Consider the following 72,089-nt stretch of genomic DNA (forward strand, 5'->3'; position numbering starts at 1 on the left):
ACCTCTTCAAACATTTCAAACTCGATTTTCAAAACATACAATTTAGAATTTCAAAAACCGTCTTGGGAGACAATACATTGTTTTCTGAGCCGATTCAAACTCAAACCGTCTTTTTCAAATAAACTTAAGACAACCCTTTCAACTGACCGACTTGCGGAGATCTCTATCTTCGGAAGCCGTCCATAAAGCGACAAATGAATCTTTTTGAAAATTTCTATTTTCGAAAACTTCAGTCCACCGTTCCAATTCCGCCTCGTGTCTATCGAGTCAAAACAAACGTACTTATGGGTCTTTACTTATGAGTCGTCTCACCACGAGACTCGTCCAATGGCGTCATGCCGCTACATTGGACACGTGTCAAACGTTCGGTCAACACCGTCACGTCATAAATCGAGTCAGCACCGAGGAACCATACGCCGTCACCATCGTCTTGTTGAGTCTGATCTTTGTCTCGTCCTTTATGTTGTCTGCGTTGAGTCTTTAAACCATGTCGGATTGAGTTGTAATGTGAGCCATTTTTCTGCCTCAGAGCCATGGCCCCGTCTTCAACTTCGTCTGTCAACAGCAACAACAATGATAACAACAGAGATGTCTCGACTGCTCAGTTAGCCATCCTGCTCACCGATCTTAAGGTCACTCTGGGTTGTGTCGAGACCCGTATCGACACCCTGGAAAATAAAGAAGCTGGAGAACATAATACTCCACCTTTGACTGAAACTGAGAAAAGGCTCAAGCTCTTGGAAGAACAACTCCTAGCCCGGGGTAACAATATCCATCTTGAGAACAACCGAAGGTTCGAACCTGTTAGGGATCAATTACCCGACAACTTTACCCTAACTGATGTACCTAAGTTCAAAGGAGTGGAGGACCCGCTCAATCATATCCGTGCCTTCGAAGACTACATGGCCATTAAAGGGGTCAAATAGGAACTCTTCACCCGGATCTTTCCGTCCTCTTTGGAACCGATCCCTCGCCAGTGTTACTACTCCCTTGATCCGAAGAACCTTACTACTTGGGAAGAAGTCGCATTTGAATTCGCCAAACAATACGCTGACAATGTTGAAATCCAAGCCAATACCCGTACCCTTGAGGTCCTAACCCAGAACGACAAGGAGGGATTCACCGAGTTCTTAACCCGTTGGAGGAGGGTAAGTACTCAGCTGGTCAGCAAGCCGAGAGAATCAACTTTGGTGGAAAAGTTCGTCAACAATATCTGCCCAGTGTATGCCAACTTACTGAGGTATCAAAATATTAAGACCTTCCAGGATCTGCAAATTCTGGGGACACGCATTGAAGATGACCTCCGGAAGGGTGTCTTGGCCAAGGCCACTGGCAGAGGCTACCAAGGATCCACCTCAACCGGGTCTCGCCCTTATGGTTAAACAAACAAGATTGATGAGGTCAACCTCGTTGAACCATATGCTAAGAGAGCTGAGCGCCCTCAGAGAGTGTTCACTAATATAGGGTCAACTTATGCAAGTGCCCTGAAGAGGCTCATAGACCAGGGAAAGTTACAACCAATCGGACCCACCCCGGATCCGACCGATGCTAAGAAATCCCGCTTCTGGAACCCCAATGCTTACTGTCAGTACCATCAAGGGAAAGGGCATGATACAGAAACCTGCTTCAAACTCAAACACATCATCCAAGACATGATTGAGAAAGGGGATTTGCCTTTACCCCCACCAAATAAGCCAAAAAACAAAACAAATCCTCTCGGAATCCACGCTATCTCCAAAGATGAACCAACTCTGGACTGCTCTCACCTTATCCTGCCAATTGATGACGAGGTAAACACCTTGGAGAAAGATCCCTCGGATGTGGTATTTGTGTTCAGTGCCGCAACTATGCTCACCATGTTCCAACAGGTTGAGGAAGCCATAGCCAGCCTCTTCGAGAGGATCACCCGACTTGACGATGCCTACCGCCGACTTATCTTCAATCATCCACTACCACGCCCGAGGGAGAGTCCCCCGAACGCCCAAAACTACCCTCACCAGGACGGATTACTCCCGCGACCATTCTGGCATGCACCTCACAATAATCACCCTCACAATAATCACCCTCACAAAAAGGTGCCTTTGAGATCCTGAAATCAATGGCATCTGGAGAGATGATGTTGAAGATGTCTATATTGTCCCAGGGAAAGAGAAACGGGCGAAAGAGATCGGTCACCTTACCCGGTCCGGACGCCCCTATCAGAACCCGAACAATTCAACGACCAAGTCGTCCCGGAAGTAGTCACTCAACCAAGAGCTCCTGAGAATTCGATCCTCAAGAAGCTTCAGAATGCAAAAGCCAAGATCTCGATCTGGCAACTGACCGCGACATCCTTTGAGCATCGACAGGCTTTGCTATAGGCCTTGGGAAAATTAACTGTGCCCTCCACCTCTTCCCCTGAAGAAATAGTGGTACATATGACGAGGGACGCCCCTGACTTGAACAACCCAGTCGTCTTCTCTGACGAAGATATCCCTCCCTTCGGAGCCAATCATAACCCTGCCCTGTACATTATCGTACAATGTCTCAGGAAGAATGTGCCCATGGTCCTTGTAGATGACGGATCCGCGGTAAATGTCATTCCCCTCAAGACTGCTCACAAGCTGGGTATTAAGGAAGCTGATTTGGTCCCACCAAATCAAGGCGTACGCGCCTACGACGACACTCGTCACAGGGCTTATCACTCTAACTGTCGCAACCGGACCACTGAAAGGCAAACAAGTTTTCAGGTGGTCGACATCGACGCCTCCTTCAATATGCTCCTGGGACGTCCCTGGATTCACGCCGTCAAGGCAGTTGCCTCAACTCTCCACCAGAGGATCAGGGTCCCCTTCAACGGGAAAATAATCACAATTCATGTTTCCTCGATCAAAGCTGTCATGAGAAAGGGAATAGCGTCTTAGACCATTGAGGAAGATGACAATGAAATGTGGGGATTCCAAGCTGTGAATGCCATAACTGAAGAATCAACACCATTTGATTGTGACCCGTTTGCCAACCTCGTAGTCAACCGCATCATGATGCGCCAGGGTTACTTCCCGGGTTTACCCCTCAATCCACTGAAGAGCACCTTACCTCCCTTGAAACAGGCTAAGGCCCCCAACATTCCCTTCGGACTGGGATATGAGCCTACCAATGAAGATATCCAGGAGATGAACCTCCTAGTTCGAAAACGCAAGAAGCACGGAGTTATCCTCCATCCCTATCATCTGACCCTCAACGGATACTTTGTCCCCGAGGGAGAATCAGAGCTCTACCATGGCTTTCCGGAGCCGATCTATGACTCTGTGGCCAAGGCCAGATACCCGGGCGTGGAAGTCTTCCAGGACTGTTACTTCATCCCCGCCAACACCGAAGCTGCATCAACCGAGTCTAAGCCGTCGTCATGCCTCGATGGACAAGCTTGTCACTCTCCTTTTTGGAGAAGATAACATCAAGCACCTCGACTATGAGGACATTATCAACATCACCCTGAAGGACAATCAATTTGACCCAACCGCCTTCATCTCCGACACTGACCCGGAGAAAGCTACACAAGGCTGGAGGAAGACCATCAAGTGGACCGATCACTGAGGCCGCATTCTCAATATCACAACTGGAGAAGGCCCTATGTTCAAAGAGGGAAGTGGAGAAGAATATGAACCTGAGTCTGAGTCAGAGTCTGTCATAGCTCCTAACACTCCTGATATCCCAGTCAAGGTCCCCTTCCCACTATTTTATCACAAGGTCGTGGCTGATTTAGAGGTTGAGTCTACTAGGGTCACCCCCACTCCCATGAAAGGTGACAACCTGGAGCCTGTTCCAGGGACCACCTCCTCTGCTATGTCGCCTCTGACCGACCACGAGATGTCTGTCCTCTCCGAGATTTTCGCTCGTGTCAACTTAATGAACGCTAAGTTTGCTTATGACTCGTCTCAATTTAACTGCAATGCAATTCTGAATGACTGAGGAATTTGACTTGAGTGACTACCCACCTCACCTAGCCAAAGAACTTGACAAACGGGAAACCAGAACCCCCATCATTGAGGAGACCGAACCTATTAACGTAGGAACCGACAACACACCTCAAGAACTTAGGATAGGGACAACCCTGGACCCCTCGGAAAGACAACAGTTCATTGACCTCCTCCACGAATATAAGGACGTATTCGCCTGGTCCTATAGAGACATGCCTGGGATTGACAGGGAAATTGCAGAGCATCGGATACCCAATAAGCCCGGAGCTAAACCCGTGAAGCAGAAGCTACGCCGGATGCGTCTTGAATGGGCCCTGAAAATCAAGGAAGAAGTAGACAAACAATTCAAGGCTGGTTTCATCAAAGTATCTAAGTACTCTGACTGGGTGGCCAACATTGTTCTTGTACCGAAGAAAGACGGGAGAATTCGGGTTTGCGTCGACTTCAGGGATCTGAACAAGGCAAGTCCAAAGGACGACTTCCCTTTGCCACATGTTGACATTCTGGTAGACAACACTGCCGAACATGCTCTCATATCATTCATGGACGGGTATGCTAGGTACAACCAGATTAAAATGGCTGAGGAAGACATGGACAAGACTGCATTCACTACACAGTGGGGTACATATTGCTACACAGTCATGCCCTTCGGCCTCATCAACGCCGGGGCTACCTACCAAAGAACCGCTACTACTCTCCTATATGATATGATGCACAAGGAGGTAGAGGTGTATGTCGATGACATGATCGTCAAATCGAGAGAACGGGACGGCCACATCAACGCCCTTCGAAAATTCTTCGTTCGTCTGCGGAAATATAACATGAGACTAAATCCTCAGAAGTGTGCACTCGGGGTCACCCCCAGAAAACTCTTGGGACATGTCGTCAGCAAAAGAGGCATTGAGATTGATCCAACCAAAATCAAAGCCCTTCAAGAAATGCCTCGGCCTAGGAACGAGAAGGAGATTCGGGGATTTCTCGGTCAGGTCCAATACATCAGCCGCTTCATTGGAAAGCTCACCATGATTTGTGAACCAATATTCAAGAAACTTCGCGCCTCCGATCACACCGATTGGGACGACGACTGTCAAAAGACCTTCGACAGGATAAAGGAAATCCTATCCAAATCTTCTGTCCTCATGCCATCTCAACCGGGGATCCCTCTATCTCTATACCTGACTGTTACAGACGCAGCCATGGGAGCAATGCTAGCACAAACAGTCGGCGGCGAAGAACGAGCCATCTACTACATCAGCAAAAATTTCATTGAGTACGAGACAAGGTACACCCAGCTGGAAAAGACATGCCTTTCCCTAGTATGGTCAACCAAGAAGCTGCGGCATTACATGCTCAGCTACACGGTCCACATCTACTCCAAGTTTGTACCCCTCAAGTTTATTAAGGGAAGAGCAGTCGCCGATTTCCTAGCAGAAAATCCCGTCAACGAGAATCAAAAGACACATGGTCACTCCCTGACGAAGACATCCTTTGTGCCGATTCCGACGCATGGGACCTATACTTCGATGGTGCATCTAATCTGAGAGGCTTCGGGGTAGGAATCCTCCTAATATCACCGGAGGGAGAACACGTTCCGATCTCGGTCAAGCTAGAATTCGCCGTCACCAACAATGCCGCTGAATATGAAGCTTGCCTCATCGGCTTGCAAGCAGCCATCACACTTAGCATCAAAAGACTGGGGGTCCACGGCGATTCCTCGCTCATCATCAATCAGGTGTCCGGATCATGGAAAATTCGAAGTGACAGCTTAGCTCCCTACCGAGCAAAAATCAATCAAGAGGCCGAGTTATTCGACCAAATCGACTACTTCCACTTGCCACGAGAGGAAAATCAATTTGCTGAAGCCCTGGCAAAACTTGCCGCACTCGTCAATATACCTGACGACATGACATCGATGCCCCTATGTGTCGAGAGAAGGAGCGAGCCAGCTCACATTTGTGCCATCAACGACGACGAGGAAATCCATGATGAACCTTGGTATCAAGCCATCCTCAACTACAAAACCAAAAACGAATTCCCTCCCAACTCCGATAAAAGAGGACAAAAAGCCATTCGTTTGCTTGAATCACAATTCGTGATAAACCAAGACAAATTATACAAGAGAACACCCCAAGGAATTCTCCTCCTTTGCATTGACCATCACAAAGCCAAAAAAGTCATGGGAGAGGTCCACGACGGAGAATGTGGCCCTCATATGAGCGCAATGATGGTTACCCGGAAGATCGTGCGGCGAGGTTACTACTGGACCACCATGGAAGCCGATTGCCGTAACTACGTCAAACATTGCCACAATTGCTAAATCTTCGCCAACATACAACACATACCACCATCCCTTTTATACACCATGATGTTACCCTGGCCTTTCTCGACCTGGGGCATCGACATCATCGGGAAAGTTAACCCGGTAGGCACCAAGGTGCATTGTTTCGTCCTCGTCGCCATCGACTACTTCACCAAATGGGTGGAAGCGCAGTCATATACAATCTTGACCGCCAAAAAAGTGGCCAAGTTTATCCAGAACAACATCATCTACCGGTATGGGGTACCCCATGAAATCATCAGCGATCAAGGCTCTCACTTCCGGGCGGAAACTCAAGCTTTGTTGGACAAATACAAAATCAAACGACATCGATCATCCCCTTACCGTCCCCAAACTAATGGAGCGGTAGAGGCAGCTAACAAAACTCTCGTCACCATTATCAAGAAAATGCAAGACAACTACCGCGATTGGCCGAGCAAACTCCCATTCGCACTCTGGGGATACCGAATCTCCATTCGAACACCGACAGACGCCACACCCTTCTACCTAGCATACGGTATGGAGGCAGTTCAACCGATAGAGTTAGAGGTCCCATCTCTGCGCATCCTACTGGAGAGTGAAGTTCCTGAGGCAGAATGGACCCGTCGAAGGTACGAGCAACTCACTCTTCTAGACGAACGGCGACTCAATGCCTTGCATAACGTCCAGCTATACCAACAACGTATAAAACGGGCATTCAACAAGAGGGTCAAACCCAGGAACATCCAGGAGGGCGATTTGGTCCTCAAGTCAGTTCGAGCACCGTTACCCGTCGATCCGAGGGGAAAATTTAAACCCAACTGGGCCGGGCCATACCTGGTCAAGAAAATGCTTTCGGGGGTCGCAGTGAGACTGAGTGACTTAGATGGGGAGGATTTTACAAACCCGACCAATCTATACCAACTCAAGAAATACTACCCTTGAACCGTAACAACCAACGATCCAAGCCTAGTTTTACAACTAGCGTCCACCTTAACCCTTTTCATGTCAAGTTCCTCAACGCGTTCTGATTTGAAATTACATGTTTTATCGAGTCTAAGTTGCGGCACCTTGCCCATTTCGAATGTCCTTTGATTTGTCAAAGGCAACATCCATTTGCACTAAAACAAACAAAAACCCCTGAACTACGAGCATGGTTTGATTTCACCTCTTCAGATGGATACGTAGGCAGTCCCTCTTATACATGAGGGATACAACCACAAAACCCAATCAAATTTACAAAGCATTTCGAACTACGATCATGGTTTGATTCACCTCTTCAGGTGAATACGTAGGCAGTCCTTTCCTACACAGGAAAGATACAACCATCTCGATAATCAAAAAAACCCCACATACAAAAAAACATCCCCATAAAAAAAAAAGAAAAGGGTACAACATTCCCTTTTCCCCACAAAAAATACCAAAAATAAGCCTTTCTCCCTTCCTTCCAAAAATCCCACTTTCCCAAGTGCAAACGTTTAGGACGATTCAAATCGAATTGCCTTTACAAAGTGGATGGAAGAAACAAGCTTTCACAATTTTCGAAACAAGCAATCCTCTTATTTAATTAATAATGGGAGGGATTACAATTTCAACAACAAATAAAGCTCGACGAGTCTACAACTTGTCAAAGCTAAGGTGTCAACTAAAACACCTCACATAATAAAACTAGCACAAAACACACAATAACTAGCTAGTACAACATAATAAAAATTCACAACACTAATACAACATAATAATAATAAAATGGGTAATGAAGGTCTTCACTCTTCCATTCTACCCTTGCCTATTCCCTCGGGGTACATCTTCCCCTTGTTCTTCTTGTTGGCCCGCCTAGCATGGATTTCCTCCTCGGAACGGATCATCAACGGATCTAAGACGGCGACGGCCCCCGGTCTAGCACAAGACCCCATGTTCGACCCGAAACGAGCCAATGCACGGCCCACCATGTTTTTGGGACCCGAGCTTCTCCTCTTTGGTGGTCTCATCACATCGGAACTAGCTCCATCAACATACTCCTCAAAGAAGGCACGGTTGGCCTTGCGAACCTCTCGATACTTCAAATCAACGACCTCGTCCTTACGAGATTTGGGCCTCTTCGGGATGGTCCAAGACATTTTGTGTTTCCTCACACTCACATTTCCTTGTTTTCGCGTTTTACGAAATCCGACACGGTTTCCATGACATAACTTTAAACATACGGATTTTTCTTTCTTTTTTAAGGGGGGAAAGGCTAGTCGCCCCGATTCGCGACGGATCATTTCGATGTCAATCAAAATTCCGAAATTTGTTCGCTTTTTCGCAATTTTCCATCAAAATAAAAACCGAAAATTGATAACACGACGTCAGTTTTCCTCAAATTTTCAAGCACTCAAAAATTCAACTCTTGACCTCACAAAAATCAAATCAAATACACTCGTAAAAAATCTTTTCTAAAATTCATCCCCGATGGTTTGAGTTTGAATTTTTCGAGTCACAAATCAATTTCAACAATTTCAACGCAATTTAATTCACGACACGAGTTAATTGCTCAATTTTCAAATTAATTCCTTTTGAGAGTCCAAACGTGACAACTTGTCGCAAAAATTTTCAAAATTCATTTCAATTTTCAAAATTCAATTTTAACTTCAAGTCATCTTGGTTAATTTTGTTTTCAATCAAATGCTTTTACGTGTTTACGTTTATGCATACGTGCTACCTGTTGCCCGTTTTCTACACTAACGATGCTGGAACTGGTGCAAAGGAAAAGGAGAATTGACAGCCGACAGCGCTCCTCCGAAACACAACACAAAAAAGCTAAAAATCACAAAATGAGCCACAATCCAAAAACACATATATACAAACCGCCTCACGCAAAATGTAAATATGTACAAGCAAGAGTCCAAGACACAGACAAACTACTACAACTACTCAGCGCCTCCCGTCGGACCAGTCCCGGTCTCACGAGAAGTCGCCGCCAACGCAGACGCTACCACCTGCTCAGACTCCCTCTCCGGGGAACTCTCCAGCGTCTCACGCTCCATCTCGACATGAAGCTCCTCCGCTGCAACCAACTGAGCACTAAGAGAGGCAATCTCCGCGTCTCGACTCCGTAACTCGTCCTCACGATGCCTCAAATCCTAGTCTGGACGGGTGATCCCCAACCCCTGGGCCTCGATCTAACTCAGCACGGACCCGAGCAAGCTCCGCCGGATCCACAGTACCCTGCAAAACGCAATACAGGTCGTCAAGATCTAAAACGTGAAATGCAACACAAAATACACAAAAACAGTACATAAAAACAATACCTGAGAAAGCCGAGCCTCCTTCGCAGCCACGTCACCAGCAAGCGCCCTCTAGCGGTTAGCCATCCGCCACAAAGCCTGATGACTAACGGTCGTCACCTACATTCAAAAATGTCCTTCAATACAATGTAAGGCAAAACACAAATGAGGAAAAATGTTCAAGTCAGGAACTCACCCTCAGAACGCTCGACATCCACTCCATGCCCACGTCGGTCACCTCAGCGACCGTAGGCTCTGGCAGGCGCAACTGTAGCTCTTCACCACCCGGCCTCTGAAAGGTGGTCTCCGCCGGGAAAATTGGGGGCTGAGTCCTCATCAACGCATCGACCCCCTGTAATTCGGGTCCGCATTAAAGGTAACAAGCCCTCCTATCAAAGGAGACAATGTGAACAAAAGAACAGAGGAAAACATACCTCGGTCGGGTACCAGGCAAACCTCGACAACCGGAAGGTGTCGTAGTCAACGTCTCGTAGCAACAACTCCTCACCACCCTGACCGTGAAGGTGATCCTCAACCTCGTCGGGGGTCAACTCCTGGAACAACACCCTAGGCGGGTCGAACGGTACCACGAAAGTCTCAGTAAAGCACTGACGAGCTAGACGCTCGCCCAGGTACTAAACCGGCTCGATCGCCGTCTCCAAGTACAAGCGCTGGGAGCTGCGAGGCCGCAGACGCTCCCTGACAGCGGCCGGCACCTTCGTGTAGTGCTCCCAAGGCCGCCCTACAAACTGCATTCAGAACAAAGCTACTCAACCGACTGGGGGCTTCCTAAGCTACCTAGTCATCCTATCTCTATCTACTTCTTTAAAGAAGGAGTAAGGAACAGTAACTTACGTCAGCAACTCGAAGGGAGTTCACACGACGCCTGCAGTCCTCGTAAGTCGACTTAGTCGACTTCTTCCGAGCCACCGTCCAACCCCTCACAGCGGGGTAGGTCAAAGGGACACCGCCTGTAGTCCCCGGACGCAGAGGGACGAAGTAAGCATACAACCAAGCCTGTAGCCAAACACAGCAAACACAAATCAGCCAGTCTTTCCAAAGGATTGCCAAAATCAAAATCAAAATCAAAATCAAACTCAAAACTACAAAAACGCTCGTACCTCAAAGATGAGGCCGGGACCAACCAAAGTAGGGGCACTACCATCCCCCAATGCCTCCGGACGCACCGCTGCGTGCATATACTGGGTAAAACTCGCCAAAGCCGGTGTAACCCAGTCAAACTGACCCAAAGTGTCAAGGTCAGTAAGGAGAGGAAGTACCTTGGTCGACAAGTGCTCACCCTTGTCGCCAAAGTACTTGTCACCCAAGAAGTACCATAGCCACAACCGCGCCTCCTGCGCGTCACCTCTAGCCTCAGACTCCGGACTCGCCAACGGCGCAGGAGCAGCACCCACCACTCTCCCTCTAAAGTGGTCTCTCACATACGAACTCGCGATCAGGTACGGATTAATGTCGGAAGGCTCAGGCAAAACAGTACCAATCAGATGAGTAACCGCACGAGAAGACACCTTGTCCGGTGTCTCTGTGATCTCGACAGGTGTCTCGCCACAAGGGAGGCCAGATATCATGGCAAAATCCTCTAAGGTCACGCCGACCTCCCCGAACTCCATGTGGAACGACGACGTCGTGTCCCAGTACCGATCCAACATGGCACGGATCAGACACAGGTTCGACCTAATCGAAGACCTGTGAATGTCCCGCCAAGCGGCCACCAACGGCCCAAAAGCCGACCTCTTTATCAACGCCCTCGTCCCGGCTCGGAGAACGTCGTAAAAGCCCAGGCAGGTAGTAAAGCCCGAGAAAATCCTCATGGTGCCGATCTCCTGAAATCAAAAACAAACAACGTCAGAACGTCTATTCAGGTCCTACACTTCAAAAGTGACGAAAGTTTAATTAAGGGACACGACTCACCAAGCCCTCGTGAGCACGGTAAGAGATGTGCCTGTCCAAACGAAGCAAAAACTTGCTACCGTCAAAACTCTCTGCCCAAGCAGGCGCCGCCCGCAGGTTCAGCCCCCGCGGGACTGTAGCCTGTCTAGCGTCCCAACTCGCGACGTCAGCGTCGTCCTCAACTGTCTCCGCCCTCCGTCTCTTCTGACCACGAGACTCAATATGACGGATGAAAGGCCTCTCAACGACCCTAACGACGTTCTGTAATGTCCGTCTGGTCGGCCGAGGAGTACGTCTCCTCGTAGAAACCCTCCTCCCAGAGGTACCAGCCTCAGACCCAGTTTGAGCTCTCTCAACACTAGTAGCCCCAACAACGTGCTCCTTACGCTCCTCAATGGCCCTCTTGGCCCCACCAGTCTCCTCGGGGGCCCCCTCCTCCTCGGAAGGGTCCTCCACTACCGCGGCGAGTGCACTAACCAGAGTGCTAACCGGGCCCGTCCCAAACAGCTCCTCAAAGGTCGCAGCAAGGGACCCAGCCTGTCCCGAGCACTCTACTGCAAACAAAACGTCAGCCGAAATTTCGGCATTACGACGGCGTAATTTGGACAAATCCAAAAAAAAACCTGCAAAGCAGAACAAGGGCAATCCCGCCCAAATCCAACCAAACGAAAAAACAATTCACAAGAAAAACGCACAAAAACACGACTCGCCCTTCTTTTCAAGCAAAAGACGAGTCAAAACAACCACAAAAAAAAAGGCACCCCAAGACCCACACAAGGTCCGCCGACAAACCAAAATACATTTCCAATGCAGTGGGGAATTTTTCTACGGCTCAAAAGGGCAATTTATACGCCAATTTGAGCACAAACCGGTCAAAAATTCAAAAACGACCGCAATGAGGCAAACGTTATTTTATCGCGCCTCAAGGCAACCTAAACTACCAATAAGGTCCATTTCAAGGCAAACTGACTCAATTCAAGCCTAAACAGGCGCTTATTTTGTCAGACATAAGACCGTCACAAAAGGCAAAAATTCCAATTTCGCCCACAATACCCAACATAGGTCCATAATGGCAAATACGGTCTTTCCCGACTACAATACAACCTAGTGGGACCCACTACCCAAGCAAATAAACTTGGCATTATGAGATGAGACGGTTTCTCAACCTTACTCACGTTTTTCGAACATAAGGAGCGGGAACGGGGACCAAAATGCAAACTAAAAGCACCCCTATACTCCTAAACAGGTTTCTAATCTAATGCAATCATCAATTTCACTCGAAATGGGCTCAATCAAAAACACCCAAATCGATTTTCTAGGGTAAAATTTTCGCCCTAATTCAATTTAGCTAAAGGACCAACAAACTCAAATGGATTCAAGAGGGAATACATACCTTGAGATGACAGTGTTGACAATGGCACGAATGAAAGCAAGCAAAGGTCCGACAATGGCGATTTTTGTGGTTTATTTGGGTCGAGGGTTGAAGAAGAAGTGAGGATGATATGCGGACCAACCTCGCGTCTTTTACACAAAAATAGGGAAGCTCCCTTGGTTCGCCAGGTAGCTCGCGCCTCAACCAGGTGTTCCCTGCTCTTTCAGCGAAATTTTTGGCTTTGGCCCAATTTTCCGTAATAAACTTCAGGTTTTCAATGACGATATTAAGGACCGTCATTTTTCTAATACAAAAACAAATAGTGAAATCAAAATTCACTATTTTCCTTTAAAAATTTCAAACAAACGACGAATTTTCCCTTCAAAAACAAAATAATAGTGAAAAATTCAAAAATTCACTGTTTCTTCAAATTACAATGACGGCGATTAAAACCGTCAATTTCAAAAACAAAATAATAGTGAAAAATTCAAAAATTCACTATTTCTTCAAATTACAATGACGGCGATTAAACCGTCAATTTCAAAAACAAAATAATAGTGGAAAATTCAAAATTCGCTATTTCTTCAATTTTCAATTTCAAGAATAATAGTGAAGATTCAAAATTCGCTATTTCTTCAAAATTCAAACGACGGCAATTAAAACCATCATTTTCAAAATAATAGTTGGAAATTAAATTCCACTATTTTCACTACACATGTCAACGGCGGCAACATAAACCGTCACTTCAAAATAATAGTGAAGATTCCAAATTCACTATTTCCTTCACATGTCAATGGTGGCAACATAAACCGTCACTTCAAAATAATAGTGAAGATTCCAAATTCACTATTTCCTTCACATGTCAACGGCGGCACATAAACCGTCACCTCAGTTGTAATAGCGAAATTTAAAACTTGCTATTTCCTTCAAAAAAATTCAAACAAACGGCGATTAAAACCGCCACTTCAAATTAAAAAACGAATAATGAAGATTCCAAATTCACTATTCCTTCAAATGTCAACAGGGGGCTTCCTCGCGGAACCCGCTTATTTCAAAAAGAGTGATAGTGGGAATTCAAAATTCACTATTTTCACGGCGGCATCATGAGTCCGCTACTTTCAAAACAAGCCCATCCGACGCGGCTATTCTCACGATCAATTAACCGACCCTCCATGGCCGGCGAGCCTTATTACGCATCGTGGCTGGCGAGCCCTCCTCATGTACGCACCATAGCTGGTGAGCCTTTTTACGCATTGCGGCTGGCGAGCCCTCCTCATGTATGCACCATGGCTGGCGAGCCTTATTACACATCGCGGTTAGCGAGCCCTCCTCACGTACGCACCATGGCTGGCGAGCCTTACTACGCATCGCGGCTGGCGAGCCCTTCTCATATACGCACCATGGATGGCGAGCCTTACTACGCATCGTGGCTGGCGAGCCCTCCTCAGGTACGCACCATGGTTGGCGAGCCTTAATACGCATCGCGGCTAGCGAGCCCTCCTCAGGTACGCACCATGGCTGGCGAGCCTTACTATGCATCGCAGCTGGCGAGCTGATACCTGTTGAAGGGAGTACCAAAAATAATATTTATAATACCAAACTACAACTAGCAAGCGGTAGTAAGGGTCGATCCGCAGGGAGGTAGGGAGATAATAGTTGTTCCTAATTTTAGTCTAAGAGTAACAGTTGTGGGGGTTTTGATGTAAATTATAACTAAATCTAATAACATAAACTAAATAAACAAGTAAAAGTAAATAAGGACGGTAAACAATGATAAAAGAAATGCTAAGACGGTCGGTTCACTACAGCTTCGATGGCACATAAGTCTAGGTAAGTCTCGAAATACGGTCGCGAAGGATGGGGAAAACAAGTACTCTCGGTCCATGTTAAATAGTAGCTACCTCTCGGCCTATGCTACTAATCCCTAAGTCCCATTAATACTAACTCTCATTCTTGATTAATGATTCCTAATGCAAACTAAATCACGTTATCTCTTGATCTTAGCAATTTAGTCGTTTTAATTCGTTAATTATTGTCCATTCCTATCTCTCGATCTACGGGATGGTCAAGTTTAAGCATCTATCAAATCTCCTCTCGGTCTCATTGAAAGATAAAGCACTTAACGAAACAAACAAAGCAAAACCAGACGCGAAGTCAGTCGATCGACCAGCTATCCCAGTCGATCGACCAACCGGCTCAGTCGACCGACTGGTTAAGCCAGTCGATCGACCAAGCCCTAATGCGAGGTCACCTATTCTAATGCCATCTACGCCATAGATCCCCTACATCTTAGCAAGGGGTGTTTAGCTACTCATACTTACGCAAATAACAAGAACTAATTTGATAATAGGCATAAAGAATTGCATAATTGAAATAAATTATGAATAAATTAGCATAAACTGTAAGTAGGGCTTTGGGATTCTATCTAGCAAGAAATAATACTACTGAGACGAAACAACAATACAGGAATTGAAAGATTAGAATTACCGAAGCAAAGGAACAAGAGGAATCCGAAAGCAAAGTACGAACTTTATTGAGAATTCTAAACTACGGAAATAGCTATTGTATTTTTGGAACTCGATGATCAAAACTGAATGCTTATTCTGAAAACTAAGGATACATTATATAGAAATAATCCTGCGTAACCTTTATTCCTAAACCTAATCATAATGGGCTTTGGAATTCTCAATCTTTTATTTTGCGTCAGACCCGTGGAGTGGTCGATCGACCACTATGGCCAGTCGATCGACCAAAGGTGCTGAACAGAATTGCATTCTGACGATTCCTGCAGCGCGCACCGATCTTAAAATAGCTGCCATTTCTTCGTTACTTGGTCAAATCAGGCGTTCTACACGGCGTTGGAAAGCTAAGAGGATAAGCTTTCTCCTTCAATTGGAATCCCTCGATTATCTGCTCTAAAACTCGAGATATGGACATCTGAACGAGGCTGCAATATCGTGAAATGCTTCTTTGCTTGTTAAACTCATACGCACCCTTGCTTTTGCTATCTTTAGGCCTTGAAACGCGCACCAAGCTAATTCCTCGAGTCAATACTCCATGTCAAATGCAATGCTAAGTACTTAGGGACGGATTCGGCTTATTTTCCACTAAATCTTCATATTCCTACAAAATCACAAGAAAAGGAAGAAATACACGAAACAAGGGAAATAGTAGCATAAACTACTCAATTGAGCTCTGAAATGCGTGTAAAATATGGTGTAAAACATCATATAAATGACACGCATCAAACTTCCCCAAACCAAACCCTTGCTTGTCCCCAAGCAAGAACTAGACTCGATCCTAAAACCTAATGGAACGAGTTCAATCTCAGAGCGAAATGCAACATGTAAAGCCCAAACCAATTTAATGCAATAACTAACAATCAATTAGCAATGTGAATCATGCAAACGAGTTAGAAAGTCGTTAAAAACTGCTGAACCGTCAACTATAAAGACTTATCATTATGGACTCTCACGGGTCGCTCAAATCACACAATGAATACGGGTGAGTATATGTAAAAGATAGAAAGAAGTAATATTGTAATGACTCTCACCTAACTACGACCTATAAGAACATGCCTGCAGTCTAATATGAAAATAATCTCTACAACCGTACATATGCATTCCAACCAAACAAATGACCATGACACATGCCGAGGTAAATATGGATATGTGAGGCTACGGGTAAGAAGAGGCAAAAATGAATTTGGATATGAGGAGTAATAAGCCAAGCTAGTAACTTCAATCCAAACTATAAGCGAATCCCAACTTCAAACTCAATGTAAATTCTACAACACGGTGCCAATTCGAGGCACAAAGCTCACAACCTCCATAAAATTGACTCCCCAAAGAATATAAATGATAAAATGGGAGTGGAAATCACCAAATCATAATAAGAACTCCAACCATGTGATTTTCGAATTCTCTTTCTCGGGCTCCAGTCGATCGACCACTTGGTTCAGTCGATCGACTGACCTCTTTTCTTCGAATTTTTTTTTTCTCTTTTCGTATTCTGTTTTTCCTTCAACTTTTCCAATTCTTTTTCCTCCTTCATTCTTTCATCCAACATCATCTCAATAAGAGCATAATAACCAAACCGCAATAAACACATTCCCAAAAACTAATACTACTAGCTTGACAAAGGCAGGCTGAATATAGGATGTAGTTTATGGGATAAAAAGGCAATTTGGCTTTGAGGGGCTCATGGGTAAAATGAATAAAGGGAAACCTCTACCACATGTGTCAACAAACCATAAACCGAATGCATACAGGTATTAAGCAGATTAAGTTCATATTTATGCACATTTATGTAACATGTCTCATAAGGAGTACTACTCACATTCCTAGATAAACTGGTCATGAATGTCACCAGTTATAAGGCTCTAAATCTCAGAATATGATGTAGTTTGCCAAAAATCAAAGTCAAGTCTCAAGTTCAGCAAGAAATTTAACGAAAACTCGTAGACTATGCATATGATTCTATTAATAACATGTTAATTAGCAAGGCTTAGGCAAAACAGGTGAAAAATGCAATATCATCTTTGAAATACTACCGTTCCGACTCGACCTATATGCTAAAATAAACGTGCATTTTATTGAAATTTTTTGAAATTTATCAATTTTTTGGATTTTTGTATATATAAGGGAAAATGAAATAAACAATGCAAAATAAAATGAAAACGTGAATGCAAGCAAATGAAATGCAACGCAAAACCCTTCCCCAAACCAAATCACACAATGTCCCCATTGTGCGAAATCATGTAATGAAATAAAAGGAAAACGGGAATTTGCGTAAAATTAAATAAAATTGACATAAAGAAGGACTCGGAAACTCACAAGACTTTAAGCGCAGCAAAAGGAAACCTCCCCAAACCAGCGTGAGCTAGGAGGTTTCTGTAGCCAGCAGTGCTACCAATAATTACCTGAAAAGACAACAAAAGACCGCGCATAATTTCGAGAAAGCAATGTTGAAGCGGCAATTATGTGCAAGAGTAAGAAAACAGAAGAAATCAGAAATTAAGCGGAGAATAAAGTGCAGGGAATACTCCCTTGACTCCGCAAATCGACCAAACACAACAGGGGAATGATCGAAAACAGGTACAGCAGCTCTGGCCGGTCGATCGACTACATCACGCAATCGATCGACCAAGGTGAACAGCAACAGGAGCTTCTGGAATTCGCAGCCCAGTCGATCGACCATAAGAGGCAGTCGATCGACCGGAAAACCTGTTGTAACTTTCTGATTTCTTCGAATTCGCTCAATAACTTGAGCTAATATGGTCTATAAACCTGCATACACACATAATAATGCGCCCAAAATTGCGCAAAACCCAAAGTAACAGTCTAAGGGTCTTTAAATCCTAAGCAAACCAAATTAAAGAGCGAAGTCTCGCGCACACGAAAAACGATAAATAGTCTAAAAGCAATAAAATAGATCAACGGAAACTACGGAAAATCTCCGACCAAGGCTTCTGCCTACATGAAGTAGCTTCCGCAGTGCTCGTCTCAGAAGCTAGACTCCACTCTATGTAATACTCCGTATTTATAAGTCTTGGGGGACTCTATCGAGTAGCCCTTACTCTGTCGAGTAAGGGTAAGTTGTGAAATAAAATAGTTTCTGACCTGTTGGGTACTCGATCGAGTAAGGGGTACTCGATCGAGTAAGGGGTACTCGATCGAGTACCTTGGGTACTCGATCGAGTGTCCGGTTTTACGGGGAGTTTTCTCTGGTTTTGTTAATTATGCGATTAAGGTATTTAAACATAGTCGTCATTGTTTTAAATCACTTTTACAAAACCTAAAACCCTGTTTAAGAGAGAAAGCAACCAGTTCATTTTCCTAATCGCATTCTTAGCAATTCCCGGAGTTCAGACGGTCGGTTCTTGTCGTTATTCGTATCGTTGAGTTCCTTGCGTCGAGGGTAAGCTTTTAATATAATTTTTATAGTGTTTTGTTAAGTTTGGTTAAACCCTAATTTAGAGATTGGGGGTTTTGTGTGTAGTATGTGATGTGTAGCCTCTATGTGTTATATGATAGGAGGAGGGTTCGTAGAAGAGGCTTTTTGACTCACCAAGATACCGTCGATCATTGCGCTTTCCAGGTAGGATTTTCTACTCAGTATTAGTCCCATAATAGGATATTGGTGATGGGCTGTATTTGGTTGTTTGATATGATGATTATACTGTGTTTGTGGTTGTGATTGCTGTTGATGGTTCTCGAGATGCGTTCTCGGCTGAGTGGGGTCACTTGCGGGAGTGACCTCACGCCCTAGTTTCGCCCTTCGTGGAACCCGCCACGGAAGGGGATGTGCACATTAATGGACAGGGTTATCGCTCGGTATGATGAGCGGGGATTAGGTGGGAACGGCTGCGGTCCCCCATCGCGGGGCTGTCCAAAGGACGGTCGGTATTGAGATGATGGGAATTGGTTGGTGGTGGTGTGTGTGTGTGTGTGTGATTCGGTTCATTTGTCTTTTATCTTATTATTGTTATCTATATTGATTGTGTGATTAGTAATCGACCCGGTGTTGTTTTGTAAACTGCGGTGATCCATTCGGGGATGGTGAGCGATATTGAGCGAGTATTGAGATGAGTCTTTGGGATAGGCCGGGATGCCACGACATGATGATAGGAGTCTTCCGCTTTGTAGCCTTTAGTTTATTTACTTTTCGATTAGACAGTCGTTTGAAATAATGTATCGTACTTTTGGTTTGCTTTGAGGATTGTAACTATTCACTAAATTATTATATTAAGCATTGTTTCTTTATTGTTGTTTGATTATCATTGCCTCGGGTAACCGAGATGGTAATGTCTTCATACCTGAGTGGTCCTGGTAAGGCACTTGGAGTATGGGGGTGTTACAAATGGTATCAGAGCGACGATCCTGAAACCTGTAACCAATGAACTTAATGAACATAGGGAGTCAATTAAAATGAACCCGGGGTAAAAGTTGTAGGAGCTAGTGCAAAGGCTTGGGAGACGTCCTAAAGTCGCAGGGGTCGCCCTACAACTTTGAACCGGTCACATGGGGGAAGTGTTTGTCGAGTTGTATGTGTGTTTGGTTAACTTGTTTACAAATGTGATGGAATGTGTTGATTGTTGGATGTTCGAAGTTGGAAGTTGAGAAGGTGAAAGAAAAGTGATGATATATAGAAATTGTTGATGAAATGATAACATGTTGAATGTTTTACAACGTGGCAATTAATAGCATGATGAAATGATCTCGTAGATATAGAAAAGATGTGTAGCACGATTGTTATGATATAATATGTGATTTATAAAGTTTAACATGTTAGCATATGACGTAACATGCGGGTAGCTCTTACGAATTAGTGTTACTCGATCGAGTGGGACCGACTCGATCGGGTGGGTTTTTGCGATTTTGAGTCCGAGAATCGTGTTTGGGGCACTCGATCGAGTAACTAGGGGTACTCGATCGAGTAGGGGTCACTCGATCGAGTAGCCTAGATACTCGATCGAGTAGATAAGAAATCGAAGGTCTGTTTTGGGTCTCGAAGTTTGGGTACTCGATCGAGTACGTGGGGCACTCGATCGAGTAGCCCGTTACTCGATCGAGTGGGTTTGGGAACTCGATCGAGTAGGTTAAAGGGGTCGCGTCTTCGTGTTTTGAAGTTTAGTACGTATGTTCATATCTACCCCTTTTCTTATATATGTATATTTTCAAGATGCCGCCCAAGAGAACTGCTTTGTACGCGAGAGTTGAGCTTATGACCGTGGATGACATCGTTAAGATGTTAGAGCACCAGGATGCTCTTACTGAGACCCTAAAGAAAGTGAATGAGGACAAGAATAAGGATAAGGAGAAGGAGGTTGATCAATCAAAAATCAGCCTTTACATTGCGAGGTTTAACCCGAAGGAATACAAGGGGTTGGGGAACCTAATCGCTTGATAGTTGGCTGAGAGAGATGGAGAACATCTTAGACTTGGTTCATTGTCCCGATGAGATGAGAGTGGAACAGTGCGTTCTATCGAGGGAGGCGGCAGGCAAGTGGTGGGATTCGGTGAAAGTGAGTGCTAGGGAGATATATGCAAGCCAAGGCTTACCTGCTATACCTTGGGAGGAGTTTCGTAAGGCTGTGAGGAAGGAGTTTGTACCGGAGCATGTGAGGAGTAAGATGAGAGAGGAGTTTGATGGTTTTAAGATGACTCGAGATGTCTGTGGGTGAGTACTACAGTCGTTCAACGAGAAGTCTAGGTATCTTTGACATGGGTTTGAGTGAGGAGAATTTGGCATTGAGGTTCGAGAGGGGGTTGACCACCAAGATTATGGATAAGTTACCCGTGGGGATCCTTACCGATGTTAAGGAAGCTTATGAGAGGGCTGGGAGAGCCGAGAGGTTGGTGGAGATGGCTCGGAGAGGTCGGGTGGTGAGAAGAGGAAGTTCGAGAGCGAGGGTGGTGGCCAATCGAATCACAAGAAAGGCAACCACAATCGATCTAAAGGATTTTCTTCGGGTCCGGGTTTAGTCTTTGGGACTTCCTTTGGGCGTGGCCGTGGAAGTGTGAGTAATAGTTGGGGAGTGATCTGCTTTGGTTGTGGTGGTGTAGGCCACAAGAGACATGAGTGCACGAGTGCACCGGATCTTTCGAGAGACCCGCACAGAGCTTCGCGAGCAACGAGACCGGGTGGATCATGGCCAAACCGGGGAAGTCGAGTTACAGTGGAGGCAACCGCAACGGAGGTAATTCTTATCGAAAAACACCAACGAACAACAACAACAATCAAGGGTCGGGTGCTAAGTCGACCGCATCAGCCAGTACCGTCCAGGGAGGTGGACAGAAGACCAGTGGCAAGTTATTCATGATGGAAAAGAAGGCAGCTGAGGAAGATGCGCACGTTATCACCGGTACATTCCTTGTTAATGGTGTTCCTACCTTTGTTTTGTTTGATTCGGGGCTTCTCGGTCGTTTGTGTCTTGAGTCATGTAAAACAGTTGGGTTTGAGAGTATATGAGTCTGTTAGTGAGCAAGTTTTCATACCTTCGGGTGAGTCTGTATCGTGTGGGAGATTGTTTAGAGATGTATCTTTGATAGTTGGGCAAGTTGATTTCCCTGTAGACTTGCTAGAGTTTCCTTTTAATGGTTTTGAGATGATAGTGGGGATGGATTGGTTAGGAAAGTATAAAGCTAAGATAGACTGTCATCAAAAGAAAGTGTCCTTAAGAGGTCCAAAGGGTGTTAGTGTGTCTTATCGTGGGTTTCTCGTCAAACCCAAAGTTAAGTTGATTGCAATTATTACCTTGAAGTCTTATCGAGGAAGGGATGTCCTCGATCTTGTGCCATGTGAGAGATGACCGGATAGAGAGCCGGCGATTGATGAGATACCGGTGGTGGGGAGTTTGCGGATGTTTTTCCCGAGGAGATTCCGGGGTTGCCACCGAAGAGGGAGATAGATTTCACCGTAGAGTTGAAGCCAGGGACGGGGCCAATCTCTAAGGCACCGTGCCGTATGGGTCCTAAGGAGATGGAGGAACTTAGGAAGCGGTTGGATGATTTGATAGAGAAGGGATACATTAGACCAAGTGTATCGCCTTGGGAGCACCAGTTCTTTTCGTGAAGAAGAAAGATGGGAGTTTGAGGCTGTGCATAGATTACAGGGAGCTGAACCGTGTGACGATAAAGAACAAGTATCCTTTGCCAAGGATAGATGACCTGTTTGATCAGTTGAGCGGTGCAACAGTCTTTTCTAAGATTGATTTGAGGTTGGGGTACCATCAGGTGAAGATTAGAGAGGTGGATATACCAAAGACAGCTTTCACGTCAAGGTATGGCCATTATGAGTATGTGGTGATGCCGTTTGGGTTGTCTAATGCGCCGACAGTGTTTATGGATTTGATGAATAGAATCTTCAGACAGTTCTTGGACCAGTTTGTAGTGGTGTTTATCGATGATATCTTAGTCTACTCTAAGACTAAGGAGGAGCATGAGGAGCATCTGAGGATCGTGTTGCAGACTTTGAGGGATCATGAGTTGTATGCTAAGCTGTCCAAGTGTGAGTTCTGGTTAGAGAAAGTTGCTTTTCTGGGGCATGTAATCTCTAAAGATGGGGTAGTTGTGGATCCGGCGAAGATTGAAGCGGATGACAAAGTGGGAAGCACCAAAGAATGTTCTTGAGGTTAGAAGTTTCTTGGGTTTAGCTGGATACTACAGACGGTTCGTGAAAGATTTCTCCAAGATAGCTAGACCGATGACAGCGTTGATGAGGAAAGAGAACAGGTTTCGTTGGGATGAGAGTTGTGAGACGGCGTTCCAAACATTAAAGGAGCGTTTGACCACAGCTCCTGTCCTAGCATTGCCTGAAGGGAGCGAGAATTTTGAGGTTTATACAGATGCCTCGAAGAATGGGCTGGGATGTGTGTTAATGCAGAATGGTAAAGTGATTGCCTATGCTTCTAGGCAGTTGAAACCTTATGAGGAGAACTACCCTACTCATGATCTGGAGTTGGGTGCAGTGGTGTTTGCTCTCAAGATTTGGAGACATTACCTTTATGGAGCAATCTTTAAGGTATTTTCTGATCACAAGAGTCTTAAGTACATCTTCACGCAGAAGGAATTGAACATGAGACAGAGGAGGTGGATGGAGTTGATTGGCGATTACGACATGGAAATCATCTACCATGAAGGGAAGGCCAATGTTGTTGCTGATGCTTTGAGTAGGAAGAGTGTACATTCCTTGTGTACAGCTCTATCTTTGATGAGGCTAAGGGATGAGGTAGCGAGTTTTGGGATTCATATGATGCAGAAAGGAGATGCCATGGGTGATATGACAGTACATCTTGAGTTTTATGATGATATTCGTGGTAAGCAGGCTTTGGATCCTAAGATAGTGGAGTGGAGAGCTGGAGTAGAGAAAGGGACAGTGTCCCGGTTTTCTATTCATACAGATGGTAGTTTGAGGTTTGATGGTAGGTGGTGTGTTCCTAATGATGAGTAGTTGAAAAAGACGATCATGACAGAGGCGCATTGCACACCATATTCAGTTCATCCAGGTGGAGACAAGCTATACAAGGATTTGAAGAAAACGTTTTGGTGGCACGGGATGAAGAAAGAGACAAATGAGTTTGTGTCCCGTTGTTTGACATGCCAGAGAGTTAAAGGGGAACAGAGAAGACCACAAGGTAAGATTCAGTCTTTAGAGGTGCCTGAGTGGAAGTGGGAATCCATTTCCATGGATTTCATTGTGGGTTTGCCTAAGAGTCAACAAGGTAACAACATGATTTGGGTGATAGTGGATCGTCTGACCAAGTCAGCTCACTTTGTTCCAATGAAAGATACATGGACTAAGGCACAATTGGCTATGGCCTATCGAAAGAACGTGCTTAAGTTACATGGAGTCCCTAAGGACATAGTGTCTGACAGAGATGCGAGGTTTATATCAAGGTTTTGGAAGGAGTTGCAGGAATCGTTGGGAACAACTTTGAAGATGAGTACATCATTTCATCCTGCGACAGACGGGCAGACTGAGAGAACAATCAAGACTCTTGAGGATATGTTGCGAGCTTGTGTGATGGATTTTGGTGGTAGCTGGGAGCAGAGGTTGGACTTGATAGAGTTTTCTTACAACAACAAACTATCACACCGGTATTGGTATGGCACCGTTTGAGGCTTTGTATGGGAGGAGATGTAGGAGTCCAAACTGTTGGGACGACAAAGTCTTGAGGCAAAGGGTTTTAGGACCAGAGATGGTGCATGAGATGGTGGAACAGATTAAGATGATCAGGGAACGGATGAGAGCAGCCCAGGATCGACAAAAGAGTTATGTAGATCTACATCGTCGGGACATAGAGTTTCAAGTTGGGGACAAGGTTCTTCTGAAAGTGTCTCCGATGCGTGGGGTTATGAGATTTGGGAAGAAAGGCAAGCTAAGTCAGAAGTTTATAGGGCCTTATGAGATCTTAGAGCGAGTTGGGGAAGTTGCTTATCATCTGGCTTTACCAGCTGCGTTAGAGAGAGTGCATAATGTGTTTAATGTATCGCAGCTGCGGAAGTATGTGAGTGACCCGTCACATGTGTTGGAGGCAGAGAGCTTAGAGCTAGATGAGTCCTTATCATATCTTGAGGTGCCTAAGCAGATTTTAGACCGAAAGGTTAGAAAGACTAGGAGTGGTGAGACAGTTTTGCTTAAGATCCTTTGGTCTAACCATGAGACCGAGGAAGCTACATGGGAGCCAGAGGAAGCTATGAAAGAGCGTTACCCTTTCCTTTTTGATCAGGTATGTATGGTTACGGGGACGTAACCTTGTTTCTTTTAGGGGGGTAGGAGATGATCGCGAGTAGTTTTTAAGAGTTTTATACCCCTTTTATATGTTGTGTCGGTATGTTTGTCGGGATGAGTTGGGTTAGTATCATGTTTTACGTTGAAGTTTGTTTGACCTTCGAGTCGGGAAGCTTATGGGAGTACCTTTGTTTAGTAGTGGTTTGAACTTCGGGGACGAAGTTCCTTTTAAGGAGGGAAGACTGTAATACTCCGTATTTATAAGTCTTGGGGTACTCTATCGAGTAGCCCTTACTCTGTCGAGTAAGGGTAAGTTGCGAAATAAAATAGTTTCTGACCTGTTGGGTACTCGATCGAGTAGCTGGGGTACTCGATCGAGTAAGGGGGTACTCGATCGAGTACCTTGGGTACTCGATCGAGTGTCCGGTTTTACGGGGAGTTTTCTCGGGTTTTGTTAATTATGCGATTAAGGTATTTAAACATAGTCGTCATTGTTTTAAATCACTTTTACAAAACCTAAAACCCTGTTTAAGAGAGAAAGCAACCAGTTCATTTTCCTAATCGCATTCTTAGCAATTCCCGGAGTTCAGACGGTCGGTTCTTGTCGTTATTCGTATCGTTGAGTTCCTTGCGTCGAGGGTAAGCTTTTAATATAATTTTTATAGTGTTTTGTTAAGTTTGGTTAAACCCTAATTTAGAGATTGGGGGTTTTGTGTGTAGTATGTGATGTGTAGGCTCTATGTGTTATATGATAGGAGGAGGGTTCGTAGAAGAGGCTTTTTGACTCAGCTGTTGATACCGTCTGACTGTTGGGCTTTCCAGGTAGGATTTCCTACTCAGTATTAGTCCCATAATGGGATATTGGTGATGGGCTGTATTTGGTTGTTTGATATGATGATTATACTGTGTTTGTGGTTGTGATTGCTGTTGATGGTTCTCGAGATGTGTTCTCGGCTGAGTGGGGTCACTTGCGGGAGTTACCTCACGCCCTAGTTTCGCCCTTCGTGGAACCCGCCACGGAAGGGGATGTGCACATTAATGGACAGGGTTATCGCTCGGTATGATGAGCGGGGCTTAGGTGGGAACAGGCTGCGGTCCCCCATCGGGCGGTCCAAAGTGGACGGTCGGTATTGAGATGATGGGAATTGGTTGGTGGTGTGTGTGTGTGTGTGACGATTCAAATTGTCTGTTTATCTTATTATTGTTATCTATATTGATTGTGTGATTAGTACTGACCCCGGTGTTGTTTTGTAAACCCGCGGTGATCCATTCGGGGATGGTGAGCGAGATATTGAGCGGTATTGAGATGAGTACTGGGATAGGCCGGGATGCCACGACATGATGATAGGAGTCTTCCATTTGTAGCCTTTAGGTTATTTACTTTTCGATTAGACATCGGTTTGAAATAATGTATCGTACTTTTGGTTTGGTTTGAGGATTGTAACTATTCACTAAATTATTATATTAAGCATTGTTTCTTTATTGTTGTTTGATTATCATTGCCTCGGGTAACCGAGATGGTAATGTCTTCATACCTGAGTGGTCCTGGTAAGGCACTTGGAGTATGGGGGTGTTACACTCTACTCCGACTGGAATACTCAATGGATCATCCCTAGCATCTTCCCAAGGATGGCCATCATCTCTTAGCTCCTCACACTCGAGATCCGACTTCGAAATTTTGACTGGCTCCTTCTTCTTGGGCTCCTTCTTCTTGGGCTTCTCATCTGGCTCCTCGTCCGTGCCATAACTAAGACATCCTAGACCGCCTCTCTGAACAATGGGCACCTTCACAGCTGGAGCGATTAGCGGTTCTTCCTTCCCCAAATCGGTTCCTGCAACATTCAAAACAAGAGAATTGTCCTCCATATTGCTCCCAATCTGGGGCGGAGGTGTCATAACAGGAATAGGCACAGGTACTGAAGTAGGCATATCAGAAAGCACAAAATAAGATTTCTTTTCAGAAATCATATTACAGGTCATGGGCCACATGGGGTCTTTCTTCCTAGGGGACTGGGTAAACATAATAGAGTGCTTCCCTACCTTAAATCTCAAAGTTCTTTCCCCTACATCAATTACTGCACCAGCAGTGTGCAGAAACGGTCTTCCCAAAATAATTGGGGTGTTGACATCTTCAGGAATATCCAAAACAACAAAGTCAACAGGAAAAAAGAACTTTTCAATTTGAACAGGCACATTCTCTAAGACCCCTACTGGCCAAACTGCAGAACGGTCAGCCATTTGCACAGTCATGTCAGTAATGGCAAATCTAGTCAATCCCAACTTCTTAGCCAAACTCAAAGGCATAACACTGACACTAGCCCCTAAATCACATAATGCCTTCTCGATTGAGAAGGTACCAATATTGCAGGGGACAGAGAAACTACCTGGGTCAGACAGTTTATGAGTAGCAGTGTGAGTTAAGTACGAACTAGACTCTTCAGTTAAATGCACTGACTCCACAACATTCAAAGACCTCTTCTTAGCTAGCAATTGTCTCATAAACTTCATATATGCAGGTATTTGATTAACTAGCTCTAAGAAAGGAATTTGCACGTTAAGACTACGCACCACATCTTTAAATTTATCGAATGTTACCTCATCTTTGGTTGCCACTAGTCTTTCTGGATAAGGGGCTGTCAGAAGTAGCTTTGCCCTCTCCTCTAGGTTTCTCATACCGGCATCAGTGGACTTAGGCTGAAAATCCACTACTTTGTCTTTGTTGTGACTTGACCCTTCTTCAGACCATCTTAGGAATGAACCATTAACTGTCGTAGGGTCATACCTTGGAACCGGAACTGACCCATCAGCACTCGGGTCTTGCCTCAAAAATTTCGGAGTCGTCTCATCCCGAAACAAGAAATCCCTCAAGTTATCTGGCATTGGAGGACGAATTGGATTACTTTCAGCAACGATGTCAGTCGATCGACAATGAATGTCAGTCGATCGACTGACCTCTACAGGAACAGAAACTGTGTCTTTGCGCGGACTGATCGATCGATCGGTATGTCGGTCGATCGATCGTGATTATCTGATCGTCTTTTTCTCCCCCTTTTTCTTCTTCCCCTTTTCAGCAACTTTCTCGGGTCCATCGAGAGCAGACCCGCTCCTCAGCGTCATTGCATGTACGGTCTCAATACGCTGATTCAGAGAGTGAAATTGACTCGGTATCTCAGCTTCATTCTTGTCTAATGTAGCAATTTGAGATATCAGCTTTGCGATTAAGGCCTGATTCGCCGCATTGCTTTTCTGTACGTCCACCATAAGCAGCTGCACCAGACTCGTCAACTCTGCAACTTCGTTTTTCAACTCTTGCTGTGACGGAGTGGATGGTGGTGAGGCTTCATAAGGAGGCACATATGGTTGATGCGGTGAAGTAGGAGCGCAATTATAAGAATTGTCGAGCTGAAGTTGATGAAAAGCAAACATCTTCTCATTAGGGTGCCTGCATGCCTTAGGTGTGTGTCCAACTCCGCCGCATCTCCCGCAAAACAGCACCTGCTGCTCCTGAGAATGGAACATGAGTGGACTCTCCTGAAGTACAGCAAATAAACAACGCTAAAGAGGAAGATAAGAACTGCCTCAAGGTACTCAGTCTTCCCTTGAGGCGAAAAACAGACTAAAATGAAAAACAACTAAAACTAGCGCTGCCTCCCCGGCAACGGCGCCAAAATTTGATACCTGCCGAAGTGAGTACCAAAAATAATATTTATAATACCAAACTACAACTAGCAAGCGGTAGTAAGTGTCGATCCGCAGGGAGGTAGGGAGATAATAGTTGTTCCTAATTTTAGTCTAAGAGTAACAGTTGTGGGGGTTTTGATGTAAATTATAACTAAATCTAATAACATAAACTAAATAAACAAGTAAAAGTAAATAAGGACGGTAAACAATGATAAAAGAAATGCTAAGACGGTCGGTTCACTACAGCTTCGATGGCACATAAGTCTAGGTAAGTCTCGAAATACGGTCGCGAAGGATGGGGAAAACAAGTCCTCTCGGTCCATGTTAAATAGTAGCTACCTCTCGGCCTATGCTACTAATCCCTAAGTCCCATTAATACTAACTCTCATTCTTGATTAATGATTCCTAATGCAAACTAAATCACGTTATCTCTTGATCTTAGCAATTTAGTCTTTTTAATTCGTTAATTATTGTCCATTCCTATCTCTCGATCTACGGGATGGTCAAGTTTAAGCATCTATCAAATATCCTCTCGGTCTCATTGAAAGATAAAGCACTTAACGAAACAAACAAAGCAAAACCAGACGACGAAGTCGAGTCACGATCGACCAGCTATCCCGATCGATCGACCAACCGCTCGATCGACCGACCGTTAAGCCGGTGATCGACCAAGCCCTAATGCGAGGTCACCTATTCTAATGCCATCTACGCCATAGATCCCCTACATCTTAGCAAGGGGTGTTTAGCTACTCATACTTACGCAAATAACAAGAACTAATTTGATAATAGGCATAAAGAATTGCATAATTGAAATAAATGATGAATAAATTAGCATAAACTGTAACTAGGGCTTTGGGATTCTATCTAGCAAGAAATAATACTACTGAGACGAAACAACAATACAGGAATTGAAAGATTAGAATTACCGAAGCAAAGGAACAAGAGGAATCCGAAAGCAAAGTACGAACTTTTTGAGAATTCTAAACTACGGAAATAGCTATTGTATTTTTGGAACTCGATGATCAAAACTGAATGCTTATTCTGAAAACTAAGGATACATTATATAGAAATAATCTTGCGTAACCTTTATTCCTAAAACTAATCACAATGGGCTTTGGAATTCTCAATCTTTTATTTTGCGTCAGACCCGTGGAGTGGTCGATCGACCACTATGGCCAGTCGATCGACCAAAGGTGCTGAACAGAATTGCATTCTGACGATTCCTGCAGCGCGCACCGATCTTAAAATAGCTGCCATTTCTTCGTTACTTGGTCAAATCAGGCGTTCTACGCGGCGTTGGAAAGCTAAGAGGATAAGATTTCACCTCCAATTAGAATAACTCGATTATCTGCTCTAGAATTCGAGATATAGCCATATGAACGAGGCTACAATATCGTGAAATGCTTCTTTGCTTGTTAAACTCATACGCACCCTTGCTTTTGCTATCTTTAGGCCTTGAAACGCGCACCAAGCTCATTCCTCGAGTCAATACTCCATGTCAAATGCAATGCTAAGTACTTAGGGACGGATTCGGCTTATTTTCCACTGAAATCTTCATATTCCTACAAAATCACAAGAAAAGGAAGAAATACACGAAACAAGGGAAATAGTAGCATAAACTACTCAATTGAGCTCTGAAATGCGTGTAAAATAGGGTGTAAAACATCATATAAATGACACGCATCACGAGCCCTCCTCACATACGCACCACAGCTGGCGAGCCTTTATCAGCAAACGTGCAAGGACGTATCCGAAGATGCCTCAGGTATGACTCCTTCTTATGGCTGGCGAGCCTTTGTACGTTGTCTAACAGACTTTAAATGACCCGCACGGATAGTCGACAAACTCTAAACTATTCCCGACGACAGGTCCTTCACTCGTACCCTCGAGTCGCCTTGGCGTCGCCCTTCCCGACGGCAGGTCCTTGGCCTGAATCCTTTCGAGACGCCTCGACGTCGCTTGGGTCTCCAGGTTATAATCTTCGATTGACCTGGGGGCTCTACTTTGACTTTCGCCCTGTCCAAGCCTCAGTCAAAGTGGGGGCTCAGAGATACCCGATGTCTCTGCCGAGACTCCAACAAACACCCGATGATTATCGGACTACAACATGCTTTGGAATCGCGGCGTTTGATCGACAGTTTGTGTACAACTTTACGTCGGAAAACTTAAAATGATTTCGAAAATAAAACATTTCAAAACTTTTCAAAAGTATCTGGAGTGTTTAATGCACGACGATGGGGTCGCAATGACACTAACTAGAGTTAAAAACGACATCGGACCAAAAACCGACTCAAAAATTCAAATCCCGACTCCAACAACGAGTCAAAGCGAGTCAAACCACCAAAAACAAAACATTCAAAGCCTTCTATACTAATATTTCCCGGATTCATGAATGGTCAAGTACCAAATATGTGACTACAAATCCTAGGATAGAACAAATCATGATTGCGCTTGTGTGAAAGTGACAGGACAACTCGAAGACCCGCGACGTGGCTCGCGCCTCTGTAGGAAATATCGGTATACTTTCCTTTTAATTTTAAGGATTATAACGAAATTATGATTATGAAATACAAGTCATAAATGAAATTACATAAACAAAATAGTAGAGGATTAATAATCAACCTTTGGTCCTTGCAAATTCGACCTAAGAACAATATCAAAATGATATTCGTCTAATCGTTGCACCCAAGATGATATGAGAAATGCCCTTTTGTTCTTGCTAGAATCGACCCCCAAATTTACTAATTAATTTAGGTTTTTTGTGTGATTTTTGATGAGAGGAAAAATTAGGTCAAAAGAATGAGAAAATGATCTCACCTATACTCCCTCTTTAAACCGTGAAAGAGGAGTAATTAGGGGAGATTTTATTTTCTCTTCTTTTTTTTCGGTCAAACTACAAACCAAAAATAAGGAGAAATATCTTCTTATTTTTGGGTAGTTATCAAAATGTATATTATGTGTACATTTTATTCATTATCATATATGTTGTCCCGTTTTAATAAGTCCATACATAACCGATTGTAGTCGATTTATTAAATCCGGCCTGACAACATTTATTATAACAATCTCGTATAAAATATACTTTAACTATAAATATTGCATATTTATAATTTGCTAATTAAATATAGCTGTTTACGTTTAATCACGAATTAACATCTTAATTCGTTTAAGCTAACATTATATACATTAATTAAATATAACTGTTTATATTCAATTTACGAATTGACAGTTAATTCGTCTCTGCTAATATTATTTAATTATATTAAATAATCGTCTCATCATCACATTGACTAACTGTTTAGTCAAATACTTGGACTAACCTTTTAGTCAGGCATCAATGTGATTATATTTTCATACAATCACATCTCTCAAACACATCCTTTAGGTGTGACTTTTAGGGACCAGTTGATCACCGCCATCAGTATGATAATAACGTCAAACTTTCTAACAAGTCAACCGTTATTAAGTAATCATTAATCAACTGATAAAATACGAAGTATACCCTTGTGAACCTATAAGAGATTTATAAATGTTATCACACTAATTTGTGGAGGACACAAGCTCCAACAAACTCCCACTTGTCCTCACAAGTGTATGTGCGATAACCGATTCTCATATCCTAAAATTTCTCCCACTCAATGTAAAACAATTTGCAAAATCCGTATTCACAAAGGTCGTATTTTACAAGTGATCAATATCAAGAGTGGCTTTCCCGACTAGAGAGTAACTTAACTGATAAACGAATCATCATTCGAGCATGGCCATGCATTTCAGTTACAACTCCTCGAGTGGCCCTGAGAAATAACTAAACCTGATAAAGGTTGGATATTTTCTTCAACTCGAATCCTGCAGATATAAGCACAGTATGAAATGACCCAGAAAAAATCTGCTTAGCCTCCTGTTACGGCAGACCATGAGAAAGAAACCAAAGTCGCCCAAAAACTGCCTTAATCTCAAGAGACAGTCGATAGTCAAAAGAATCGACTCTAGGAACACAATGGACGTCCAATCCACGACCTGGCACCGAATGTTTTTAAACATTTAGGACTCCATTACGTTGTCACAAAAAGTGTCCTATGAGGTATCGTTATAACTCGTATCTGTGATCGATCAGCCAACCGTTTGACTTATGGCTCGTTGAACCCACCATCAATCGACTGCACAATATAATAGCCAGAGTTATCAGCTCATGTAGGCGATTACAGACCAAAACAAATATAATGTAATTTAGTTCACTTTATGGCGTTCAATGTTGTCAGTACAATCCACATGAAAAAGAAAATATGAAATAAAACGATGAAGTTATAAATAGTATATGAAAAAGATAATGTATCGAATCCATAATCAACTAATACAACTCAAGAACACGTTTAATTCCCATGGAAATAACGTGCCCTTCATGCTTATCATAATTCAACGGTTTAGTGAGAGGGTCCGCGATGTTATCATCCGAAGCTATCTTGTCAATCATTATCTCCTCTTGCTCCACGTAATCACGGATCAGGTGAGCCTTCCGATGTACATGTCTAGACTTGCTGCTAGACTTAGGCTCCTTAGCCTAGAAGATGGCACCTCTATTGTCACAATAGATGGTGATCGGGTCATTCGAAGTAGGAACTATCATAAGTCCTTGTAAGAATTGACGCATCCATATAGCTTCCTTTGCTGCTTCCGAAGCGGCATAGTACTTGATTCAGAGTTGAGGTAGAATCTGCTACAACACTCTATTGGAACTCTTCCAGGTGACCGCAAAGACCATTAAGATTGAAGACGAACCCGGACTGAGATTTTGAATCGTCTCGATCCGTTTGGTAGCTAGCATCTCAGAATCGATTGCGCATAGCTTAGTATCTCCTCCATAAGTCAATACCCTATCCTTAGTCCTCCGTAGGTACTTAAGGATGTTTTTAACAGACTATCCAAAGGTGTTTCACCTGGATTCTTTTGGTACCGACTCGTCATACTCAATGCATATGCCACATCTGGACGTGTGCATATCATGGCATACATGATTGATCCTATAGCTGATGCATAAGGAACACGACTCATGCGCTCAATCCCTTCAGGCGTCGTGGGTGACTGAGACTTGCTCAACTGCATCCCAGACGTCATTGGAAGGTTCCCCTTTTTGGAGTTGGTCATGCTGAACCTTTCAAGAATCTTATCCAAATAAGACTCCTGACTCAGTGATAACGTCCGTCGTGATCTATCTCGGTAGATACGGATTCCCAATATGCGTTGTGCCTCACCCAGATCTTTCATCTGGAAATGGTTCTTCAACCATCCTTTAACCAAAGATAAGAGAGGAATGTTGACACGTCTGTCGTGTACCTGTCAAAAATAAAACCTAACGGTCTCAACTAAAAAAGTAGTAGAGGCAGTCGAGTATCGAATCCTCAGGGAGGTAATGCAACTACAGCTATCTATTTCTAATCCTATGGTAACAATTGGTGGTGATTAAATTTTTGGTTCTAAACTACGGAGTAAAAGGAAGAGAAATAAAGAGAAGAGCAGATAAGCAGGAAAATGATTTAAAACTATCAATAAGAGGGGGACATGTCGGGAACTCGGTTCACTACGGTAGTACAACAACTTAGCAGTAAACAAGATTCCAGCAGAAGACATGACGAAATAACAATAAAATGCAATAATATAAATTAGGGCAGAAAGAATGATAACAATAACAAGAAAACAATGCAACAAAAGGTTAATTATTATTAAGAGAAGAAAGGAGATTACAATCTAAGCGATTCCGGCGTAAAGAACAACCGAGTCCGAGTGAAATAATCCCAAAATGCAAGCAACAGTAGAAGGAGAAAAAGTAACGTAGGAAAGTAGCAGTAGTTCTAATGTGAAAGATAGTAAAAGAGATAGTAAAAGGAATAGTAAGAATGAATGACTAATAACCTAGTAAAACATAGGTTAAATAGCCAAAACCCGTAAGTGTTTATGCGGAAATAAAACATGGACTGATTAAGCCCACGAAGTCGAAATCCTCTCGATCGAGTAGGCAACACCACTCGATCGACCAATGTCTCAACAGAAGGCCCTCGATCGACCAACAGGTCACTCAATCGAGGCCTGGATCATGTGCATCTTACTCGATCGAGTAAGGAATAGCTCGATCGAGCCTTGGGGAGCTTAGGGACCACTCGATCGTCCTATAAACTGCTCGATAGACCACCAATCAGCTCGATAGACCACTTGGGTCTTCAATTCAGCTTACGTCTTCACCCAAATGCCTCGTAGTGCGTGCAACGACACTTCCAAGTGCAACATCTCGCTCTGGGACAATCCCGTCTCCTCTAAATGCATGCAAAAAGGACGAAAAGGAGCATGGTTCCACCACTTTCGCGATCATTCCTATAAAAAGGACAAAATACACCAAAGTAGCCAATTTGGGGCAAAATACTATAAAAATAGTAGAGAAATGCATAGAAATACGTGCTGAAATAGGCCAAAAAGACTATACATTAGGCACGTATCAAATCTCCCCAAACCAAACCTTTACTCGCCCTCGAGTAAACTCAAAACAAAACTAATGGAACGGAAATGATAACTCAGAGCTAGCTTAACTTGTCTACTTGAACCAATTTAATGCAACGAAATCAATAGTTAAAGCTAGGCGATCAATACGCAAACGAATTATAAGTCGTTCGAAATAAAGTCGACCTATCGACCTTGCAAGACCAACAAAACCGGACTCTCACGTGGTCACTCTTCTCTCATGAAGCAAAGGGCAAATGTAATATGTAAAAGAGAGAAGAAAAGACAGTCACTCGCCTAATCACGACCTACATAGCATGCATGCAACAAAAATGAAAGACAATTCAAGTGCTAATGCACACACTCCAACCAAATAATGTCCGTCACGGTAGAGGATTTGCAATTAATATGGGAATAGTGAGGTTCGGGTGAGAAAAGGCAAAACAAGTTATGGAAATGTGGAGGTAAAAGCGTCAAGCTAGTTCCTAACAGACCATAATAAACCATCCGGATCTCAAACCGACCGAAAGACTAACACAGGTGCCCTTCACTTGGCACAAAACTCACTAAACTGAAAGCACAATCTCCTCAAAAATATAGAATAAGAGTGGAGGAGCTAGACGGTCACAAAGTTCCCTTTTTTAAACACCGTCTGAGACAACTAACTGGAACAACCAACCCTCTTGTCGATTGCACGTCTTCAAACATCTTCTCAACTCTGACAAGAGGGTCCAACTTTTTCAAAAAAAAATTTTTCTTTCTTCTTTTTGTTCGTGAATCTCATCATGTTTTTTCATTTTTCTTTTCCTTTTTTTTTTCTTCTTTTCTTTCACGTTTCTCTGTTTTTTTTTCTTTTTTCAATACTTTTTTTTTTCTCTTCCTCCTTCCTTAATACAAACACCAACTCCAAACGGGAATTACGGACCAAACTGCAACGAAAAACATACCACAAAAGGACAGACTAACTAGCTTGACTAGGCAGGCTTAGTTTGGAATGTGGCTAATGGGTTAAAAAGGCAAGTTTTGGTCAATGTGGAGCTAAATGGGTGAAAGATGTAAAGAAGGGGGAATTTGCAAGACCCTCCCTGCATGTGACACCAACCACGAACCCGAATATGTGCATTTGACGAGAAATTGAATGTCATAAATGTGCAAATGAGACGAACATGCTATGCAAGGAGTACTACTCTCAAAATTCCTAATGAACTGGTCATGAATGGCACCAATTATAGCTCTAAAACTCAGAATTTTTAAGTAGTTTGCCAATTTATCAGGTCAAGTCTAAACAGTCAGCTATTATTTGAACAGAAATTCGTAGACTATGCGTATTGACAAAGCTAAAAACCATCAATAAAGTGCAAGGCTCAAGTAGTATGACAAGTTATAGTGCAATTTCATCACGGGAATCTACCGTTCCGACTCAACCTATATGCAAAATTAAACGTGAATATTTTTGAGTTTTTTGAAATTTTCTAATTTTTTTGGATTTTTGATTTTTTGAAAATAAACAACAAATGCAAACTGAAAAATTAAACGTGAATGCAAAACAAATGCGGATGCGGACTCAAAGGAGATGCAATACCCTCCCCAAACCAAAACGGACAACGCCCTCGTTGTCCTCCAAAGATACACCAAAGAGAAAAAATGGGGGATGGGAGTATACAACCAATAAAATAAAAATAAAGGAGACGAAATAAAAAGAGTGAGAGAACATACAAAACACGAACTTCCCCAAACCAAATTAAAACTAGGGAAGTGAGTAGGCCAAGAGCTACTCGTCGTCGGCACCGCCGTCTCTCGAGTACTCCGACACAAAAAATGGTCTCCCCAAACCAGCAACAAACAAGGGGAGACTCGGTCGTCATCTCCAGGTGATCCTCCGGACCGGAGTACGAACGGAGGGTCACTCTCCTCCTCTCTCGGCGGCTCGGTGTGCCGCCGCTCCGCCCGTAATCCGCACCTCTCGTGCTACTCATTGTCTCCTCCACCTCCTCCTCCGAGTCGAAAGGTAGTGGAGGGTACCCGTCCGCTGGGTATCGGTAGAAGGAAGGATGCGGCCACCCCTCTGGAATCGGTCGCCGGGCTCGGATGTGGAACTCGTAGAGCGGAAATACAGCTAAAGCCATATCCCATCTCATCTCAGTAATGTATCTGCACATATCCGAAAGCACGGCATCACGACGCCCTTGGTCCATGACCTCGGGCGCCTCTAAGACAGGAGGGCAGACAAAATTGGCCGGAAAAACCGAACCAGAAGGAGGGTCAAGTGGGGGTGGAGTATGAGTCTGAGTGGGTGGAGGCTGAGGCGTGGGTGTAGGTCCAGCCTGGGCTTGAGCCTGAGAGCTAGAAGATGCTCCGGCCTCCCGCTTCCTCTTCTTAGAAGAAGAAGGAGGGGTGAAGGTAAGGTGGTAGGTAGGTGGAGGTGGCCTCGCTCCCTCGGCCCTCGGCGGATGAGAGCGGTAAAAGTGGGGGAAGGGTAGAGCACGGCAAGGTAACAGACGTGGAACCACAGATCTTCCACGTCCTCGCACTCCCCTTCGCCTTTGGGAACCAGGTCAAGTCAGCCATGGCATCCAGGTCAAGGTGAGCCATCTCATCAGGTGAAGTGAGTGAAGGGTCAGTGGGGTAAAGGTGGCGGGCGATCCTAGTCACTAGCCCGCCACAGACAACTGCGGTCTTGACCCGAGTCCCAATTCCATTCCAATGCTGAGCTACCAGATAGGCAATGTTTAGAACAAACGGGGTACCGTAGTCAATGTTGAGGTACCCCGCGAGAATCGCTAGCTCAGTGTTGGTCACGTTATTGGGCTCAGGGCGCCCAAAAATGGTCTCTCCTAACAGACGCAAGTAATAACGGGGCGCAGGTAAGTGAACGTGAGCTCCCTTCCGTGTCTGGAAGGGGGTGTGAGAAAGAGCAGCCCAAAGTGGCTGAAGGAGGTCTCGAGGTGGGGCGGTGGGACCGTCACTAACTAGTCCCAAAACCTGCCCAAACTCGGCCAAGGTCCAGTGGTGCGACTCGTTGCGGAGTCGAAAGTGAATGCGAGAACTGGGTGGTCGGCGGCGTAAGAGTCGGTGTCAAAGGAATAGGAGCTAAAGAACTCGTACGTGAGGGTACGAATGGTAGCCTCCTGCATGGTAATCAAACCCGACATACCCGTCCCGTTCAACAAACTACAGACCTCCTCGTAAATGCCTAAGGTCTCTAGGTCAGTCCGCGCAAGGAAACGGGTGGAGGAGAGGGGGCAACGAAGTAAGGCGGCTAACCGTTTCCGGTGAGCCTCTGAAGTGAAACGTACCGTGGGCATCTTCGGTAGAGGTGTGAGAGCGCCCTCTCTCGTAACAACAGCCTCTGAAGGGCTAGAAGTGATGGCTAACTGGCTAGCCAGCTGGTGTGGTCTCGGTGGCAGCATACCAGGCTGCTGGAAACGGGGCCTGAATCCACAGTCCAGCAGAGAGAAGGGCCTAGGAGTAGTGGCTGGTGAAGCCTGAACTGAGCTCCCGGCTGAGCTGGCTGCGGCGTACACTGTCCCTGCAGCTGAGACAAGTAGAACGGGTGCTGCAGTGGTGACCGAGGCAGAGCTAGTGGCAATAGCAGGGACCACTGACTCGCTCACGGACGAGCTGGAGGACGTACTAGTAGAAGACAGAGAACTCGCGTCCATCCTGCAAGGTATCAAAGGGTACGAATAAGAGAAGATGCTGCTAACCGTGGTTAAAACAACCGCTAACCAACATGTGACAGCAAAAACGATGGCCCTATTGGTCGAAACAATCGACGTACAGCAATCAAAACCAACAATTCCTCAAAAATTTCAAGAGCAAAGATGTGAGTGGTGATAAAATGATAAAATAATGACCGCTAAAGGCGAATGCAGCATGAAAACCAAATATGGGAGCATGTATGACTCCTAGCAGTCGAAGATCGCTACTCACAGCACGGGATTTCCCAACAATTCACAGCATATAAAGGCGATAGGGGACGTAACGGCAGTTAACAACAGTGATAAATGGGTATGAACTGAAGTTAAGCAAGCAAGGCAACATAAAACCGACTGACAGTCGACACATTCGACTTACAGGGACCCTAGTTGCGGAAATCGCGCGAAATTCGAATTTAATATGTAGAAACAGGGAGGAATTGCGAAAATATCATCAACAAGCTAATCAAGGGCAATTAAACACAATTAAATCGAATAAATTCGACTAGACAAGGAATTTTCGAACCCTAATTCAATCACCTCAAAGAAATTTGAATTAAATGAAGAAAATATGCAAAGAGTGTGAAAGAAAACACTTACTTGATGATGATTAACCTACAAAGCAATTAAACTTCAAAAGAAACAATCAACCAAGGCGGATTTTCGATTGAAAAACCGCAAACCCTAATCCCTCTTAAAATCCGCAAAAACGAGCACAAAAGAGGGGGAATATAAGGGGCTATTGAAGAATTAAGTGCTAGTGATAGAATGTAGGTGGTGGATTTGATGATTTTGGGCAAAAATTGGGGATTTGGGGATAAATCAATCGCACATTAGAGAGGGGTTGGACGGAAATTATGAGTGAAATGAAATAAAATTAGGGAAATAAAGAGTTTTAAGAAAGAAAACTCCCGTTGTCCCTGTTCATCTCACTCGATCGAGTGGTTTTAATCACTCGATCGAGGACTTTTGCTGTCCCTTTTGCTCGATCGAGTAACAGTCCTCTCGATCGATCAATTCCTCTGTGGCCTTCCTCGATCGAGTAACCAGCGAGCTCGATCGAACCATTTTTCACTCGATCGAGTACAAAAAGTACTCGATCGAGGACTTCCTCGTGTAGACTTCTTCGAATTTCCGTCTTTATTTCCTCGAAATGCGTGACATTTCCCAAACCTGCATAAAACACGTCCAAACACATCCCAAAATACCAAATATGCAGAAACACAGTCTATAGTCTTAGTCTACGCTAAAAAATTGTCTAAACTAATTGTCCTAATTAAAAACGTAATAAAGAAATTCAAAAGGAATTCAACGAATATCTTTTACAAGTTGTTACACGGGGCATTTCCCCGTTTAATTCCCATTAGCTTTCAGTAGCCCCTTGGTGGGCTTCTGACTGGAGGACGTCACTTCAGCGATACTGACCGTCCTCTTTGACTTCCATGAGCTTGAATTACCGTTTGCAAGAGGAGGAGGAACATAGTTCCAATCTATGTAGGTGCGAACTGTCTTCGTCCTCGCCCCTCTGTCATCTTCCTTGGCATCCTTTGCACCAGTTCGATTGATAATGGTTGTACCACGTCCTTTGACAACTCCTTTCTTGCCTTCATCTGTACCTGCAGTAAGGGAAACAGACGATTTTTCCTCCTTTTTGCTCTCAGTATGAGGCGGAGGGTTAGCAATAACAGCAATATTCTCCAAATTTTCATCTGGAGTGTCAATAATAGGGTCAACAGAAGAAAGGGCATTGCAAGGCTGAGCTTGCATGGGAGCCCTCCGGAACTTGGACTGATGGAAAGTCAGCTCCTCGTCCCCTACCTGGAAGGTCAAAGTCTTCCCCCCGACATCTATCACTGCACGGGCAGTGGACAAAAATGGTCTCCCTAAAATGATAGGGGTGTGCACATCTTCGGGGATATCTAGGACGACAAAATCGACGGGAATAAAGAACTTCGTGATCCGAACAGGTACGTCTTCCGCTACACCTAGTGGCCGTGATAAACTACGGTCGGCCATCTGGACAGTCATGTTGGTGCAACTCAGTTTTGTCACACCAAGTCTCTTAGCTAGAGACAATGGTAAAACGCTTACGCTAGCGCCTAAATCGCATAGCGCATTATCAATCAATTGCATTCCTATGTGACAAGGGATCGAAAAACTACCCGGGTCTGATTGCTTAAGAGGTAGCTTATTTTGAGATAGGGCGACCCCATCTCGATCAAAGCTACGGTCTCATTATCATTAATGGTCCTCTTTCGTGCTAAAATCTCTTTCATAAATTTTAAATAAGAGGGTACCTTGGTCACAATTCAACGGCACGGAAACTTCCAAACTCTTCAAAAGCTCAACAAATTTGCCAAACTGTTGATTAATCTTGGTATTCTGCAGCCCTCGGGAAGGGAACGATGGTGGAATCTCGAGTCCCTTATTTCTCGCTTCCAAAGTGTCTTCCCTGAGCAAGTTCGGATCCTTTGGGCGCTTCTTACCTCTCGAACGAGGCCTTTCCGGTAATTCCTCGCTTAAACGAGCACTAGCAGGCTCTCGAATAAGCTTCCCGTCATCAATATCACTCGATCGAGCAATGTGTTCACTCGATCGAGCACCTTCTTCAAGAACTTCATCGATCGAGCAACATTCCCACTCGATCGACCATCTTCAGCTTCCAGTTCACTCGATCGAGCAGAAAGACTACTCGATCGAGGGCTTTCCTCACCAATTCCACTCGATCGACCATCAGTTTTCAGTCGATCGAGTAACTCCTGTGTCGTGAGTCCTTTTCTCTTAACAGAACACTGTTCATCATCGCGATGACTTTCCTCGGTCCGATTTACGTATTTCGGTCCTTCATAAGAGAGACCGCTTCTCAACTCTATCAGATGCACCGTCTCATTTGGGTTCTTGTCATTTTGAGTTGGCAAATGACCCGACTTCCTCGAGGATTGATTCGCGGCGAGTTGGGCAACTTGAGTCTCAAGTGCCTTTATGGACGCGTCTCGCTGTTGATCACTTGTGCTTCTTTGTTGATCACTCGCATGAAGCTGCTTTGTAATGGCTTGCATCATAGACTTTAACTCGCCCATTTCACTCACCCCACTTGAAGATGAACCGTGGTTAGGAGGGTTAAAGGACGGAGGCTTCTGATAGCCTTGTTGCTTCTGATGTGGAGGGATGTATGGTTGTTGCGACTGATTTGGAGGGGCGGTGGGATTGAGTACGTTGTTCTGGTTACTCCACCTCAAATTGGGGTGGATATTTGGCTCGTAATGAGTGTTGTTTTGCCTGTAGTGTTGAAAGGCAGCACATTGCTCATAAGGACTAGGACAATAATCAGCGACATGTCCATCTACCCCGCACCTCGTACAGACGAAAGGACCGTCTGTCATAGCATTAACCTGGTACATCCCTGGCTTGAGAGCTCCCCCTAGTTCATACTTGTCGAACCTAGCAGTAAGGGCTTCTAATGCGGCCACTGAAGAAGATTCAACGGCTCTCCTTTGGTTTCCTCTTGAATTCCCGTATTCAGCCCTATGAGTGGCTAAATCATCTATGATTTTCCATCCTTTCGTCGGCCCCAAGTTGTCAGAAAATCGACCGTTGGCTGCCGCATCTAGTATAGCCCTCTGATCATCATATAAACCATTGTAAAAATGGTTGCACAGACTCCATTTTTCGAAACCGTGGTGCGGTATGGTTCGCACTAGTTTCTTAAATCGAAGCCATGCCTCGTGGAAGTTCTCGTCGGGCCCTTGTTTGAAACTGGTTATCTGAGCTCTAATGGCGATGGTTCTCGAAGCAGAGAAATACTTCTTATAAAACGCTAATGCTAGCGTATTCCAATCCGTTATGCCGTGAGCAGCTCGGTCCAAATCCCTATACCACTCCCTTGCAAAGATCGCGAGTGAGAAGATGAACATAGTTTCTTTGATCGATCACCGTCACGCACGCCCGGGGGAGGAGGTATGGAGCAGCAGAATCAATGAAGGTCTCCATATGCTTTGAGCTGCGTCTTGATTCGCCTCCCCGAACTGATTTTTCTCGACCATATTGATATATGCAGGCTTAGGCTCGAACTTCCTGGCATCTCCCGGCAGTTCGAACCCTTTATAGAGATTGTCAGCCGTGGGCTCTGAGTGACTAGCAATGGTTGCTTCCTCAGCCATTTCGGGAAATTCTGGGAAAGTAACAGACTCAACTGATGAATTGGAAACTGGAGAAGACGGTGGATTGTCTTCGAAAAGCTCGTTCTCGTAAAAGTTACCACGAGAACTAGGCTCTTCCTCTGCCTGTTGCTCTTGAAATAGTCTCCTTTTTACGCGCAGAGATCTCTCAATCTCGGGATCAAAAGGTAGTAGTGGACCACCTTGCGACCTGCGCATAAGACGAAACTACATACAAGATATGAGAATAGTCTAAGGAACGATGTTCCTTAAACTAAAAGAAGAATTAAAATAAAACAGCTAGTAAATTGAACAATTGCCTCCCCGGCAACGGCGCCAAAATTTGACACGTCTGTCGCGTACCTGTCAAAAATAAAACCTAACGGTCTCAACTAAAAAAGTAGTAGAGGCAGTCGAGTATCGAATCCTCAGGGAGGTAATGCAACTACAGCTATCTATTTCTAATCCTATGGTAACAATTGGTGTTGATTAAATTTTTGGTTCTAAACTACGGAGTAAAAGGAAGAGAAATAAAGAGAAGAGCAGATAAGCAGGAAAATGATTTAAAACTATCAATAAGAGGGGGACATGTCGGGAACTCGGTTCACTACGGTAGTACAACAACTTAGCAGTAAACAAGATTCCAGCAGAAGACATGACGAAATAACAATAAAATGCAATAATATAAATTAGGGCAGAAAGAATGATAACAATAACAAGAAAACAATGCAACAAAAGGTTAATTATTATTAAGAGAAGAAAGGAGATTACAATCTAAGCGATTCCGGCGTAAAGAACAACCGAGTCCGAGTGAAATAATCCCAAAATGCAAGCAACAGTAGAAGGAGAAAAAGTAACGTAGGAAAGTAGCAGTAGTTCTAATGTGAAAGATAGTAAAAGAGATAGTAAAAGGAATAGTAAGAATGAATGACTAATAACCTAGTAAAACATAGGTTAAATAGCCAAAACCCGTAAGTGTTTATGCGGAAATAAAACATGGACTGATTAAGCCCACGAAGTCGAAATCCTCTCGATCGAGTAGGCAACACTACTCGATCGACCAATGTCTCAACAGAAGGCCCTCGATCGACCAACAGGTCACTCGATCGAGGCCTGGATCATGTGCATCTTACTCGATCGAGTAAGGAATAGCTCGATCGAGCCTTGGGGAGCTTAGGGACCACTCGATCGTCCTATAAACTGCTCGATAGACCACCAATCAGCTCGATAGACCACTTGGGTCTTCAATTCAGCTTACGTCTTCACCCAAATGCCTCGTAGTGCGTGCAACGACACTTCCAAGTGCAACATCTCGCTCTGGGACAATCCCGTCTCCTCTAAATGCATGCAAAAAGGACGAAAAGGAGCATGGTTCCACCACTTTCGCGATTATTCCTATAAAAAGGACAAAATACACCAAAGTAGCCAATTCGGGGCAAAATACTATAAAAATAGTAGAGAAATGCATAGAAATACGTGCTGAAATAGGCCAAAAAGACTATACATTAGGCACGTATCAAATGTCATTCCCAATCAAGAGTATATCATCGACATACAATATCAAGAAAACAATCTTGCTCCCACTCGACTTGATATATAAGCATGGTTCCTCGACCGATCGAGTAAAATCATACTCTTTTATCACCTGGTCGAAACGATGATTCCAACTCTGAGAAGCTTGCTTAAGTCCATAAATGGAACGTTTAAGCTTGCACACTTTCTTAGGATTTTCAGGATCTATGAAACCTTCGGGTTGTACCATGTACAACTCTTCCTCCAAATAACCGTTTAAGAAGGCGGTTTTCACATCCATTTGCCAAATTTCATAGTCATGAAAAGCGGCAATCGCTAAGTTAATCCGAATGGAACGCAGCATAACTACGGGTGCAAAAATTTTATCATAATGCAATCCGTGCACTTGAGTGAAACCTTTTGCCACTAGTCGTGCCTTATAGGTATCTGGTTGCCCGTCTACAGAACGCTTTATTTTGTAAAGCCATTTGCACTGTAGAGGTTTTACCTGATTAGGTAAATCAACTAGATCCCATACGTCATTCTCATACATGGAGTCCATCTCGGATTGCATGGCTTCAAGCCATAGCTTTGAGTTGGAACAGGTCATGGCACCTTTATAGGTAGCGGGTTCATTACTCTCTAGGAGCAAAACGTCATTCTCCTCGACCATACCAATGTATCTGTCTGGAGGATTAGATACTCTACCCGACCTCCTAGGTTCCTGAGGAATATTAACCGTATCATCAGTTGGAGCAATAACTTCCTCCATCTGTTCCTCGGTTGTTGGTTCTTGAATCTCCGACAGTTCGAAGGTTCAACTACTTGACTTATTCTCGAGAAATTCTCTCTCTAAGAACTTTGCACTAGCCGCAACAAAAACTCGATGTTCGGTAGGCGAATAGAAGTAATGACCAAACATTCCTTTTGGATAACCAATAAAGTATGTCTTGGCCGATCGCGGGCCGAGCTTATCCTCGTGTCTCCATTTGACATAAGCCTCGCAGCCCCAAACCCGAATAAAGGACAAGTTGGGGACCGTTCCCCTCCACATTTCATATGGAGTCTTGTCGACAGCTTTAGACGGACTTCGGTTAAGTATAAGAGCAGCTGACAAAAGTGCAAAGCCCCATAATGAATCAGGTACTACCGTGTGACTCATCATGGATCAAACCATATCAAGTAGTGTTCAATTTCTCCGTTCGGACACACCATTTAATTGAGGTGTTCCAGGTGGAGTTAACTGTAAAACGATTCCACAGTCTTTAAGGTGTTGATCAAACTCATTTGAAAGATATTCGCCACCCCGATCTGAACGGAGTGCTTTAACCTTTCTACCCAGTTGGTTTTCAACCTTATTCTGGTATTCCTTGAATTTCTCAAAGGACTCACTTTTATGCTTCATCAAGTAGACATATCCGTAGGTACTCAAATCGTCCGTGAAAGTGATAAAATATCTATAGCCATCTCTAGCGGTAATTAACATAGGTCCACAAACATCAGTATGTATGAGTCCTAATAGGTCACTAGCGCGCATTCCAACACCTTTGAAGGAAATTCGAGTCATCTTGCCGATAAGACATGATTCACATGTGCCAAATGAAGAAAAATCGAATGCGGGAATAGTCCCATTCTCGACGAGTTTCTTTACACGTTTTTCATTTATGTGTCCCATTCGACAATGCCATAAATAGGTTTGATCTTTGTCACCAACCTTTAATTTCTTATTATTCACATGTAATATATCTGTAGTTTGATCTAAGATGTAAATTCCATTCATGGAAACTGCTTTGCCATAAATCATTTCATTAAAAGAGAAAATACAACTATTATCCTTTATTGAAAATGAAAAACCGTCTTTATCAAGTACGGAAACAGAAATAATGTTCTTAGACAAACTGGGTACATAGTAACAGTTATATAAATATAACTCAAAACCACTAGGGAGTTGGATTACGTATGTTCCCTTTGAGACTGCAGCAACTCTAGCTCAATTCCCGACTCGCAGGTCGACATCACCCTTTCCGAGAGGTGTGATGTTTTTTAGGCCCTGCAAATGATTACACAGATGAGAACCACAACCAGTATCAAGTACCCAAGTTCCGAAACTTGCATGGTTAATCTCAATCATATGAATATAAGATGACATACCAACAGGAGTGACGCAACCTGCTTTTATGTCCTCACGGTACACGGGACAGTTCCTCCTCCAATGTCCAGTCTTGTGACAATGGTGGCACTCAATGTCACCGCCCTTGCTCTTTGCCTTGCCTTGTGAGCCACTAGTCTCACCAGGCCCACTCTTACCGTTTCCTGGCTTCTTAAAATTTGGCTTACCTACAGTTAGGTCGCAGCGAGCTTTGCCCTTACCCTTATTCTTTTTGGAAATCATGAGAACATCTTGCTTCATGCTCCCACTCAATTTCATATCCTTCTTGGTCTGTACGAGAAGTGAGTGTAGCTCATGAGGACTTTTCTTCATGTCATTCATGTAGTAATTTGCCCTGAAAAGGGCAAAACCATCATGAAGTGAATGAAGCATACGGTCAATGACTATGCTCTCACTGATTTTGCAATCAAGTGCCTCCAATTTCTCGACATTCTCAATCATGTTAAGAATGTGTGGGCTAACCGGTTGGCCCTTCTGGAGTTTCACATCAAAGAAGCGACAGGTATGCTCATAAGTAACGATTCTCGGTGCTTTTGAGAACTCGTTAGTGAGCGTGGTGAAAATCTTGTTTGCACCTTGGGCAATGAAGCGTCTCTGCAAATTTGTTTCCATTGCAAAGATGAGTACGTTCTTTATCGCACCCGCTTCCATGACGAAGCCACTATAAGCAAGTGACTCGTTAACCCCTGCATTGGGGCCTGGGTTTACCGGCATTGGCTCAGTTAAGTACTTGAGCTTACCGTCAGCAATGGCAGCATTCCGCAATGATGCCTCCCAGTCCGCAAAGTTGGACCCGTCATTTTTCAGACGTGTAAACTGATTCATGTGGTCCATGAAAGCTTTCAGCCAGGACTCGCGTCCAAGTGTGGCACTTGGCATTGGGATTTCGTTATTTCCAGCCATTTGTTGTAACAGTATTATCAATATAAACGAATTCTATACTGCGAAAAGAAGAATAAAATATAATAAGCATACTCATCGTTATGATTTAAGTCTAATGCAATACTGTTATAACGCGAAGACTCAAGCATTTATACAATTGACCTCCCTCAAGAATTATATAAATGATTCCAAGACTCAATTATATGTAAATTGATAAGCCAACCTTTTGGCTAATTCTACTGTTAGAATTCTTGGTCGATAAATTTCTGTAAATTCTATCTTTAGTCCATCATAATCACGAGAAACTCTTCGGATTATAATGTTGAGGTAAACTAAGTCAACACAAACTACTTACCCAACGTAGAAGGGGTCATATGGAGAGTAAGGTCCTATATGCCTACCGATGAAGAAGGGATTCATAGTTGTTTGCCCTTATAAAGACTAGTCTCAATTTTAGTTTTAGAGGAAGATCCCATCAACTTTATTTTAAATCATTTTAAGTGAACTAATATCTAGCATGCGAGAATGAATAAACTAAGGTGATGGCTTAAAATTGTGAGACATTAGTATGTCTATGAAAACTAACATACAATCTATATGAGTCAATTTTCATGCATTTTAGTATTAGGTGCTTTGGTTTAGGCGGAAAATGATGCACTAACTATCATGTGAATGAAAGCAAAAGGAATGGAAAAACGTAAAACAAAATAAAGTCCTAGTGTGGCCTATCTACCAAAATGAACATAAATACAACTTTGGAATCCATCCTCGGACCCGAGAAGCTTGTCTTGATGTTCCATCTTGGTCCATGTTGCGGGAGTGACCAATCCAATCTCCATCTTTAGTCTTCTCAAAATTACAATTTAAAAATTACATAATAAACCTATTTACATTCTAATTTCAAAACCATAATATAAAAGAAAACCAAACGGAGATACGAGATCTCAAATTACATTAAAAATTATGTTTCCATCATTACGAAAACATAATTTAACTAAGGCCACACTAGGTATTACAAATTACAACCGATTGCAAAAATACGTAAATAAAACCATTCAACGATTCATTCAACTAAATAAAAATGCATCAACTATAAAATTAAACATTCAAGACATAATTCTTTAATAATGTAGATTAATTTATCCAAACCACCTATTTAAATGATCAAATTAAGTGACAATTCCTCAATTACTCACATTAATTTCAATCTTAATTCACATTGACCTATAATATGAATTAATCTCACATTATTTTAAACCTCTTTAAAATAATTAGGTATCTATGATTTGTGAACCTCTTCACAACAATTAATCATACATTATAAATTTAATGTATAATCAATATTGGCCAAAAACTAACAAAAAACAAAAACAGAAATTGTTTTTTTTTTCTTTTTGGTCTCGGCAAAACAGGAAAATCAAAAAAAAAAAAAATTTGTTTGTTCTTTGCACACGGAATTTACAAAAAAAAAACAGAAAATCCCAATTTTTTTTTTCTTTCAAATGCCCTCGGCATATACAAAAAAACGAAAAACCAATATTTTTTTTTCTTTTTCCTCTCGACTGAGAAAAAATAAACAGAACAGCCCCTTTTTATTTTTTATTATCAAAACAAAAACATTAAGATGAACAAATTTGTTTATAGTTGCTATTAGAACAAGATTGGCATAATCATCAACAGTATGAATTAATCCAATATGAATTAATGATACATGATTCTTGAACAACAATTTAATCTCATGTATGCCAAAAACTATATAGCAAAAACAAAAATCATCATTAATCAAAAAAATTCCATTTACATTTCAATTTAATGCTAATTAAATCAAAACATCTACGAATTTATTATATTATCATCTTAACCTATTAAAACAATAATATGAATAATTCTAAATGGAACAAAAACATCAACAAAACCAAAAAACAACTCGGCATACAAAAAAAATGATTCGGCATTTTTAAAAAAAATTCAGCCGATTGTTTTTTTTTTTTTTTTTCGTTTCTACAAATTTTTTTCGTTTAAATCATTTATGAAAATCATACAAAAATAATTTCGTGGCCTTGGCTCTGATACCACTTGTAGGAAATATCGGTATACTTCCCTTTTAATTTTAAGGATTATAACGAAATTATGATTATGAAATACAAGTCATAAATGAAATTACATAAACAAAATAGTAGAGGATTAATAATCAACCTTTGGTCCTTGCAAATTCGGCCTAAGAACAATATCAAAATGATATTCGCCTAATCGTTGCACCCAAGATGATATGAGCAATGCCCTTTTGTTCTTGCTAGAATCGATCCCCAAATTCACTAATTAATTTAGGGTTTTTGTGTGATTTTTGATGAGAGGAAAAATTAGATCAAAAGAATGATAAAATGATCTCACCTATACTCCCTCTTTAAACCGTGAAAGAGGAGTAATTAGGGGAGATTTTATTTTCTCTTCTTTTTTTCGGTCAAACTACCAACCAAAAATAAGGAGAAATATCTTCTTATTTTGGGTAGTTCTCAAAATGTATATTATGTGTACATTTTATTCATTATCATATATGTTGTCCCGTTTTAATAAGTCCATACATAACCGATTGTAGTCGATTTATTAAATCCGGCCTGACAACATTTATTATAACAATCTCGTATAAAATATACTTTAACTATAAATATAAATATTTATAATTTGCTAATTAAATATAACTGGTTACATTTAATCACGAATTAACATCTTAATTCGTTCAAGCTAACATTTATACATTAATAAAATATAACTGTTTATATTCAATTTACGAATTGACAGTTAATTCGTCTCTGCTAATATTATTTAATTATATTAAATAATCGTCTCATCATCACATTGACTAACTGTTTAGTCAAATACTTGGACTAACCTTTTAGTCAGGCATCAATGTGATTATATTTTCATACAATCACATCTCTCAAACACATCCTTTAGGTGTGACTTTTAGGGACCAGTTGATCACCGCCATCAGTATGATAATAACGTCAAACTTTCTAGCAAGCCAACCGTTATTAAGTAATCGTTAATCAATTGATAAAATACGAAGTATACCCTTGTGAACCTATAAGAGATTTATAAATGTTATCACACTAATTTGTGGAGGACACAAGCTCCAACAGCCTCTTCGAGCAGCCCAGGTGGCCACGTCGCTCAAAACTCACACAACCACTCATTTTTCTATAAATACCCCTCAAATGCCCCCATTTGAGAACTTATGCGAGTGTCCGCCCCCTCTTTTCTCCCTTAAAATTCTCGACTCGACTTCCTAAGTCACAATCCGACGCGTATTTATGACCTACCGATCGTAAATACAAGCCTTACACATTGTTTGGTACCGTCATCGTGCATTAAATCACTTGACCGACCACTTTGACCACTATACCGTCACTAATCTTAATAAAACACTCTTTTTACTTACCAAAACGGTTTTAAACCGAGTCTTTTTCCGACCAAACGAGTTGTTACACTTACGTCGGTTTCTCGCCATAACCAAACATGTAAGTATGAGGGTGTAAAAATCCTTCTCTTATCATGTCTTCATTTGTCTTATGACTATACATGCTAAAACATGCATAACACGATCCAAAACATGGGATAAACGAGCCAAAACTGAGTTTTAGCCTGAGGCAGAAGCCCCTTAATGTGCACATAGGATCGCGCCTCAATAGGGTGCCCAGGTCAGAACTCAACCGTGTTTGTTCTCGTCTTTCCCCTTTAATCCATTTTCATATTTGTAATCGGTTTTTACCATTTCAAATATTTTCAAACCTTTTTTATTTTATTTTATTTGTTTTTAACCATAAAACATTTTTCACTCTTGGTTCCTCATACCATGACGGTTAAATCCGTGTTTCGGTGATAATATTTGGTTAATAACATTTAAAAGGTATTTAAAGCCTTTTATTTCTTAACATTTTGGGAGGTATTTTAAAGCCTTTCATCATTTCTTCACATTTTCAAAACAAGCATATTAGTCACCAACACAAAGTCAACTTTGGTTCAACATACCATGCCGGATTTTAACCCGGGTACGATGATAAGTATCGACTAATTATATTTAAGTGAACTTAAAACAATTAGTTCATAATTATTTTCAAAACTATTCATGTCAAGCTTGTCAAGTCGAACCCGACACCGAATATCACCAAAATAATGACGATTATTCAAGTCCCGTTCTTCAAATCAACAAATACGGTCTAAACGACCCTTCCAAACCAAATCGGGTCAAATACCCATTTTTCAATACGTTTTATAAACGTTTTCCAAATGGTCAGAACACGGCATATAACCGTTGGTTGACCCGCGCCTAAAACAGACCCCTTCTTTCTTATTTCCAAAACCGGGGGAGGCCCCCTTACACCGCCAGCATGCTTGCGCCTCATACGGCCGCCTGGCACAGGGCTTGTTCCCTTTCCATCATTAGTCTAGGACAATCCCGACTCCGGTTAGCCCGGATATAGGACGAATCAGATGACTATTTGCTCATTCGAAAATCATGTTTGCAAAATACTTTACTAAGACAAATGGATCACGTTATGCACCATAAACCTAATACGGTAAATGGATGTTTAATTTCCGTCTTGCATGCAAATCAACCATTAATCCAACTCGACATCTTATACTCGATACTTGGATTAAATCAACCGACTTAGAAAGCTCTCACATATTAGGTTTAAATTATTGGATGCGCATTCATGCATTTAAACCGTTTTATCAACTTTTGCATTCAACCAACCAAGATCGATCAGTAGAGGCCGCTACCGCGGGCGGGATTGGGTGTCTGATTAAAGGGCTTCCCAATACGTACCTTCACCTCTTACTCAGAAACTTTGGATAGTGGACGACCTTATCCAGGGCGTACGAGAGTCATTCTAGAGATAGGATGCTAAAGAGGGACGATTCCTTATCTTTAGTACCTCTGTCAAACACTGCTTTGTGCTTCATTTGACAGAGGTATAAAGTGGATTAGAACGGGTTCCAAGCATCCCACAAATGCTTGGTGGCGACTCCGAACATCTCTAATCATTTCGAGACCCTTACCGAGATGAAACCGACCGATCTAAAACGATCCGGTCGAAAGCATTTTTACGCCACCGAGCGTGACTTTCAAAAGACCGTTGTATGTCCACAGATCGGCTGGGCTTGCAGGTGGGCTATGTCCACAGTAGAATAAAGGATGGATTTGTGTGGTGGTTAATTTTATTACTGGTTATGGCAGTGCTTGTACTAGTATGATGTTTATGAGGGTGAGTAAACTTCGATAGTGTTTATGGATTAGGTGATGATGCTTATGTGTATGAGTAAACTTCGAGGACGAAGTTCGTTTTAAGGGTGGTAGAATGTAACATTCCGGTTTGGTGTTGACCTTGTTTGATGGATTGTCTTGGTATTGAGTTTCTAGTAAGCGTTATGGAAGTAAGACAGAGTTGGCAACACTTATGTTGTGGGTATTTGATAGTATTATGGAGTTAGTATCGAGAGGTTATGTTGTACATGAGACGATATCGTGAGCCGTGTTGTGGAAGTAAGCATGGTTGGTGGAGTTAGTGTTAGGTTGATAGGCTATCGTACACCTATGCAAAGATAATATTTATACCCTAGTAACAAATTAATGTAGTACTTAGGGGTCGAACCCAAAGGAGACGGGAGTTATTAATTAATTGTTATGGAGCGAAGTTTATCTTGAGTCGATGCGGTTGATTGATTGGATTGAAGTGACAAAACAATAATAAATAAAATGTCTAGGGAGGTCGGGTCACACATGCTAATTATTTAAATGCTCATGTCAAGTTAGGAAGTTGATTTTACGATAAATGTTTAGGCTTAAAGACACCCACCTTACGATATTAGTGTCAACCATAGACCGGGTCCTAGAGAAACTCTCGTCCATGACTAGGTCATCCTACTACACATGCTTAGTCTAATTCAATTCCGTGCCTCTCGACTTTTAGAATGAATGAACAAACTTAATCAATGAATAAGGCCTTTAAACATAGATTAAACGTGACGATGCAAACATGTGATAGAAACAATTTATCAATTTAACTTAGCCTCATTTTAACATTTACAATTTACTTAGTCATGCATGGTTTCCCTTACTCCTTAGACAAGGTAGACTACTCTAACATGGTGGAAATGTAAACTAAACTAATGCTAAATGAAATGATAAATAACATAATGAAAATAGAATAAGAATTACCTTGAATGGAAATGGAAATGGAAATAGAAGAACAATGAAACTAGAACAAACTTGAAATATAACTTGGAATTAAACTTGAAATGGAATTGTAATGTAATTGCTAAAATGAAATGTAAACAAACTAAACTAAACTAAGCTAACCTAAACTAACTACTAAAATTTAGAGAGAATTTAGATGGAAAAATATGTGTAGAAAAGATGGTGTAAAGGTGTGTGATTAACAATCCTTATATAGGAAATAAGAGAGTAAACTTTGAAGAGGAATCCCAAAATGGCATCCTAAGCACACTCTTAATTTTCCTTCAATTCTTGAGTAATTGCCAAAAGGAATCCCATGCAAATTCTTAATGTCTCTTTAATCACATGGTTAAATGTGATATTAGCACCCAAAGCTTCTTAGCATCCAATATTTTCCACCATAATTTGGACTTGAATTTGGGCTTAACTTGCATATTGACTTTGCTTGCATTTTCATTTTGATCCAACACTTTTTTCTTGCAAAATCCATGCACTTCCAACACTTAGTCCAATCTTGCTCTCATACTTAGCCTTGCTTCTAGTGTTGGCACATTTTATAGTACTTTAGCTCATTTAGCTCATTTTCCTACAAAATACACTTGAACACACAATTGTACTAGAAACACAATATTAGCTTAAAAACACTTTGATAAGTGCTAAATGATATGTAAAATCAAACTAATATAAGGGGTTAAAATGTATAAAATATGCACTTATCAAACTCCCCCAAGCTAAGTCCTTGCTTGTCCTCAAGCAAGATTATCCCAACATTGCAAATCCCAAAATAGCTAACAAGCAAAATGATTCAAATCTCTAAACAACATGGGCATAAGGATAAGCAACATCATGGTTGAGATTTACACGACGGCGTAGTGTGGTCGACTTCAAGTAAACTTTTCGGCTCTTGCATGATCTTTTGACTTTCGGACTCTCACGATCCACTCATAAATCAATTTTGTGTAAAGGACATTTTTGTGAATAATCACTCAAGCTATCCTCGACTCATGAGAATGTGACCGCAATCTAATATGGTAATCAATTCAAAACTCTAAGACAAAACAATCAAATGCAAGCATGTTAAGAAGCCAAGGGTAAGAAGAAGATAAATAAACATGGGCAAGAAAGAGGAACAAATGAGTTATGGTAATGTGGAGCTAAGTCAAGCTAGCAACTACCAAAATGTAAAGGTGCTCAATCCTAATTACAACCCAATTTGCAATTTAATCATAAGTAAACTCTCCAAAATATATGAATAATGTTGAGAATTTCTCACATCAACTTCTTCTTCTCTTTTTTCTTTTTTAATTCATACTTCTTTTTTTTCATTTCTTTTTCTCAACTTTTTTTTTTTCCTTCTTGATTTTTTCCATTTCAATTCATCATCACTTTTTCTTCTTTTCTTTCTTGAGCATTAAGACCAAGCTCACATGATTGTCCAAACTTTGAAACAAATCCCAATTGAGCACCCAAACAAGGACAAACAAAGCTACTAGCTCAACAAGGGTAGGCAATTTAAATGATGTAGCTAGGGATAAATTTTGTGAAGGGGTCAAAAAGGCTAAATTTATCATGTGAATGGCTCCAAAATGCTTTAACAAATGAATGCATGCTTAACAAGAGATGAAATAAAGACCATACTTGTGCGTTTTGATGAAACACACATCATAAGGAGACACCTACACTCACCTAAGAGAGACCGGATATGGATGCGTCAGTCAAACGAGGTTCTACCTTACCATCTTGTGGCTTGCCAAAAGTCAAGATCAAGCTTACTTCGTCCAAAATCCATCTTCCACCTACTATGTCAAGACATCCCCATGCATGCTAAATCCCGTCGAACATAGTGAATCAAAAGCTATCAAGCTAAACATGGGATAAACAAAGGAGCACAAGTAGGACAAGCAAAACATTAGAGCAAAAAGCAACACAAATTTTCAAAAATTCTCACTAAATCTATACTAACTAAATTCAAACTAACTAATATGCAAATGCAATCTCCCCCCAAGCTAAACATAACATTGTCCTCAATGTGCCACAATTTAACTACCTAACGAAACCATAAAAATGGCTCAAAACATAAAACAAGAAGAACTAGAGGTTATATTTAATGGGTTGCGAGAAATAAACTAAAGTGCAAAACAAAGAAAACTTACTAGACTAACGAGCCTCGCCCAAGCTAGCATAAACATTGGGGGATTCCTCCATTTAGCATCTCATCAAGAAAGGGGTCAAATTTTTTTTTTTGGGAAAATGTAAAGTTATCATTAAAAACCTCAAAGTCGCCAAACATACAATATTAAGGCATAGTTATAAACTAACCTCCTTAGTAACTACAAATGTTATCCACCCATCTAAGTACCTCTACTTTCTTACTAGACAGTTTACAAGACCTCAGTCTCAACCTAACATCATTCCTAATCTGCCAAGCTAGCATCTCAGGTCTCAACAACACTAACTCAACACATCTATTTTTACTCAGCCACACATGATAAATCAGTGCAGCCAAAATAACTCCTACAACCCGCTTCTTACATAGGGATCTGAATCTTTGGGAATTCCACCATTGCACACAATTCTGAAGAGGGATGTTGATACCACACCAGTCAGAAACACACTTACAGCAGTGTTTGCTGTACTCACACTGGAAAAATAAATGGCTATGATTCTCAGCAACATTCCCACATAAAAAACACTGGTTGGAATGAATAATACCCATACCCTGCAGCCTGTCTTGTGTCAGCAGCCTGTTCTGAGCCATGAGCCATCCAATGAAACCATGTTTGGGCACCACCCACTTATTAATCCACCAGGGGAACCATGGGACCTCAGCACAATCAGGAAGTAGCCAAGAGTAACCTATCCTGATAGTGTAGAGAACCTGTAAAGCTCTCCATGCCTCATCATATAAGAGAGGCTTCATTAAGTTCTTTGTATGACAAATCTTACGCCATGACCAGCTTGAATTAATGGAAGGTTCATAATCTCTCCAAACTTTATCTCTGATGTAAATAGCATGAACCTACTTAACCCATAGATGATCCTCTTTATTCTCTATCCACCACACATACTTTGCAATGGCAGCTTGATTCCAGATCAGTAAGTTCTTAAAACCAAGGCCACCTTTCTTCTTTGGTCTACACAGTTTTTCCCAAGCCACCAAAACAGGACTGTCTCTCGTTGTTTTCCCATACCACAGAAAATCTTTGCAAATAGAGTCAATCTGTCTAATGACAGTCTTGGGTATAACAAAAATGTGAGCTCAGTAATTGTGCAGTGTACTGAATACTGAAGAGATCAAAATAGCTCTACCCGCATAGGAGAGTTGTCTAGACCCTATAGCTCTTATTCTACTTACAATCTGATCTACCAAGCACTGGCAGTCCAACACTGACAAACGTTTGGGGGAAACACTCACACCAAGGTATTTAAAAGGAGTACTACCTCTCTTCATACCAGTAGCCTGCTCTAACTCCTGAATGAGCCCCAAAGCCATCCCATTACAGTAGAAGCTCGATTTCTCCCTATTCATCTGCAGACCAGAGGCTTTAGAAAAAAGAGAGAAAGCATGCAGTAACAATTCAACTGAACCCTTCTCCCCTTTGCAAAAAAGAATCAGGTCATCAGCAAAACAAAGATGGGATAATCCCACTTTTTTGCATAAAGGATGAAACCTAAAACTCCTGTGTTTCTGAGTAACCAGCAAGACCCTACTCAAGTACTCTAAGCAAAGAGTAAAAAGGAGGGGTGAAAGGGGGTCACCCTGTCTCAGACCCCTTTTCCCCTGAAAGAACCCAAACACATCCCCATTTAAAGCTATGGAGAAGGAAGGGGTAGAAACACATTGCATGAGAATTGTAACCATTCTCTCAGGGAACCCTAAACCATTCAGCATATCTTCAACAAAAGACCACTCAATGGAGTCATAGGCCTTTTGCAAGTCTAATTTCATCAACAATCTTGGAGAGCAACTTTTCCTCCTATAGAGTTTAATTAAATCTTGACAAATAAGGATGTTGCCCACAATGTCCCTCCCCTTTATAAAAGCACCCTGTGAAGTGGAAATAATTTCAGGAAGGATCATACTCATTCTCTGACAGATAACTTTAGACAGACATTTATAAATGGTGTTACAACAGGCAATAGGCCTGAATTGTAACACAGTTTCAGGGACCTCCACTTTTGGAACAAGAGTCAGCACAGTGTTGTTACATTGCTTCAAGATTTTACCAGTCAAGAAAACCTTTTTGATAGCCTCATACACCTCTTGTCCAACAATGTGCCAGCAGTCCTTAAAAAATTGGCTGCTAAAACCATCTGGCCCAGGGGCTTTGTCTCCTGGAATAGAGAACATAACATCCTAGACTTCCTGGAAGGAAACAGGCGCCAATAAAAGCTCAATATGCTGTTGTGACAAACACTTCCCCTGTTTCACAATGTTGACTTTAACTGGGGACACAGGCTTTGAATCACCCAGAAGAGATACATAAAATTCCTCAAAAGCACTCTTAATTGAATCAGGAGTAGTACAAAGCACTCCCCTAATATCCTTAATTTGATACACAGTATTCCTTGCCCTCCTCCTTTTGATACTGGAGTGAAAGAAAGCAGAATTGTCATCTCCATCAGTCATCCACTTCATTTTAGCCTTTTGCTTCAGAAAATCCATTCTAGCTTTGCCCAAGAACTCAACCTCCTTAGCACATTCTCTCTCGGCCTGACAGAGGTCTTCATTCAAAGGATCCACCCTTAGTTTAGTTTGGAGATGGTCTAGAGACATTTCAGCAACCTTAGCCAAATTCTCAATATCACTAAATTGCTCCCTATTTAACTTCTTCAAATCCTTTTTCAAGCATTTTAGTTTTGTAACAATTCTGTACATCTCAGTACCCAAAACATTCATCCCCCATCTCTCAGTAATGAGTTCCTCAAACCCCTGAGCTTTGGACCACATATTGTAATATTTGAAAGAAGCTTTCCTCTTAATGGCAGCCTCATCAAACCTCACAACACAGGGACAATGATCATAAAGCCCTTCTGGTAGAAAGTGAGCCACACTACCAGGGAACAAATTAAGCCACTCTTCATTAATGAACACCCTGTCAATTCTGCTATACACCTTCTCTTCATACTCATGCTTGTTATTCCAAGTATAAAAGGACCCCGTGCTATTCAAGTCATACAGCTCACAGTCACATATAGCCATTGGCATAGCTCTCATCTCAGCTCTAGTTACAGGTGCCCCCCCTATTCTCTCATCAGCAGCCATAATAGAGTTAAAGTCACCTCCAACTAACCAAGCCCCCTGCATATCATTATGATACAACCTTAATCTGTGCCACAGAGAATCCCTGGAATTATACTCATTAAACCCATAAACTAGAGTAAACCAGAAATGAGTCTTTCTGATTTTATCAACCACCTCAGAATGAATACATTGTTCAGTAATATCTAATACATTCACAGAGAACATACTAGGGTTCCAAACCAACCAAATTCTACCTCCACCATGACTACAGTTATTAGTGCAAATAGCCCATTCATCACATAAAGAGCTATTCAATTTATTCATATTTCTACTCCTAATACGTGTTTCCAGCAAACCATAAATACCTACATTATTCTGATTCAAAAACCAATTTATTTCATTCTGTTTACTACTCCTATTCATTCCTCTGATGTTCCAGAAAAAACGGCTACCCATTATCAAAACGTGCACCACTTGACTCACCTTTCTCATTCACCTTATCAATCAAAAGAGCTCTTGACTTCTGAAGAGAATGAGTAAGGGACTCCATAAAAGTAAGACCTCCAGGAGTAACCAAACGTCTCTCACCCGTCCCACCCCTCATCATCCTTGTGAGAATCCTCCTAGGCATAGAGATCTCCACCTCTGGCATTTTTGCCGAGTTAGGCAAGCTCCCACTTCGTTGTACCATAGGCGTGAAAGGAACAGCAGAGGCCTCCACCACAACTGGTTTCTGCCGCTGCTGTTTTGGAGCACCTTTTTGTGGCTGTTGAACCACCTTCTGAGGCTGCACGGGTTTGGGCTGATTAGGCTTACTAGCTGGAGCTTTAGGTCTCCACACTTTCTTAGAACCTGCATCACCACCTCTCCTACAGACATCAGCAGTGTGCCCAATTCCCTTACACACAGTACAATTTGTAGGTAACCAGTCGTACACTACCCTCACCTCCTGAGGTTTACCAATCTCATCAATGAAACGAATTTCAGAGGGAAACTGCTGATCAATTTCCACTTCCACCATGATCCTCGCATACCCCATGAAATCCCTATGAGCAGTGGCCTCATCACATTTAATGAATTGACCCACCTGCCCACATATCTTCTTCAAGCAACCAAGACCCCCAATTTGATATCCAAACCATACAATTTCATCCACAGTGGAATCTTTTTAACCTCATGTTTCAATAGTTCAGATTCAGGTTTCCATTCTGTGATGATCACTGGTTTATTATCAAAAATGAGATGCCCATTACTCAAAATAGCTTGTTGTTGTTCCTTTGTTCGAAACCTAACCAGAAAAATCCCATTTGGAAGAAACGAGACCTTATCAACACCATTCGAAGGCCACACCCTTTTTACAAACCCACTAATAACTTTACTAGGGGGATTTGCACCTAAGATGTAACAGAAAACAGCAGAAGACCAGAACGAAATCTCACCAGCAACATCCTCCTTCTGGAGATGCAACACCGGCTGAGAAGAGTTCTTCGGTTTCTCGACAACTTCTGGAATCTCCTCTTCAAATTCATCTTCAACAATTGCATCTAAGTCCGATTCAAAATCCAGCGATGTAAATTTGATATGTCGTGCTACAGTTTTACCCTTTCCTTTTGAATTTTGTGATTTGTGACCTAAATTGATAGAAGGATTATTATTGAATTTCTTTGATCGAGCCATTTTTGCATCAGATTAAGAAACCCTAAAAAATTAGAGAAACGCTCTCTCTAACTTTCTCTCTCATCCTTCCATAAAGAGGTCAAAATTCCGGTGGGTACTTTGTCCTTGATGCTAATAGAGGTTTTCGGAGGTGATTTGATTGGGAAATGAAGAAAAATGGAGAGAAGGAGTACTGTCCTCTACTTTTGAAGCATATAGAAAAGATTTAGCATATCCCGTATCTTATTAAAACGCGCAAAAAGGAAGAAAGTCACGACCCCGATCGGGGTTGACCGTTGACCGTTGACTTTTTTTTTTTTTTTTAAGAAACGGAAATGTTACGACCCCGAACGGGGTTACAACATGGGGTAGTATGCTATCCTTCAAAACGCCTCTTCTCCTCTTCAAACACCTACAAATCACAACTCAAAATAGCTAATTAGTCTAAAAATTATTCCTAATTCTAATAAAACATGAAATTGCGTAAAAAGTGAAATAAAAACAAACTATTTATTTTTTTTGCTAATGGATCCTCCATCGTCCTCTAAAAAGTACGTCAATGCCCTTAGAAGTCTATCGTATATCTGCGCATGAGCAACATGTAAGCATATGTACGCAATTGATAAGATTAAAGCATGAAAGAGTAAGGGTAAGAATTTATAAATCTTATCGATGGGCGCAAGAGAGACTTCAAATATTACCACCGTATCACTCCACTCGTCAGCAAGAGATGGAGCATCATGCTTAACACCATAAAATAAATCGTCAGAGCACAAATTATAATCATATATGGTCTCAAATGGGTGGCATAAAGAATGAAAAAGGAGAGGGTCATCAAAAATAGGGGGTTCATCCCACTTAATTTCCATATCAAAATCGCTTAGCCCTCTATCTTTCTCGAATGGATCAACAACATCCTCTATAAATGGATTGCCAAGTGGGTCAAAAGACTTGGGAGAAACCTCATTAGAATCACAAGGAATCTCGACAAATTCATTTGTAGAAAGTGACTTATCTACTATGGGGTTAATGTCATCAACATGAGTCTCTACATTTTCTATTTGAATGACACTAGGGGAGATTTTAAAAGATAAAATCGGACCATCATCATCATCCAATAAATCAAAATCATTAGATTGAAAAGACTCACATTGGGGAGGTGAAAAAGCAAAATGAGAGAAGATAGGCTCACGTCGTCTCGGTTTTTCTTGAGAATTTTTTCCCAAACGAGCATGTAAAACTTTAAGCTCCTCTTCAATGCACCAATAATGGAATTGGCGTGCTAATTCCCGACATTCGGAAGCCATGAAATTTAAGAAATTCCAAAGTTCCGGCCCAATCATATTGTAGAGATTCCCATTACTCAATTTTAGAGCCAATCCACGGGTCTCGGAATCCATGCCACCAAGCACGAAATGACCCAAGTAATCCCCATCAAGGACGTGTCCAAAAGAGATGAGACTATCGCAAAAGTAGTAGAATCGGTCAAGATAGTCAGGAAAAGGCTCATCTTGGAGTTGTGGGATGAATTCGTAACTCATTATGTAAGGCCAATAGCTTTATCACCTACAAAAATAGGAACTAAAACTACAAAGAAACCGTGAGATGATCCCAAGGAACAAGTGTTCCTCGAGACAAAATAAAACAAGATAAAAATCAACAACTATATAACAAACAAAACCGTCTCCCCGGCAACGGCGCCAAAATTTGATAGGCTATCGTACACCTATGCAAAGATAATATTTATACCCTAGTAACAAATTAATGTAGTACTTAGGGGTCGAACCCAAAGGAGACGGGAGTTATTAATTAATTGTTATGGAGCGAAGTTTATCTTGAGTCGATGCGGTTGATTGATTGGGTTGAAGTGACAAAACAATAATAAATAAAATGTCTAGGGAGGTCGGGTCACACATTCTAATTATGTAAATGCTCATGTCAAGTTAGGAAGTTGATTTTACGATAAATGTTTAGGCTTAAAGACACCCACCTTACGATATTAGTGTCAACCATAGACCGGGTCCTAGAGAAACTCTCGTCCATGACTAGGTCGTCCTACTACACATGCTTAGTCTAATTCAATTCCGTGCCTCTCGACTTTTAGAATGAATGAACAAACTTAATCAATGAATAAGGCCTTTAAACATAGATTAAACGTGACGATGCAAACATGTGATAGAAACAATTTATCAATTTAACTTAGCCTCATTTTAACATTTACAATTTACTTAGTCATGCATGGTTTCCCTTACTCCTTAGACAAGGTAGACTACTCTAACATGGTGGAAATGTAAACTAAACTAATGCTAAATGAAATGATAAATAACATAATGAAAATAGAATAAGAATTACCTTGAATGGAAATGGAAATAGAAATAGAAGAACAATGAAACTAGAACAAACTTGAAATATAACTTGGAATTAAACTTGAAATGGAATTGTAATGTAATTGCTAAAATGAAATGTAAACAAACTAAACTAAACTAAGCTAACCTAAACTAACTACTAAAATTTAGAGAGAATTTAGATGGAAAAATATGTGTAGAAAAGATGGTGTAAAGGTGTGTGATTAACAATCCTTATATAGGAAATAAGAGAGTAAACTTTGAAGAGGAATCCCAAAATGGCATCCTAAGCACACTCTTAATTTTCCTTCAATTCTTGAGTAATTGCCAAAAGGAATCCCATGCAAATTCTTAATGTCTCTTTAATCACATGGTTAAATGTGATATTAGCATCCAAAGCTTCTTAGCATCCAATATTTTCCACCATAATTTGGACTTGAATTTGGGCTTGACTTGCATATTGACTTTGCTTGCATTTTCATTTTGATCCAACACTTTTTTCTTGCAAAATCCATGCACTTCCAACACTTAGTCCAATCTTGCTCTCATACTTAGCCTTGCTTCTAGTGTTGGCAGATTTTATAGTACTTTAGCTCATTTAGCTCATTTTCCTACAAAATACACTTGAACACACAATTGTACTAGAAACACAATATTAGCTTAAAAACACTTTGATAAGTGCTAAATGTTATGTAAAATCAAACTAATATAAGGGGTTAAAATGTATAAAATATGCACTTATCATAGGTGTTCATGTTTTATAGGTTGGGTTGGAACTTCGGGGATGAAGTTCTCTTTAAGGAGGGAAGACTGTAATACTACGGTTTTCTAAGTCTGTTACTCGGCCGAGTAACGCGTCGTGTGTTTCTGGTCAGGCTACTATCCAGGAATACTCGGCCGAGTATGGTAATACACGACCGAGTAGGGGATACTCGATCGAGTATACTCTATACTCGACCGAGTATTCGGTATGATGGAGATTACTTTCCGCGGTTTGATCAGAGACGGTTAGAGTTATAACTTAAGATTACTGTTTCACTTTTTACGTTTTACAAACCCTAAAGCATTCTACGTAACTCTAATCCTCTCTAATCTCTCCCAAGATCGTAGATTGTTCGTGAGTCCTTGTTCATTTCTCTCTTGCGTCTATTCCTTTGGTAAGTCTCTAGTGCTCTGTTATCAGTTAATGGGTTGTCTTGTATGGTTTTGCCCTAATTATTAATTTGGGTTAATTTGGGGGATGGTTTATAGTGATGGTATGTGATTATTCGTGTGTAAGTGACGATGTCATGGAGAATTGCTATTGATTGCTTGTGTGTGCTTGGATTGCGAAAAGGTAGGGTTTCCCTATTCGGTTTACCGTTTAGTTAATTTAAGATTGTGTTGTAATTGTTTGTACGATTGATAATGTGATTATCTGCTGTTGTTGGATTGGAGTTTGGTGTTGGTGTTATGATGGTTGTTGGTGATGTTCGCGAGGCACGTCCTCGGCTGAGTGGAGTCACTTGCAGGAGTGGCTTCATGCTCTAGTTTTGCCCTCTGTGGAACCCGCCACAGGAGGGGATGTGCACATTAATGAACAGGGTTATCGCTCGTTGATGAGCGGGGATTTGGTGGGCAAGGCTGCGGTCCCCCACTGGCAGGGCTACAGACTTTAGTGTGTAGTCAGTTACATGATGTGATTGGGAGTTGGAGGTGGATGATGATCAGATGTTTATCTTATCGTACTTTTCTTATTTTGATTATGCAGTAAACTGACCCTGTTGTTGTTTTGTAAAATCTATGGTGATCCATTCGGGGATGGTGAGCAGATTGTGACAGGTGATGATGATTATTAGCTTTGGGGACGAGATGGGAAGTCATCACTCGAGTCTAGCTTCCGAGGTCATGAGACTTACTTTCATAGTTTCAGTTGTTCAGTTCTAGGAAACATTATTTTGGTTTTGGATTTTGTAACATGTAAACATTAGCGCCTTATACTTTTATAATTGTTGTTTTGGAATGGTAACTTTGATATACTAGCCTCGGGAAACCGAGATGGTGACGGTCTCTCATGCTAGGGTGGTCCTGGTAAGGCACCTTGGTATGTGGGGGTGTCACCATAACCACCTCAGGAGTCGTAAAAGACGGCCTTTTTTATTTAAATGTTCTCCTTGTTCTTCTCACTCATAGCCTTCATCAAATAAATTGTATCGAGAAATGTAAGCATGACCAAACACTAAACTAATTATACTTCTTTACTTATTAAGTTACCTTAAACTTGTCAGACTGCCTATAAGCGATATAGCTATCCCAATGGTCTTGACTGACATACAGATACTTCTTTGTTGGTGGTTTCTTGTTCATCTCCCCGGTTTCCTTGTTGAATAAGTGGTTCTCAGCAATCTTTGACTTCCAAGATCTGAGGGTTGCCCCTGTCTTTTTTTTAAGGTACTTATCATTCTTTTCGGGGACAATGTAAGCTAACTGCATATATGATGAGCATATTTGTTTTTTTCGGCTAATACACATATCAAGTAGTAACTTAATTTCAGCTAAAGCATTTATTATTGTATATACATACCTTTATTCTGTTTATTGGCATGGTGTTCCGTATTTTTCTCAGTTTACTGATACGCGCCGTACCGAGGCACATACTGTCTTATACAACAACCAATCGAACTCGCAAAATACCCAGCATTCTCACCATATGGCAACCCCTTATGTTTATCCCATTATAAAGGATTAGGTATCTCTGAATTTATTACTTCTAGGGAAACCCTCTGGCGCATTCGACCCACAGTGTGTTGTAAATTATTCTCATCACCTGAGTCGTCGTCTGGCGCATTTCCATCATTTCTTTTCCGCTTTTCGACCATATCTAAAGCATAAATTAATAAACAAATAATAACAATGTATACTTATAATAATAAACAAATCTCTAGAGAGGAGGGTTTATTACTTCTTTAAAGAGGAGAATTCGGGTTGATCTGGTGGCGGCAATGGCGATGACGATGATGACGGCGAGGACGATGGAGTAGGCTGATGGTTGAGGAGAAGCTCAGTGTTTGAGGATATTATGTGGGGGGGGGGAGGTGGGGGCAGCTCAGAGCATATATGTGTGAATAATACAACACTTGCAAGACCTTGTTTAACGGAAACTAATAAACACGATATAAAAACCGTTGTATTTTGTTTGCAAACAGACAACGGTTTTGTTTGAAACCGTAATTTATTAGTATTATCTACAACAGGTTAGAAATAACCGTTGTTTTAAAGTTTTTCATTTTGTTTGATTTTACCGCCAAGAAATAAAGCATCATTTTTATATAGATAACAATGGCCTGAACCGTTTTAACTGTATACGTCCTGAACAACGATTTAGGTATAACCGTTGTATTTTATACATCATTTTGTACGTTTTTTCCCGGCAAAAAAAAAATCCTTATTTTACACTTATGTTGAGATATGTATTTTACACCTTTGACTTGAACAATAATAATTATATGATGACGTAAAATATCTTGTTTGGATTGCTGATATTTTCACAGCTGCCGGGAACATTTTTTGGATTTGCTAGTCTCTTCATTAACCCAAATACCTATATCATGATCATCTTGTGTATATATGTTTGGAATGTTAACATTTTCAACATCATTACCAAATTGCTATATAACACTGTGATCAAGTCCTTCAAATTTGACGTCTTCATCATCTGGAATTCGGCGATGGCAAGATAGAACAACTGACCACTTCTTATCCATAGGATCGGTAACATAAAACACTTGTTTCGCTTGTGACGCTAATATAAAAGGATCGTCCTTATTTCCAACCTTGTCAAAATTTACTAATGTGAATCCTAAATCATCCTTTCTAACACCATTGTTGTTCTCAACCTACTTCTTATCCTTATTTCCAACCATTTGTCTCTGAATTCCAGAGGATGGGGTAAAAAAAAGCATACTCCCTCTATTCAAACCCACACTACACATTTGCTTTTTCACGTTTGTCAACGCTTGTTTTATGCGATAAATATCTTTAGCTACGTATTTGCAAAAATTATAAAAGTTAGATATTTTTAATGTACTCCTAAAGACGAATCAAACAAGATCCCACATGCATATATTTTTATTTACGTATTGAAAGAAATATGTAGTGTGGAGTTGAATAGAGGGAGTATATGGTGATATTGTCTCTGAATTCCAGAGGATGGGGTAACAAAAAACGTAACAAAAAACATAAATAATTAAATTTTAATTCAAAGAACCACCATAATCCAAATACAACTTATAATGCTAGATAATAATTAAAGACTTAATTATTAGAATCTGATGAAGTATTTGGATACTCTTCATGAATTTCGGTATAAAGCAAGTCGTAGTTCGGCCCTTCATTATCACCTAGCATCGCAGGTGGAATGACCTCTTATTCCCATGACATAGGCACGGTGGCAAGAATGTGATGCCTCCTGTAATGTCTTAGCATATGATGATCAACATGGGTCATAACCCATAGATAAGGGCCTTTTTGTCTATCATCCGAATAGAAGTCCTCTTTACCCGCATCTTCCCCCGCAAATCTAGCCCCTAATTGTCTTGCCTAACAAAAACTATCATGGCCGTTGGCTTTGTCAAACTCGGTAAAAGCGAAGCCTACAAAACCTTGCATGTTTGTAGACACAGGGTACTTTTTTAACCGCTGTGAAACTGGAGTCATGAAGCATTTGCGTCAACCACCCAAAATTAGGGTTTACACCCTTTACATTCTCATCATAATGAACCGGGAGATTATGGAGAATGTAAGGTAAAAGGCTGTGCGTAACGAGAACGTGATTGTAGCTCCGATAGACCGGCCATATTTTATTTAGAGAGAAATTAAAGAGTAAATGTTTGATAATTTTGATTTTGACCTAAAACATTATGAAGACATATTTATAGAATTATTTTGGTCAATTGAATATTATTGGTCAAATTGTATATTTATTTAAGTTTGATAAACTTTTGCATGCAGTGGTCAAACTGAGAAATCTAATCAAATAGTGACAACGGTTGAATTGAGAAACCGTTCTTTCATAATAGAAAATGATAACGGCTACAAGAAACCTTTAGCTATAACATCACAACGGGTACCACAAACCGTTGTTGGTGTTAATTTAGTAACAGTTTTTGAAATACCATTTTCTTAACCTGGTAACGGTTGTCTAACAATCGTTGATAAGAGTGATTCTATAACGAGTATTTAGAAACCGTTAAATATTTTTGATAACGGTTTGTTAAACAACCGTTGTCACATTATAATAACGGTTTTCGAGGGAAACCGTTATTCTTATTAGCGCGGTCTAGGTTTCCCCCAATATTTGGAAAACGGTAATCTAAGTGTCATTATTATATGCATTAAACCGTTGTGATATGCTGGTTATTGAAGGCCAGATTTTGGCGTAGTGATCTCACCGAGCACTAGCCAAGATGGATCTCACCTATGCTCCATTTGCTCGACAACATGAATGAGGGTCATGCTACCATACCACCTTGGCCCTTGTTTCTTCAAAGCATTAACAAGGAGGTAAGCATGCACTGGAAAAAGGCAAGAGCCCTTCTCCTAGCCACCTCCGAAATATTGGCATCCAAGCGATTTGAAAAGATGTTGATAAGAGACAACATATCAACTGTAATACTCCGTATTTTCTAATTATATAATAATAATAATAATATATTATATTTTATAAGAATTATGTATGAGACAAAATAATGAAATAATATTAGTAATAATAAGTTGTAATAATAATAATAATAATACGATATACTGTACGTGTATTATATACGTATACCGCACTCACCTTATATACAGCCTACCTTATCCACCCCAACCCTATCCTATTGTAATCCCACAAAATCCACCATACAATTCAAGAGAGAAAAGAGGAGATGCGAGGAAGAGAAAGGAGGAAGAGAATCCCGTCCCTCCACCCCGAGTTCGTAAGGCAAGACCGTCTCACTAGCTTATATATTATTTTATTGGAACTGCCTTGACCTTGACTCCCTAGTTCGTCGTTGACCACCCGTTTGACTGCCTTTGACCACCCAAAAGCGGGCTAACCAATAGATCTAGGGCACGTTTCTTGGCTTTGTGTGACTCGGTTTAGGGCTAGGGATTTGACCCCCAAACCATGACTGGCTGGGTCTGATCCTTGGGTGGTTGTGTCATGGGTTGAGTGAGGGTGACAGTGGTGGTCAGTGGTGGCGGTTGCAGCAGGAGCTGAGACACAGGTCAGCAACGATCCTGACTCAGCTACCACACCAACTCCACCAGCCATGAAAAGGTTCACCAGGTCCAATGTGGGGGTGCCTAAATGGCCCCTTAATCAAGCTTAGTCCATTCTGATAATCAAGTCCAGGGTCTAGGCATCAGTTTATTTTATTTTAGCATCAATCCAGTCACAAGTCAAGTGGAATTGGTTAGGAGAAGCGTCACTATCAGGTTACCATTTTTGTTCAGACAAGGCTCTAAAGCAAGCCAACTAGAGTAAGCATCATTCTAGCAACAATCCGGATGAAACAAATCCTCTTTAAGACTCTAGACAGTGCTTCAACCTTCACAAAGCAACTTCAAGCCTTCACTAAGCAAAGACAAAGGCAGTTGACTGAAAGACCACGTTTTCTGCAATTCACTTGTTATTTACCTAGATTTTTTAATTTTACCCCCTTGTCAGTCCCATATTGTAAGATATGTGTCCTTAGCTTTATGTACTAGCTTAATCCTGGCCCTAGGATTCAAATGTAACTGAGCACAAATCCCAGCAATCTCTATATAAGCAGCATTGCCTGCAATGGAAAATTCAGACTGCTTATGAACCAAAATCTGAGTTATTTACTCTAAATTAAATCTTCACAACTTGTGCTTAGCTTAGTTGTAAGTCAGGCTTGATTCTAATCTATGTATTCCTGTGATTAGTTATTAAGGACCTGTGGCAATTTGATTCAAACCTGTGCATTGCTGTGGTTGAATTAAGTTGTTGTCTGAGTTTAGATCTGAGAATTCTCGTGCTTTGCTGTGGATTTTCTTATTTAAATTCTCAAGTTATTTGCTTAGAGTATCCTGTGATTTTCTGTGGAAATTTAAGCAAGTGATTATATCCCAAGTTCCCAAAACAAATCATCAGTTCATAACACATCTGAAACTTGTCAGAGTTCAGTTTGCTGTCTAATTTGAATGAATTATTAAAAATAGTTAGAGTGCAAAATAAATATCTAATTTTTTATCAGTTAAAGTTCATATATCCACAGTATTTATCACCAAATTTCATGAATTTTAAAAATCATTTGTTATTTTTCTTTGCCTCTGTAAGAACATTGCATTACTAAGATTCTATCAGATTGGCCTCATTTTCTGTTAAACTCCATAGTTTACACTCCAAAGTGGTATCAGAGCCAGGTTTAACATAATTCCACCTTTGTGTTAGTCTTGGGTTGAGAGAAGTTGTGAGTTCATTATCCCTACCTACAACAAAAATACAAAAACAACCATGAGTGAAGAGAGACTTGCTGGTATTAAAACCAGAATAAAAACTCTTGCAGGAAATGTAGACACACTACTCAATGCTGTCCATGTAGTGATGGAGAGGTTTCCAAACCATGATCCAAGGAGACAACCACCTGCCAGAGGAAGAGGTAGAGGTAGAGGCTTCTTTATGGCAGCAGGGAGAGGACAACCACCACATGGTAATGAATCAGAATCTGAGGAAAGCATCAGAACACAAGAGGAGGCTCTTAAGCAAACAGACAGGCATCTAAAGGTAGAAATTCCTGATTTTTCTAGTAGTCTTAACCCTGATGACTTACTAGAATAGATTAGGGATGTTGAAAAAATATTTGAGTTCAAAAATTACAATGATGCTAAGGCTTGTAAAGTTGTTGTGTTGAAATTAAAGGGATATGCATCACTATGGTATGATAACCTTAAACATCATAGATTAAGGGAAGGGAAGGGGTCTATTAAATCTTGGTCCAAGCTTAAAAAGAAATTGTTGGATAAGTTTGTTACCAAAGATTATACCCAAGACATGTTCATTAAGTTATCTAAGCTTAGGCATGATGAGAAACCCCTTAAGACCTATTTAAGAGAGTTTGAGCAACTAACCTTACAGTGTGAGATAAATGAGAAGCCTGAGCAAAGGATTTCTAGGTTCTTAGAAGGGCTTGATAAAAATATTGCTACTAAGGTTAGGATGCAACCACTATGGTCATATGATGATGTAGTCAACCTAGCACTCAGAGTAGAGAAAATGGTGAAATCTAAACCTGATGCACCCAAATCAAACACTAAGCATGTTTTCAAACCTTACACTAGTGTAAGATTCAATAACACCTCAAAAACTACAACACCAACTACCTCAGATAAAGGAAAAGTTGTTGCTACCTCTAAACCTACCCAACCTCCCACAGAAAATAGAATCAAGTGTTTCCAATGCCAAGGCTATGGATATTTTAGGAAGGATTGTCCTTCTAAAAGAGTAATGACTGCTATAGAGGTAGAAGAATGGGAAGGAGATGGCCTAGTGGAGTATAAACAAGAGGAGATTATTGAGGGTGAGACTGAGGAGGAGGAGCCTAGTTAGGATGATGTGCTGGCTCACCCTGACACTGGCCACAGTTTGGTTTTATGGAGAGTGATGCACTCTGATACGTGTATTTTATATAGTCTTTTTAAGCCTCCTTATGCACGTATTTCTATGCGATTCTCGTGGTTCTATACGAAATGCCTCGAATGTTCTACTTTGGTTTATTTTGCTTTATTTGCAGGAATGGACCTGAAAGTAGCGGAATCAAGCCTTTTATCGTCCGTTTTGCTTGCATTTAGAGGATGAGTGGATTTGGAGCGGAAATGCTGCTGTCTTGGGACATGTAAAGTAATTTCGGAAGCTAAATAAACAAGTCAAGGCTGAAACTAACGACTAACGTTGCTGGCTGAGTCAAAGTCACTCGATCGAAGCCCTTATTGGTCGATCGAGC

At 41.7% G+C, this 72,089-nt stretch overlaps 2 protein-coding genes across 2 annotated transcripts; both read right to left on the reverse strand.

Annotated features, from left to right (window-relative positions):
* Window positions 1–11,343: 11,343 nt before the first annotated feature.
* LOC141641138 (uncharacterized) lies at window positions 11,344–58,207 on the reverse strand. The gene is made up of 5 exons (XM_074449812.1): window positions 57,212–58,207; window positions 56,925–57,091; window positions 56,216–56,855; window positions 11,479–11,963; window positions 11,344–11,359 (listed from the first exon to the last, which is right to left on the reverse strand). The coding sequence occupies exons 1-5, from the start codon at window positions 58,205–58,207 to the stop codon at window positions 11,344–11,346; spliced, it is 2,304 nt and encodes a 767-aa protein (XP_074305913.1).
* Window positions 58,208–58,213: 6 nt separating this feature from the next.
* LOC141641139 (uncharacterized) lies at window positions 58,214–60,122 on the reverse strand. Its single transcript, XM_074449813.1, has 2 exons — window positions 59,585–60,122; window positions 58,214–59,466 (listed from the first exon to the last, which is right to left on the reverse strand). The coding sequence occupies exons 1-2, from the start codon at window positions 60,120–60,122 to the stop codon at window positions 58,214–58,216; spliced, it is 1,791 nt and encodes a 596-aa protein (XP_074305914.1).
* Between the last annotated feature and the right edge of the window lie 11,967 nt (window positions 60,123–72,089).

Source organism: Silene latifolia, chromosome 2, assembly GCF_048544455.1.
Source record: "Silene latifolia isolate original U9 population chromosome 2, ASM4854445v1, whole genome shotgun sequence".
Classification (NCBI taxonomy): Eukaryota; Viridiplantae; Streptophyta; class Magnoliopsida; order Caryophyllales; family Caryophyllaceae; genus Silene; species Silene latifolia.

Excerpts from the sequence above, each read along its gene's own strand:
- LOC141641138 (XM_074449812.1), bottom strand. The coding sequence starts at position 58,207 with ATGTTCTCTATTCCAGGAGACAAAGCCCCTGGGCCAGATGGTTTTAGC. Across the intron at positions 57,092-57,211 it reads AGTGCTTGGTAGATCAGATT|ACTGTCATTAGACAGATTGA; the intron begins GTAAGTAGAATA and ends GTTATACCCAAG. Across the intron at positions 11,964-56,215 it reads TGTCTAGTAAGAAAGTAGAG|GCTGGGTCCCTTGCTGCGAC; the intron begins GTACTTAGATGG and ends TGCTCGGGACAG.
- LOC141641139 (XM_074449813.1), bottom strand. The coding sequence starts at position 60,122 with ATGGTGGAAGTGGAAATTGATCAGCAGTTTCCCTCTGAAATTCGTTTC. Across the intron at positions 59,467-59,584 it reads TGATAAGGTGAATGAGAAAG|GTATTTATGGTTTGCTGGAA; the intron begins GTGAGTCAAGTG and ends AGAATAATGTAG.